The 72,089-nt window shown below is 44.8% G+C and overlaps 2 long non-coding RNA genes across 2 annotated transcripts; one reads left to right on the forward strand and one right to left on the reverse strand.

Moving 5' to 3' along the window:
- Positions 1 to 13,668: 13,668 nt before the first annotated feature.
- Positions 13,669 to 27,281, forward strand: LOC311584685. Its single transcript, XR_014774961.1, has 4 exons — positions 13,669 to 13,766; positions 24,331 to 24,372; positions 26,733 to 26,825; positions 27,177 to 27,281. It is a non-coding gene; the product is annotated as an uncharacterized lncRNA (long non-coding RNA).
- Positions 27,282 to 44,546: 17,265 nt separating this feature from the next.
- Positions 44,547 to 46,489, reverse strand: LOC311584478. Its single transcript, XR_014774903.1, has 2 exons — positions 46,397 to 46,489; positions 44,547 to 45,313 (listed from the first exon to the last, which is right to left on the reverse strand). It is a non-coding gene; the product is annotated as an uncharacterized lncRNA (long non-coding RNA).
- Between the last annotated feature and the right edge of the window lie 25,600 nt (positions 46,490 to 72,089).

Below are 72,089 nucleotides of genomic sequence, written 5' to 3' on the forward strand. Positions count from 1 at the left end.
CATGCTTTCTCCAACAAGGTCACACCCTCTGATCTTTCCCAAAACTCCACCAACTAGGGACCAAGCAGTCAAATATGGGAGCCTATGGGGACCATTCTCATTCAAACCATCACAGGCTCTTGAGCAAGTTTAGAGAAGAAATGATGGATAGTTTTAAAGAAAACGAGGAGCACCTTCTGGCATCGTTTAATGAAAGGCAAAGCAAAAGTTGTCCCATACAACAAGTAGAGTGCACCTGGCATTTAATAAAGCACTCTTGATTGGACAAGAGTCAGGAGACTAAAGTGAGCTCCTTCCTATTCTGGAAAGCAGAGTGGGAAATGCACGTGGCTTTTTTTGTTTGTTTGCTTTGCCAGAATTTACATAACCTGGCCCCTCCCCATCCCAAAACCCGGTGAGGAAAAGAGCAGACGGCCCGGAAGGAAGAGAAGCTTGATCGATAGCGGGTTGAATGTGATGTGATCGTGTCCTATTAGAAGTTTTGAAGCACTCGGCAGCTGTGCAGCTTACTTCAAACAGCCCAAATCGAAAACATCTGGAGGCACGGGGCGGTGCTATGGGGGAACATCTGGGTTTAAGTCACACATTGTGCTGGCTGTTTGTCTATTGGCTCTCAACTCCACTCTCACTTGTCTTGTCTTCTCTCTGGGGGTCTAGAAGGCTGCAAATGACATTTCCCAAGCTTGCCAGCTGGCTGCCTTCCAATGACCTTCCACCAATAGGAGAAACTGCTGGAAGCCTGGGTGGGGGGTGGGGGGGGGGAGGTAGAAGGCTGAGGCCAATTGTAAGTCTTCATTGCTTGAAGTCCTCGGCAGAGGCAGCAGGAGTGGCAGGGTAGGTAGATGCGCCCGGGGTTTCTGCTCAGACAACAGAATCATGAGATGTTGAGCTTAGCAACCAAACACATTTAAGTGAACATACTTCGGGGGGTGGGGGGGGAGGGGGGGAGGAGGCACTGCTCTGACCATCAGTCTATTGGGAATTCCATCTGGTGGCCTTAAAGGACCTTTCCCACTTGATTTCTGCTGGGTGTTTTGGCTATCTGATGCAATTTTGTTTTCTCTCTCTCTCTCTCTCTTGAAGTGCGCGCGCGCGCGCGCGCGCGCATGTGTGTGTGTGTGTGTGCGTGCGCGCGCGCATGCACCTGTCTCTCTCTCTCTCTCTCTCTCTCTCTCTCTCTCTCTCTCTCTCTCTCTCTCTCTCTTTTTCCCTTGGCTTACTTGCCATCTATTTAATATACACTTTACTTACCACAAAGTGGGACTGTCGTAGATCACTCGCTAGACTGTACTATACACCTTGTGACACATTATGCCTCAGATCAGAGTTAAAACAACGATAGGCAGGACCACATCTTGACCAGGACTCCTCAATTATTCACAAACACTCACAGGGACTGCTTAACATGTAGCCCTGCCTCAATGTAACCCCCATCAAGCCTCAGGTTGGTATCAATACAGACAAAGATGAACTTGGCCACTGGATCTCTCCATGTGTACTTTTCTTCTGTGTGTATTAATTAAACACCCCCTTCTCAGATTTTCATGATGCTGTTTCTCTTTGGTTGGTATACTGGCAGTGGTGGCAAGCCTAGTCTATTGGGATTTCTGGAGCCAGAGTTATGTTGCCCTAAAACTCTGGTTATCGTCTCTCTATGTAGCCAAGACTTAACTTGAACTCAAAATCCTCCTTTCTCAGGGTCACAAGTGCTGGGACTACAGGTGTATTTAACCATCCCCAATGCTTTCCCTGGATCTATAAGACACTTAGAGGTGAGAATTACTTCAGGAAATCTCCCAAAAGTCTCACGGTACCTGAAGGTCCAGTGCCATTGGTTCCAATTAAATGTCCATTTAAGGCCTGATTCAGCGTGGACAGGCCACCAAAGTGTGCACTACTTGTCTCCTCAAAAGGACAACGCTAAGTACAACGACATGATGAGAATAACCATTCTCTCTCTCTCTCTCTCTCTCTCTCTCTCTCTCTCTCTCTCTCTCTCTTGTAATCCATAGATTTTTCCTAAGTCATCCCAGTTTGTTATCCTAGGATGCTACCATAGCACCACGGATGCCTATCCTTTACACTGATGGGCTCAAGCTGGCTCCCTGGGTCCTACACACTCCTGGTGGTACCAAGGGTGTTGCACATGTTCCTCAGCCACACTTGGCTGTTGAAAAGACTCCAGGTCAGGTGTAAAGCTCCACCCTCTTCTTGCAGGAGAGAAATGTGCATGTTACACTGGGGCAGGGAAGCATTTCTCACCCCTGGGACAGGCTTAACGCTTTTCACCTGTTCTGCTTTATTACCACATCCATACCCTGCTGCTCTTTGTCTTTGGGGCTTCTGGGAATTATCATGCGTGAAGGGAACATTCAGTGCCAGTTATCCACTAAAGCTTAAGGAGCCTTCACATTAGAAAAGGATCAACAATTCAATTCAGTTCGGGTTGTCACGTTTGGCCCTCACTTGCTGGGCAACCTTGGCACTGGCAGAGGAGCAGCTAGGATGACTCACAGGCATCTAGGATGCCCTTTCTTCAGAGCTGAAGGCGTGATGGGGCTCACCTGTACATCTTTCTTCTCACCTGTGGCCGTCCCTTCAGTGAACAGCTAAGACCTCCCAAAGGCTTACAGGTATAGTACTTGGATTTCCTTCCATTTCTTCCTTAAGAACTTCAGCTCACCCCAACTCTGGCCACCTTCGGCATTGAGTGGATCAGCTGTGTTGTGTTTGCTCTCCCCTTTCCCCAACACATCACAATTGCTTTAACACTTCATAAACACGAATCTCACACCAGCCTCAATCATTCAGATGAGCCAGCACCTCACCTGTCTTGTAAAGATCGCGCCCCACCATGGAGTTCAGCACTAAAAGCCTCATATGTAATCCCTGAGGACTCTGCTGCCTTAACTTCTTTCTTAAGGCTTTAGTGGGTACCATCTCTCTAGTCCAGGGAACTGAGTGGTAACTCCTGTCTGGTTCAGATCAAGATTCCTCAGTCACACCAGCCTGGCCTCTATTGCTTTGAGCCCCTGATGGTCATGGAAACCTTAGCTGGCAGTACACAGTATCCCTACTGGATCACATGAACCAGCCCAGCAAGGATTGACTTCCCCTGTACTGTCACAGATTATGAAGTATTTGTCTCAAGGAGACGTAGAAGCAATATTATATTCTCTGTGTCTATGGTTCCGGGATGGACTCCGTTCACCTCTATGTCTGGCAGGCTCATGAACCAGGCTGGGAGAGGTTCTTTCACTTAGTGTCTCAATGTCTTTCCTGATGTTCAAGCAGTTCATGGGCACAGCCCACCCTGGCTATGGAGTTTTTGGCACTAAGCCCCTCCACTACACGCTGAGTCATAGGTTCTCCTTTCCTCTGTAAAGGTTGGACCCGAGGGTTGTCTTCTCTCATTTCTGTCTCATTTTCTATTTCCTCATGATCCAATTTTTCCATAGGTTCAAAGTTTTTGGATCCTAGACAGGACGCCACTGTAACCCTAATTTGTACCCTGTTTCCTTTGGGACCTCCAGCCATAAGAAATAGTTAATCAGCACCTCCATCTCACTGCTCTTATCCAATTTACACATAAAATCAGAGACTAGCACGGAGGACACTACCTACATATTCCTCCCGTATCATATATTCCCTTACTTGCCGCAGAGGGCAAGTTCTCTCTGGACAGATAGCCAACCTCAGTGACCTGCCTGTGTTACCTGTAGCTTGAGCCATGCTGCTGATATCATGACTTCCGGGAGCAGTGGCACAGCACGTGCCCCATACACGCTACTCTCAGAAGCTGCAATGCGCCTTCTAGTCTTGTGACCGCTGTAGGGTAACCCTTGTACTCATGTGGCAGACGCCATTCACGAAGAAGGCCCATCAGTCCATACCACATAGAAAAAGATGGCCACCCCGGCTCTCCCCACTCCACACAGTCTACCTTCAGATGGCCTAGACTCAGTTGCCTGTCTTAGCAACTCGCAGTAGGGTCCATGTGAGTGCTCCCCTCAAGCTGGTTGGTTTTGCTGTGAAGTACATTTAGGATACAAGCTGCTTGCCTTATACTTCGTGGAGAAACATGAATCAATGTCTAGTCATTCACTCCCGATAGGGCATCAGTGACAAGCCAAAGAGATGACTTGACCTAAACAAAGTCTAGCTTGGTGATCATTTATTTGGCTGATTTGTAGGAGGCACATTACGGAAGGGCTACTTACAGGACCCTGGGTGACATAAAGGCAGCTGTATCATTAGACAGTCTCACCCCAGTGTAGGTGACAGTATAATGAAGTCTCCATTGCTGGAGTCCCACCTTCAGCACCCTTTCACCTTCTGTACACTTTAATACCACCCATCCCACTGTGTGAAGGTGTGTGGCAGGAGGGAGCCATGCCTGAAGGTACTTCCCCATCTCACATACTAGTGAGTGTCAACAACTCCATTAGGATCACCACAGACATACTCATCACTGTGTCGGTCTGCTTCTTTCATGGGCATGACTATCAGGGTTGCCATGACAACCATGATGATCATGGCCGTGACTAGACGGAACAGCTGCACCTCGATGAAACATCGTTGGAAGGTGATGAAAGGCAGGAGGTGGGGCCTAATTGGAGGAAAGCAGGTCACTACTGACATGTTCTTGAAAACAGTGTCCTGCCTTGGCCACTTCTTGCATTCCATTTTTTTCCTTCTGTCCAGCATGGGATGACAAATGCCCCGGCCTTTGTTCGTGCCTTGTGGAAGTTCTGCCCAAACCAACCAGACCAAGAAACTGTGGACCTAATTTTCTAAAACTGTGAGCAAAATTAATGCTTCCCTCTCTGACGTTGTTGCCTGTCAAGTATTTTGGTCATAGCTATGCAAGAGTCCCATAATTCATGTACATTTATATGACTTAGTATGGGATAATGTGACAAGGAAATGTTTTTAATAACAGATTCAAATGTATTTAATCTCCCTTCATTATATGCAAATAGGAAACTAAAATACAGCCAAATTTATGCTTAGTTTTAAAAGCACAACATAAGTTTATGCTTAATGTGTTAGCAATTTATGTTAAAAATATTAATAAATGCCAGGTGTGGTGGTGCATGCCTTTAATCCCAGCACCCAGGAGGCAGAGGCAGGTAGATTGCTGTGAATTCGTGGCCAGCCTGGTCTACAAAGCAAGTCCAGGGCAGCCAAGATAACAGAGAAACCCTGTCTTGAAAAACAAAAAATATATATGTATATATACATATATAAATAAATAACTTTTTGAAGATTTGTCTTATGTACTTAAATGTTTAGATACACACACACACACACACACACGTGGCGCACACACACACACACACACACACACACACGGCACACACTTAGAATAGGGGTATGATGTTTATGTCTAGAATTAAACTAAACGTTCAGGAGTAGATAACACTTTAAAAAAACACACACACACACATACAATGTAGGAACAAGAGCATGATTTAGATCGAAGCCTTTTTTGAAATTGAAAAGACGTCTGACTTCTGGCCCTTGAGGCCAGAGGTATTTCCTACGTCTCTTCCCGCAGGAAAACCCCACAGCATTGCTGCTGATCAGAATAGATTCTAGAAGCATTGATGGAAAAGAGATGTCCCAAATATGTGGATTCACTGCCCTTTCAAGAACGGGGTGTTGTCACTTAGGAACCCTGAGTGAGAGCTGTCTTTGGCTTGGGATTTGAAGCAGGCCCTGCCATTGAGAGATTTTTTTCTTTTTCACCTCTGTGACTAATGTTGGACTAACTGTTGCTGACAGAATATCTACCTTCACTGAATCTTTTGTCCAAGACACTTGTCCAAGTGCCAATAAAGTGGAGAGCCAGTCCTTCCTGGAGTTTACAGAACTGGTCAAGCAGCTTTTTATTTGTGTGTGTGTGTGTGTGTATGTGCCTAGTGGCTTCTAAATCTTTGTCTGAAGGTCAAGTTCAGTCTGAGAACTTCTTTCCCTGTAGCGCACCACCCAGTCTTAAAGTCAAGGGGAGACATAAAGCCCTCATCACGTCACTTGTACTGCAGGCACGTAGGCCAGTAGGGAGTGCTTTGGCTCGAATCCCCATGGCCTCCACGGGTCATATTTCTGTGTTTGTTCTGTAGCTGGTGGTGCTTTTCTGAGAGGCTCTGGAACCTTCTGGAGGCAGGGCTGAGCTGACAGAAGTGTAGTGCTAGGCGTGGGCCTTTTGACGGTTCTAGCTCAGCCCTTGGTTTTGGTCCTTCTCCTCCTGCTTGCTAGTTCACTGTGCTTTGAGAGGCTTCTGTAGGTGTGATCTCACTGGCTTTCTCACCACAGTGGACTGGAAACTCTCGGAAACTGCGAGCCAAAACAACTCCTTTCCTCCATAAGTTGTGATTTTGTCACAGTGATGCGGAAGTCATTAATTCAAAGAGGGTTACGAGAGCCCCGAGATGTCAATGACCCCGCCAGTCAAGGGCCCTTGTTGGAGAACTACTCTTCAACATTGTATTTGTTTAGCCTCTTGCATATTTTCCATGTTAATAATAAGCTACCTCCATTCTTTTCATTAGAAGGCAACTGAGATAATTTAATTAGAAAATAATTAATCCAATTGTAGTAGAGAGTTAGAAGGAACAGCCGTTCGCACTGAAAGTTGTCTTTAAAATGTGCTTGTGTTTCTATGTTAATATATGTGTGTTGAGTGCATCTTAGCTTTTGAGTGGTACTTAAAGAAGGACTGAATGAATAAAGATGAGAGAGGCTTCAGAAAAAGAGAAAAGCAGAATGTCAGGGAAAGTGTGCTACGAGTTTGGGATGGTATCAGAAAGAAAAAGAAATGGGAGAAAAGGAAAACGGAACGTTTAACATTTTGGTTAGAACTCAGAAAAGTGGGCAGCCTCAGCAGAACTGCATAGCAGAAAATCTGTAAGCAACTGTATAGGAGCGAAGGCTTCTGGGACATATAAGCACACTCTCTCATTAAAGGATAATTAGTACGTCTGTCACCTTAGCATGGCCTCGGGTGAATCATTTTTCCTGGGAGGGGGAGGTCTCTTGGCCAGGTGATTGATATATCCTGGTAGACAGACTGTCAAGAGATGAGACAATAGTCTGTAATATTTTAATCTTCAGATCAAAGCACCATGTCTCCACTCTAGGCCCGAGGCAGATTCCACTCTTTTGATCGGTGGGCTTTCCCTTAGTGGGCATCAGAATAAGCCCCCAAACCTCCCTTCTCAATATGGCAATTTAAATCCTAAGAAGGGGAGCTGTGAAGGTTCCCTTGCTGGTGTTATCAGGGAAACAGGAAGTGGGGTCTGGAGCCCATCATGAGAGAGAGGTCTATCCTCAATGGCCTCTGAGCCTGCTAACGCTTGTAACAATTACCCAGTGACCTTCTTAACCTCAGGATCGCTAGAAGCCAGTGATGCTAAGAATAGAGTTTTAAAGTTTCAGTAGTCACAAAGATGTTAGGTGACACACGGAGGCAAGTGATGAATGGCTTCCAAGGGACTAAGATTGACATCTGAGACTGACTCTGGATCTGCAGCATTTTAACTTCTCTATGGCCATGCCTTCTTGTGGAATTGACAACATAACTTTCTGCTAACTTTAGTTGACAATTCTTTCATTCCAACGTGTAATTTGTAATGTGTGGTTTGATGTAGTTAAAAGATTCTTGAATCAGAAACTATAGGTGAGAAACCCTGTATATGGTTACTATAGTAGAGGAAATAAATGTTTCCTTATCCATTCCAGGCACGAAGCTGAGGCTGAGGCAGGATAGAAAAACTAAAGTGATATGGGAAGGAAAAAAGAGCCTTCATTCTAGAATATGCTTTGGAGCCAGGCCTTTAACACAACTGATAAAGTCAAGACTGCCTTCAGAGACAATATTGATTTTTCTAAAAGCATTTTATTTAATTCAAGTTGTTATTATTATTATTATTATTATTATTATTATTATTATTATTATTATCTATTTTGCAGCCATCAAAGATTGAACGCGGGACCCATGTATTGATCTAGGCTACACCACTGAATTACATCCCCCAGTAGCTCTAAATCCATCCATGTTAACATGGATGTTAAAAGCAACGAGTAGGCCATGCTTTCTTAGGGCCACCATGCTTGACACTCCTCTTTCATCCCTAAATATGAGCAACACAAGCCATCAAATCACCTTTTGAAAGAAAATTCTTAAAAATTACCTTGTTGGCAGTCACCTTGCTTGAGCAATGTACCTGAGAGAGGCACAGGATCTGGAGCAGCTGGGAGACGCTTTGTTGGTTAAGAGCACTAGCTGCTCTTACAGAGGACCTGGAGTCAACTCCCACCACCCACATGGTGGCTAAAAACTATCTCCAGAGGGTCCGTGTTCTTCTTCTGACCTTTGCAGGCACTCCACACACGCACATAGTACACTGGCATACATGCAAGGAGAACATCCGTCAACATAAAAATACGTCAATTAAAAAAAAAAGGGAAAACCAACCTTCCTTCTGCATTCCCGGCCTGAGAACCAAGTTCTGCTTGGGCGCCACTTGTTAGGAGCACTTGATACCTTCAAGAAGAGCCTGGTTTAATTCCCAGAACTCACAGGATGGTTCATATATTCCTCTGTAGTACCAGTACTGAGGGATCCGACACCCTCTTCTGACCTCTGAGGACACTGCATGTGGTGCAAATACATGCAGTCAGGCAAAGCACTCATACACACAAAATAAAATCAGTAATTTAAAAGAAAACACAGAATCACAGTAATCACACAGTTACTTAAGCGTGACTTTTTCTTGAGAAGCACTCACGCGTCTCTGTTACATATTACTGTGTCCCCCCCCCCATCTGTCAAATTTAAACTCCTTAGGCTCCCAGCGACAGTGCTGGGCTGTATCTCCCTGTGGCTGCTGGCAGAGCCACTGCGACCAAAAGCAGATTGACAAACATACACATATAATTTTTATATCACATGAAGTCATCAAAAGGAAATGAGGCCCGCCCAAATACTTAGACCTAAGTTATTTTGTGTAGGTTTGGCTGAGGGGGGGGGGCACAGTGGTGAAACAATATAATTGATAAAATCACGTGTTCTGATAGTAATAAACTGGGGAACTTAGCAAGGTCTGCTGGCTTCAGTTCTTCCCCTTGACCCTTCCCCTTTACAGATAAAATACTACTTCATCTGGATACACGTATGATATTTCTTATACATAGAACCATATTTAAAGAAAAGCTTTGAGTGTCTTCCGGGTTTTGTGACACACTTAGGGCAAAAAGGCAAGGGAAAGGTCAGAGACGTCTTCCGGAGCATGCTCTCTCTCAAGTGCCTTCACCGTCAAGTGCCACTAGGCGAAGGGGGTCTAGCTGGGGACCCCATGTTCCAACATTTGTAATTATCTAACTAGTCCTAAGCTTGTCCCTAGAACATGCTCAATACATGTGATTTCTCTCAATCATTTTCGTTTTGTTTTGAAACAGGGTCTTTCTACGTAGCCCTGGTTGTCTTGGGACTTGTTATGTGGACTGGCTGGCCTCAGACACACAAAGATCTGCTTGCCTCTGCCTCCCCAGTGCTGGGATTGAAGGTGCCACCATTTCCAGCTGCTTCTTTCAATTTTATTTAAAAAAAAAAAAATACAAGTGTATTACACGTTGATCTCTTATTCAACTTTTGTACTCAGCTCCTCAAACAGGCTGTAAAATTGTGAGGCAGTTACAAGAGTTCCTAAAAGCCTGAGCCCATGTCTTGACATTGCAACAAACAAGATTTGCCCACCCATATTTAATAATTCAGTTAAACAGAAAAGTAGTAGTAGTAGTAGTAATGAGTGATTTCCTCAATGCGGGTACAGAGAGGAGGCAGAGCTCAGGTGATGCATAGCCCCTCCCACACACTGCACTCAAGCCCACACCCTACCAGGAGGATAAGGTTTAAATAGAAGGCTTTAAGCAGTCTAGATTAAGGCGTGGCTCCACACCTCATCCACCCACTGTCATCTTGGTTACAGCCACTCTTGCAAGATGGTCAGACAAGTTGTTGGCATTGTGTGGAATCTCTGCAAACAGGCTCCTCTCTGGCTGGCCCAAGCTCCAGCCTTCCCCTTCTTCTAGCATGAGATGCCTGAGGGAAGTTCCAATCCCACCAGGCGCCTTGTTTCCATGGCCCAGATAGGCAGAATGCGGGACGTGTGTCACCTTGGGCTAGCCTTATCTCTTCCATGCATGCCTGCTACCTAAGAACTTTATACTGTCTTTTTGTTTTGAAAACACGAACAGGAAATATAAAAGAATAAGTGCTGAAAACTTTTTCCCTCCTTTGGTCAAGTGATTCCTGCTGCTTTCTAAAAGCGCTTTTTTAAAGAATGAAAAAAATTCTAATATTACATAATGTACCTCCAGAGACAGCAGGCAGATTGCCCTTATGACCCAATTAAGAAGGCCTCCCTGGGTACTGAGGATAGGAAAAATGGACTGAACTGATGCATTTAGAACGTGCAAGAGAAAACTCCCTAGACAGTGGAGAGTCGGCAGAGTTCTCTCCTCTGTGGTCTGAGATGCAGTGTGTCAGCTGACCTCTCCGCAGGCTCCATCTTTGCTCTACTTGTCACACCCATGCAGGAAGAGAGAAGAGGCACACGTTATTCATGCTCTCACCCCTTACGTGACCATTAGAGTAAACTTGGGGCTCAAGTCTGGGAAATGCCCATGGCTCTACATGCAGAGGCATGTACTGGTTGGGACAGTAAACAACATGTCATATATTATCCAAGGGCCTCATTGAAAGCCAGTGTAAGCAAGGCCTTGACATAAGGAGTGTTCGTTCTACTTTGCCATTATTAAATTTATTCTATGGAAGCATATTTTTATTTCTTAGTTTTTTTTATTCTTGCAAAACATGAGGTTGAGAAAGTATAGAGGTTTAAATACTCCAAAAACACCAAGCCCTCAAAATGAAAAGGCCTCAAATATATCTGAAACACTTCCCTTATTTGCAAAAATCCCTGTCAGCTTTCCGTCTACTCTACTGGTTTTTTTTTTTTTTGAATCCACTAAGCCTGAATTTGGTCAACAATTTTTAATACTATGACTGTCACCCATTCATGTATTTCCTTATTTAGAACCTCCAACATCTGCTGTGTTGTTATTATGTGCCAATAACAGACTGTCCTAGTTTGGGTTTTCTTGCTGTGAAGAGACACTATGGCCAAGGCAAGTCTTATAAAGGGAAACATTTAATTGGGGCTGGCTTACAGTTTCAGAGGTTTAGTCCATTATCATCTTGGTGGGAAACATGGCAGCGTGCAGGCAGACATGGTGCTGAGGGAGCCAAGAGTTCTACATCTTGATATGAAGGCAGTCAGAGGAGACTGAATCATTGGGCATAGCTTGAGCTTAGGAGACTTCAAAACCTGCCCCACAATGATACATCTCCTCCAACAAGGCCACACCTCCTAATAGTGTCACTCCCTATGGTCACATATTCAAACACAGGAATCTATGGAGCCAAACCTATTCAAACTACCACATTCTATTCCCTGGCTCCTATAGGCTTATGGCCATTACATAATGCAAGATGCATTTATTTCAACTTCAAAAGTCCCTCTAGTCTATCACAGACTCAACAATGTTTGGAAGTCCAAAGTTCAAAGACTCTTCCTGACATTCCTTCAATCATTTAACTGTAATCCCCTCTAAAATAAAAATAAAAAAGCAGATCACATATTTCCAATACCACAGGATATATGTAACCATTCCAAAATGTCATAGTGAGGAAATATTGGATGGGAAAAAATAATCACCAAAGACAAGTTAAGAAAATTCCAGACTCTGCATCTCCATTTCTGATGTCCAACTCCTTTCAGCTTGGTTGACTGCAGCACAATTCTTTCTCTTGGGCTGGTTCCACTCCCTGCTAGCAGATTTCCTCAGCAGGTATCTCATGGCTTGGGCATCCCTAACATCTTGGGGTCTCCAAGGCGACTTCAACTTCCTAGCTTCTTATTCCAATGTCTGGGATCCATACATGATCTTCTGGGCTCCTCCGAAGAGCTTGGGTTACTTTTCCAGCTCTGCCCTCTTGTAGCACTCTAGGCTCTGGCTGACCCCACTCCACTGGGCCGTTCTTGGTAGCCATGCCAGGGTACTACCGTCTCCAATATGCCGGAGTTCTCCACCGCAACTAGGCTGCACTTTCATCAATTGCCTCTCCTAGGCCTTCTTCACGGTGCCAAGCCTCAGCTGCTTTCCATGACCCCTTCATGCCTTCAAAACCAGTACCACCTGGGTGATTCTTACACATCACCAAGTCCAGCTGTCAGCACAAGGTCTACTTCTGGAACCCAGCTTCTTTGTGCTCTTGGAAAACGCTTCCCAGAAGATTTGCCCTCAGTGATGCTGATCTCTTCTCAATCACCGCTAATTTCTTAGGTCCATGTAACCAGCATCAATTGTCCCAGAAATCCCTTCTATTCTCGACTCTAAAGCCAGGGCCATGTGGCTGAAGCTACCAAGTTCTGTTGTTTGCTGGGGCTGGAACATGGCCCCTTGTTCTATTGCGTCCTCACCAGCTTTCTGGTTTTGATGCTTTCCTTCTCTGCCTAAGCTTGGCTGTCCTGGAACTTGCTCTGTAGACTGACCTTGAACTCCGAGATCTCCTTGTCTTTCTTTGTCTCCTGGGATTAAAGGTGTGTACCGCCTCGGCTAGACCTATGTTTTCCTTTAATTCCTTTTCACAAGATCTTTATAAGTCTCAGTTGTAGTTCATTCTAGAGACAGTCAAGTTGACAGCTGAGAATGGTCATCCCAATCCATCCCTTGTCAATTTGACACACTGATGGATTAAATAAATAACGAGAATGAGCTAATTGGTAACAAAGCTATAACATATAAATGCGGGCTTATTGGAAGCGGTACGGGAGGGACAGGGGAGGGAGAGCGAGCATACCTTGGGGGTGGGGGAGAGGGGAGGAGAGAGAGCAGGTAAAGGGGGAAAAGGGGCCATGGAACGAAAATGTCTGGTTTATATAGTAAGTCTCTGGGAGAAGGGAAGCCCCGCCCCTAGGTAGTGGGCAGGGCATGCCAGCCACACCCTGCAGCAGGACCTCACAACACAACCATATCTTCTTATGTTCAAATGAAAGCAATAGCCAGGTTATAGTAATGCCTAACATAGTATAACTATCCCTTTAAAACTGCAAATGAATAAATAATAAAGCTTAGCTGGGTGAGATCTTGCCCAAGGTCACCACTCCTTTAATTCCGTTTGATATCCTTTAACGACAGGTCTCAAATATTTTAGGTTGGCATGGACTTTTGTATGATGATAGAAATGCAAAGTTATATTTGCTACAGCATACTGTTTATGATGATGAAAAGTTAAGGTTATAAATGTCTGTTCAAGTTAACAAAAGCTAATTTAAGATATACGTCTAACTTATAATAAATGATAAAGATGCCATGCAACAAATGTGGTATGAAGGAAATTTACTGTGGGAAGAGGGAAGAAACGGAGGGTGTCCATGAGAGAGAGAGAGAAAGAGAGAGAGAGAGAGAGAGAGAGAGAGAGAGAGAGAGAGAGAGAGAGAGAGAGTGCACCAGATGGCAGGTGGGTAATTTATCACACCAGCATCTGTTGGCAGCAGGTGATGACATCACAGGTTGCTAGGCAATCTAGAAGCAGCCTGGTGGGAACAGGTAACACTAACTACTTTGACTTTGCTAATTGTTCAACACCAAGCTACTAGGAACTGCAGATAAGTAGCAACATATGTTTGACGAATAAGGTATATTTAATAATCAAGATCTATAAACTACTATGGTCTAATGAGGTTCACAGTAGGGTTTATCTAGCTTCTTTGTCTTTTACGCCTTAGCTGTTTGGATAAACTAAATCATAAAAAAAAAAAAAAAGAGCTGCAATATTCCATAGTGGTGTGTTTGGTCCTTCATGAAAGTCCTTTTCCCAAGGTTGGGCATTTAGACAGATGTACTCAATCTCTTAGAAGCTTGAAGAAAGTCTCTGCTTGCTACAATGGGAGTCGTTTCCCTGACAGGAGGAGCTTGTGGCCTTCCACTAACATATGACGGAGGAGCTTGTTTACTTGTCAAGGTCAGTGCTGGCCACTAGGCTCTCTCAGTCCCTGTTCACCAGCCCGACCCCAGCACTGACCCCAGCACACAATCCCAGTTTCTCCAGGACAGCCTTGGCAGTTTACGACACAGTTTACATGTAATGGCTATTTTGGTTTCTTTACTGTGCCAGTTCTCAGGATCATCGAAGTTGCCAGTCTCTATGGACTGTATTTGTGATTAAAAGCTTTGTTTTGGTACTGAAAGCTTCAATTCAGATTGTTATTTTTGAGGCTTAAACTAAACAGGGGTAAGGCTGCAGCATTCTAACCTTATATAAGGCAGTAACTACTAAAGGTAATGAAGACATGCATGTTGATAGTCACCTTATAAATGATCAAACCTTTTAATGTGTGTTTTGTACTCCCCCCTCACCCCCCACCCTCCCACCCTCCCACCCCCTGTGACCATAAAGTTCACATAACCTCTTCAAGAATGACTTGATCCTGAACTCCTGGCCCATGTCATCCATGGTTTAGTTTAGAGTAAATATTTTCTTATTACTAAAAAAAAAAAATCCTGTCATGTTGTCAATTCAGAGTGAGAAGGATAGGTTTGAGATTGGGGAGTTGCAATATTGGTGTAAAGTGGGACAAGTGTAAATTATATGTTGTACGTGTGGTTTTTTAAAAGATATCTATAAAGGGACAATGTTTGTATACTTTTAATCCTGGCACAAAATGTCTGCAATAACAGCTCAAAGGAGGAAGCACTTATTTTAACTCATGGCTTGAGTTCCCAGCCACTTTGCCCTGCTCTCTTTGGGTCTGTGTGGGGTCGTACAACATGGTGGAAGAAGCTGCTCACTTGCGGCAGCCAGGAAGCAGGCTTTCAGTGTCATACAGCCCCATTTGTCAGTCCTTGCTATGACTTCCTGAGCTGCAGGAGTCCTTTCCAGAAAATTCTTGTGTGTACCTTTATCTTGAAGTCCTTTTCTCCTATTTCATTTAACTGCGTTGACCTGGTTTGAGTTAGTTTTTATACAGGGTGAGACACTGGGACCTGATTTCATTCTTCTACATGTGGCTAACCAGTCCTCAGTAGCATTTGTTGAAAAGGCTTTTCCCCTAAAACATGTTTTTCACAACTGTTCTACTTAGCTATAATTGACAGCTTGAAGCAGCCTAGAGTCATTTGAGAAAGGAATCTCAATTGGCCTGGGTGCTTGTCTGTTTTTGTTGTTGTTTGTTTGTTTGTTTGTTTTTTGTTTTGTTTTGTTTTTGTTTTTTTCGAGACAGAGTTTCTCTGTGTAGCCTTGCTGTCCTGGGCTTGCTTTATAGATCAGCTGGCCTCAAACTCACAGAGATCCACCTGCCTCTGCATCCCTCTCTCTCTCTCTCTCTCTCTCTCTCTCTCTCTCTCTCTCTCTCTCTCTCTCTCTGTGTGTGTGTGTGTGTGTGTGTGTGTGTGTGTGTCGGGAGGGGAGTTGTCTTGGTGTTAATTGATGTGACCAGAGGCGTTCCCTGGGCTGGTGGTCCTGGCCTATATAAAGATGTTAGCCGAGTATGAGAATGAACAAACCAGCAAGCAGAATTCCTTCATAGTGTCAGCTTTAGGTTATTTCTTGAGTTCCTATCCCAACATCCTTTATGTTAGGCTATGACCTGGAAGTGTAAACCAGATAAATCCTTTCTACTCAAGTTGCTTTTGGTCAGAGTGTTTTATTAAAACAAACAAAATCAAACTGGAAGGAAAAAAAGGTTATCAAAAATCAGATGGGTGTAGCTTGTATGGGTTTATTTTTGGATCTTCTGCCTACTGACTGTGTGTGTTACTGAGCTGATGCTACACTGCTGTCTTACTATGGCTCTATAATATAGTCTGAAATCAGGTATTGTGGTATTTCCAAGAGTGGTCAAGTTTACTCCGGCCATTCAGGACCTTTTGTGTGTCCATGTATGTTTTAGGATTGCCTCCCCCCCCCTCACCCCCCAACTCTGTCTCTCTCAGTTCTGTGAATGTTGTCAATAGAATTTTGGGTTAGGATTACACTGAGTCTGCAGATCCCTTTTGGTAATGTGTACATTTCCACAATATTTATCCTGTCAAGCCATGAATATGAGAGGTCCTTCCATTTTCTAGTGTCTTCAGTTTCTTTAGTTGTTTTTATTGAACAGGTTCACATCATCTTAATGAGGTTTATTACTAGGTATAGTTTTCAGGCTATTGTGAAGTTTTCCTGATTTCTTTCTCAGCATGTACATTACTGTTACATTAAAGAGCTGTCCCTTTGTGTCCAGTGGTTTTATTATTTTTTTAATATAAACCTAGGCAATGCAACATTCAGTACATATATTTATATTTTTACATCTTTATGGAACGGTCACTTTTTATATTGACTTTCTTATCTCTTATGACTAGTTTTAGTTTAAAGTCCAACTTTGTCAGAGCTCTAGTTTGTTAGTTATTATTTCAGTAAAGACTCTGACCAAGAGCCAGTTGGTTAAGGAAAGAGTTTATTTGGCTTAAAGGTTATAGGAAGATAAGGCAGGAACTCAAGTGAGAAGCTTGAAGCGGATGCTTACAGCTTACTCCCTGTAGCTTCCTCAGCTTGCTCTTTTGTATAACCTAACACTGCCTGACTAAGCATGGCCTTACCCACAGCTGGATGGGTCCTCAACATCAATCAACAATTTAAAAAAAAAATACCTCATAGAATTGTCCACAAACTAATCTGATTGAGGGAGTTCTTCAGTTGTGGTTCCTTCTTCCAAGGTGACTCCAGGGTTATGTCAAGTTGACAGCTGAAGTCAACTATGATAATCAAATATGAATAGAATTACTTTTGCTTATTTGAGGGCTTTTACTTTCTTCTTATATCGTCATTATTTCACTTCCAGTCTCTGAGTGCCTTTGCCAGTTAGGTATGTTTATTGTGGACAGCAAACAATTGATTCTGTTTCATAATCTGATCAGCTGTTCTCTATTTTTAAAAAGAAATTCCAAAAAGTTTATTTTTTAGCTATAATTTGCTTACTGATATATCTAATGTGACTGTGTGTGTGTGTAGATGTGGGTTGATGAGGGTATCCACGGGCCATCTTCACAATGTAGAAGTCAGAGGACAACTTTCAGGAGTTTGTCCTCTTTCCATCCTGGGGAATTGAATTTAAGGCATCAGCCTTGCAGGAGAATGCCTTTATCCTCTGAGTCACCAGCCTGGTCCTGCGTCTTTTGAATAAAACTTTAAGAGCATTCATTCTGATGATTATTAATGAGAGGTGTTTGCTAACTTCTGTAATTCATGTTGGTTGTTTCCCTGGTTGATTGACACGCAGTTCTTTTTCTTTCTCTCTTATTCATCTTAAGGGTTTTCTTCTTTGCTGAGTTATATGTGTTTGAGTCTTTTCTCATTCTAATTTGTTCATCTAGTCCTCTTTGAAACATGTTCCTTCATAAGCTTTCATGTTCACCAGTGTCTCTCTTCTTCCTCTGTATGTAGAACTTACTTGAGTATCTTCCACAATTACTGGCTTAGTGATCAGAACTTTCTTTAGTTTGTGTTATCTTGAAAGGACTTTATTTCTCCCAACTTTTAAGATAACTATGCTGAATATAGTAACCTTGGTTGGCAGTGATTCTCTGGACTTGAGGCATTTTTCCCCCCACACTTTCCTGGCAGTTATTGCTTCTGCTCTGGGAGTCTGATGTTATTCTAATAATGTTGCTTTTGAGAGTTGGCATTCTTCTCTTGTAGCTTTTAATACTTGTGGTGGTTTTTGTTTTTTCCTCTCCATAGACTTAAATTTGTAATTGTATTGTGACTTAGAGAAATTCTTTTCTGGCTTTCTTTCTTTCTTTCTTTCTTTCTTTCTTTCTTTCTTTCTGCTTTTTGAGACAATGTTTCTCTGTGTAGTCTTGGCTGTCCTGGACTCGCTTTGTAGACCAGGCTGGCCTCGATCTCACTGAGATCTGCTTGCCTCTGCCTCCCAAGTGCTGGGATTGCAGGCATGTGCTGCCATGCCTGGCACCTCTCTTTGGGGTTTTAAATGTCACTGGTCCTTTGATAGACATATCCTTTCCTAGACTTGGGGAATTTCCTAGTTTTGTTAAATGGGTTTTCTACTGACTTAATTTAGCTGCCTTAGGCATGCTATCTTAATCTTCTCCCAGTACTCTTGAAAGATGTGGCAGTGCTTATTTACTTCTTGTCATTGTTTCTTGATGTCTGAAGGTCCTTGATTTTGTCTTCAAACCCTGATATTCTTTCTTCTGCTTGGTCTAGTCACCCATGGTGTTTTCTCTGTTTTTGATTTATTGAATTTTTCACTTCCAATTTCTTGGTCAAAATATCAATATCTTTACTTTTATTTATTCATTTGTGCATATGCTATGTATGTCTTTGTGTATGTATTAGGCATGTGTGTGCATATGTGCATGTATGCGTGTGTGCGCATGTGTATGTGAATGTGTGTGCATGTGTGTGCATTTGTGTGCATGTATGTGTGAAAGTTGGAGGCTGACATCATGTATCCTGTTTGGTTGCACTCCACCATACATTTTCAATTTTCAGATCAACCCAGTGAACCAGGACTGGGACTAAAGATATGTGCCTCTAGGTGCAGCTAGGGATTTAAGCTCAGGACCTCACACTTTACTAGCTGAGCTAGGCCCCATCCCAAATTGCTACTTCTTTGCTGTTTTTTCATCTGTGTTGTTCACTCTTTCACTTAGGTCCTAAATTGACTTCTTAACTTCACTTATACATATGCTAGTTTAAATACTTCTGAGATCACTATTTTTTCAAAGTAAACTTTGCAACTTTATGTTGGGGCTTTCAGTATCTTTGACACTAGTTGCCAAGGGTTAAGCTCTTTGTCACGATCCCTCTTTTTATGTTTCTTATACATGTGAGGTGTGTTCTGCACAGCTGTTAAGATGGATATATCTTCTATTTTCATGTGTGGGTGGTGGTAGTGCCCTTTATAATTAGCAACTTTATCTTGAGGATTTGATATAAAGTTACAACTAAAGTGAAAAGAAACTGACTATGCCACCAATGACCACAGAAAGGAAAATGGCAAGCAACAGTGTAGAATAAGCTATGATGTTAAAAATTAATCAAAGTAAGTGTGATAATAATAAGTGAATTAAATCAAGAACATTTCAGGGGGCAGGGAAAAGGAAAGAAAGAGTAAGGTTAAATAAAAGACAAGAAAAAAAGAAAAGGGGGAATACAAGAGAGCCATAAAAGAGCACTGGATAAAACATTGTGGTTGTAGAATAAAGAGATGCGTAAGAAAATTAGACAAAAAGGAATAAAAATTAAAATGCAAATTTTAAAAATAAAATAAAAACTGCATAGGCTATACCGAAAAGGGAAAAGGAAAAATTTAAGTGGCAAAATGTTGGAGTGGCCGCTTCTTGGGTCCTCAAAAGCAGAGTCTGCTATGGGGAAAGAGGACGAGATCTGGAATCTTCTGTCTTTCCTACCTTTCAGGCTGGTCAGGCGCCAGCTGTCCACTAGGGCTCTCTTCACTATACGCACTTCCCCTTTTTGTTAGGAGCTACTGTTGGCTGCAGTCAGCTTTGTGGCCTCTGAGCTGGTGAGGTTCTTGCTTCCAAGACACCCCACACCCCAGTGTGTATCCTGGGACAGACAGTGCTCTTGACATAGGCTAACAGGTGACCTTGTCAGTTTCAAGTCATGCACTCCGGTTAAGGCCAAAAGCCCCCTGAGCTCATGTAAAAATGTACAATCAGTGCTACTTTAAGAGGTCTGTGTTTACTGAGACAATCTTGAAAGGATTTTTTCCCCCATGACACTGAAAGAACAAACTGGGTGTGAGGGTTTATAAAGAACAAGGGCCTTCTAAGCTAAGCATTTTAGTTCCGGTTTTAGTTTAATTTAAAAAAAAAAGATTTATTTTAATTATTTTTAAGTGTGTGTGTGTGTGTGTGTGTGTGTGTGTGTGTATGTGTGTGTGTGTCTGTGTGTCTGTGTGGGCATGTGCATGTGAATCCAGGGCCTGTTGAAGCCAGAGGGAAGGGTCCTCCTGGAGCTGGAGTCACAGGTCCCTGTGAGTCACCTGGGTAGATGCTGGCAAACCAACCTGGGTCCTCTGCAAGAACAACCAGCACAGACTCTTAGCCCCCGAGCCCTCTCTCCAGGCACCAAGATATTTAAACATCCCGACTAAAGAGAATTTTACGGTTTTAAGAAAACTTATTTCTCAAAATGTGCTTTTGAGTGATGAGTTGGTTTTTGTGATTTGGGTGGCTTGAAATCAGAAAGGGGGGGTGGGTGATAGTGGAATAGTCTACTACAGACAAGCCACCCAGTCAGGGGTGATAGTGGAATAGTCTACTACAGACAAACCATCCAGTCGGGAGTGAGAGTGGAATAGTCTACTACAGACAAGCCACCCAGTCGTCACTAGAAAAGCTGGAGACCTGAGATAGGGCAGGCTCCTGGGAGGACATGGAGTGACTCTAACAGACTGCTAGCAGCCGGGGACACGGAGACCGAGGTGGCCACCTTCTAGCCAGGCAGGACTTCTAGGGAGGGAGGAGAACACCAACACCCCCCCCCCAATATACACTTAAAACCTTTGACCCAAAATTGCTCCTGCTTACAAGAAGTGCAGGGATATAAATGGAGCAAAGATTGAGGGAATGAGTGTCTAACCAAATGCCTGGCCCAACCTGAGACCCACGCCGGGGGAGAGAGTCAACCCCTGACACTGTTAATGATACTTTGCTATGCTTGCAGCCAGAAGCCTAGAATAACTGTCCTCTGAGAGGCTGCATCCATCAGCAGATTGAAACAGATTATGAAATTTACAGCCAAACATTAGGCAGAGCTTGAGAAGTCTAGTGGAAAAGTGGGGAGGAGGACAGAAGGGCCTGGAAGGGACAAGAACTCCACAGGAAGACCAACAGAGGCCATCTTACCAAAAGCAGCTTACAGATTCAATGCAATCCCTATCAAAATATCTACACAATTTTTTAAAGACATTAAAAGATCACTTCTCAGCTTCATATGGAAAAAACAAAAAACCCAGAATAGCAAAAACAATCCTATACAATAAAAGGTCCTCCGGAGAAATCTCCATACCTGATCTCAAGCTGTACTATAGAGCAACAGTAATTAAAACAGCATGGTACTGGCACAGCAACAGGTTGGTTGATCAATGGAATCGAATCGAAGACCCAGATGTGAATCCACACACATATGGTCACTTGATTTTTGACAAAGAAGCCAAATCTATTCAATGGAAAAAGGATAGCATCTTCAACAAATGGTGCTGGTCTAACTGGATGTCTACATGTAGAAAAATGCAATTGGACCCATATTTGTCACCATGCACAAAACTCAAGTCCAAGTGGATTAAAGACCTCAACATAAAACCAGAGACATTAAATCTGTTAGAAGAAAAAGTGGGGAAGAGTCTGGAACACATTGGCACAGGAGACAACTTCTTGAACAGAATACCAACAGCCCAGGCCTTAAGGTCAACAATTAATAAATGGGACCTCATGAGGCTAAGAAGCTTCTGTAAGGCAGGAGACACTGTCAAGAGAACAAAGCGACAGCTTACAGACTGGGAAAAGATCTTCACCAACCCTACATCTGACAAAGGTCTAATATCTAAAATATATAAAGAATTCTAGACATTAAACACCACCAAACCAAATAACCCAATTAAGAAATGGGGCTCAGAACTAAACAGAGAATTCTCAACAGAGGAATGTCAAATGGCTGAGAAACACTTAAAGAAATGCTCAACCTCCTTAGTCATCAGAGAAATGCAAATAAAAACAACGCTGAGATTCCATCTTACACCCATCAGAATGGCTAAGATCAAAAACTCAAGTGACACCACATGCTGTCGAGGATGTGGGGAGAGAGGAACACTCCTTCATTGCTGGTGGGAATGCAAACTAGTACAACCACTTTAGAAATCTATTTGGTGCTTTCTCAGGAAACTGGGAATAGGCTTCCTCAAGTTGCAGCTATTCCACTCCTTGGAATATACCCAGAAAATGCTCCACCACACAACAAGGACATATGCTCAACCATGTTCATAGCAGCCTTATTCATACTAGCCAGAACCTGAAAACAGCCTAAATGTCCCTCAGCTGAAGAATGGGTAAAGAAACTGTGCTACATTTACACTATGGAATACTACTCAGCTATTAAAAAACAAGGAAATCCTGAAATTTGTGGACAAATGGATAGAACTAGAAATGATCATACTGAGTGAGTTAACCCAGAAGTAGAAAGACTCACATGGTGTATACTCATAATTTTTTGGGCCGAAAGGCCTGTCCCACAAAAGTCTTCACTTACCAGGAGATTGGTATAGATGTGAGGACATCCTACTGGGACTCTAGTTAAGAGACATATAGGAGATAGGGAAATAGAAGGACCCAGAAGGTCCTAGAAATCTACAAGAAGAACATAGTGATGGATCGGGGCCCAGGGGGATCTGCTCAAAACTATTGCACCAACCAAGGACAATACAAGTAGTAAACATTGAACCCCCTACTCTGATCTACTCAATGGACAGGACATTCTCCACAGTTATGTGGAGAGCGGGGACTGACTCTGACATGAACTCTGGTGCCCCATATTTGACCACTTCCCCTTGGTGGGGAGGCCTGGTGGCACTCAAAGAAAAAATAAGCAGGCTACCAAGATGAAACTTGATAGCCTATGACCATATAGTGGAGGAGGAGGTCCCCCTTGGTCATAGACCTAGGGGAGGGGAATAGGGTGAAAACAGGAGGGAGGGAGAAACAAGAAGATACAAGTGATGGGATAACAACTGAATTATAATCTGAATAAATTAAATAATAAAAAAGGAAGACCAACAGAGCCAACTATAACAGGCCGATGGGGGGTCTCACAGACATTGAAGAACCAAGCAAAGAGCACGTGTATCTGGACCTAGGCCTCCTACACATAACTGATGGGTACCTTGGTCTTCATGTGGGTCCCTAAGCAAGCAGAGTAGGGCCTGACATGGGCTCTGTTGCCTGCTTTTGGATCGCTTCCCCGTAGCAGGGCTGCCTTGTTTGGCCTCAGTGGAAGAGGGTGCGCTTAGTCCTGACGAGACCCGATGTGCTGGGGTGGGCTGAATGGTGTGGGCTCCCCTTTTTTGAGAAGAAGAGGAGGGAGTGGGTGAAGAAAGAGGGAGGGTGAGACCGGGAGAAGAGAAGGGAGGGGAGGTGTGATCAGGAGGTAAAGTGAATAAATAAATAAACCTATAAAAAAGAAAAGAAAAGAAAAGCCTGTCTAGTCTTTCATAGGTGGGACACTGTGGCCAGCAGGATGCCATATCTTAACGTATATGTTTTTATTGCAGTAAACAGACATAAAATTTACCACTTAAATCATTTTGGGGTATCCAAGGCAGTGTCCTTTCATTACATCCACAATGATGTGCAGCCATCGCCATCAAGTGTTTCCATGTATTTCATCATCCCAGACAGGACCTTGTTGGTTAAGCACTAAACCCCACCCCCTCCTACCTCCAGGCCCCCTACCCACCAGTCTCTGCTTACCTCCATACTACTTTTGAGTCTCTAGGTATCTTCAAGTAGCAACAGACAACAGACAATATTTGGCCTCTGTGTGTGTGTGTGTGTGTGTGTGTGTGTGTGTGTGTCTGGGTTCTTCCACTCAGCAAGGTTCATCTATCACAATTTGGCTTATTTTTATGGATCAACAATATTTCATTGTGTGGAAATGCTATGTTTTGGTTTCGCACTTATTTCTTGACTTTAATTTGAGAAAATTTTCTCCTGAAATTAAAAACGGAGAAAAAAAAATCACTAACACATGACTAGATAGCTTTCATTTCCCTGTCACTAGATGGTGAGCCAGATGTGGTAGGTGTCAGCATGGGACAGTTAACGCAGAGTGCAGACGGCATCTGTGTGACTAGCACAAATGCTCGGCTCGCTCGACACACCGTTCTCTTCCCTGAATTTAGAGTGAGTTAATTTCCCTCGAGGCCAATGTTTGAACTGTTCCCCCGGATGCTGGAGAAAGCACGTTTCTCTGTCCTCAATTTTGTGTGGTGAGGATATTTTTACCTGGCAAAATGTTTGCAGCTGATCTCTTTTGAGAAACATTGGGCTTTTTTTTTTTTTAATCAAAAATCTTGACAAAATTTATTGTTTGAAAATTGGGTAGAAGGGTTTAAAACTTTGACACACTTAAGTGATAACAAAAGGAGAAAAAAAATGTATTTTCTTTTCCAATTCCAGAACACACACTACAGATCTCTGGAAGCTCTGTGACACAAACAGGTATTTTTTCTCTCATACAATTTTTTTTCTTCTCTTATTTTTTCTCTTAATCCTTTTTGTCATTTATGAATTTATCTACTCAATAGTGTCAAATAATTTGTAATTACCACTAGTGAATTAATAGCTATATTTCAAAATAATGAAGTAAACCAAAAATAATATCATTAATGATAATTTAATCCTTTATCATAGGTAGTTAATACTCAATAATGAAAATAAGATGGGCTCGTTTTAGTCATGGTCACGGTTCTTTAAAAGGGCTCCCACCAGCTCTTGGTGACTCATGCACTGACCGTATGCCCTCAGCATTGTGGAAAAACCAGCCATCTATCTAGTCCCGGAACCATCGGAGCCACCAGTGTGCTACAGGAGGAAATGCCTGGATGTAGTGGGAAAGTGTTTATACTTAATTTGCACGTACACAGCTAGTGTTAAATTATCTCACAGAGGTTTCACGCATCCGGGGTGCTAGTGGACAGCTAGCTTCATATGAGAATGTGTAATGCATTGTTCCCCCCGCCCCCACTGTCAGGCACACGCTCTTTCTGTGGATTAGGTACCTCGAAGAAACAAGAAAAGAGCTGCAGAGAATTCGGGTTGTACAAGAGAAACCGGAACCCAAAGGCAACCCACAGATCTGGCCTCTTTCCTTCTCCTCAGAGTAACCAGAGCTGGGAGGATGGACTCGGAGAAGCAGGGGGCGGGAGCGGGCTTTGCAAAGTTCAGCTGAATTGGTTGAGGAACGTTGAGAACCTGGTAGGCAATTTAGACCTCCATCCGCAGGAAAGCTCATGGCATGGGTGGAAACTGAACACGGTAGATCTGACATCATAGTCATGCGCCCCGGGACAATCGGTAGACCTCTGTCACTGGAGGTGACTAAGCTGCAGACCAAATTATGGTCACGATCCCCAGGGTCAGACCTGGCCTTCTTTGACATGGACGGACTTCCCCAATGCGGATCAGCATTGGGTCTTTAGGCAGGGGAGTAGAATTTAAAAGGGTCTCAGGCAGGCTGGAGAAGGGACCCTGAAATTTCTTCTGAGTCTTCTTGGATCAAAAGCATAAGGTGTTGAACCAATTTGGAAGAATTCTACACAGTAGGACTGAGGAACCCCACCCCGAAGATTACAGAAATATGGTGTCTGAGTCAAGTAAGATAAAGCTATAAAGATGAAGGCCCGTGCTAGAAGGCTGGCGTGGGACACCGGGGCATAAAGGAGCGAATACCCTTTGCTTTATAGGAAGAACAAACGAATGGCTGCTTTCTTACTGAGAGGGGACAAAAAAAATTCCTTGTTTTAAAAAAAAGTCTTTACCTTTATTTTATGTGCATGGTGTTTTGCCTGCATGTGTAAGAGGGTCAGATCTTGGAGTTACATACAATTGTGATCTGCTTTGTGGGTGCTGGGATTTGAACCCTCTGGAAGAGCAGTCAGTGCTCTTAACCATTGAGGCCCTCCTTGACGTTTTTTGAAAGAGAGATCATGGGCACCTGCGGTTTTGTGGAGGCACTCCTGAGCTCTGGTTGGCAAGTGAGCAGAGAGCTCGGTTAAACTACAGAGTCAAAACAGGCTGTTTGGGTGCCTGGGCGTGCAAGACAGTGTGTCAGGTGAATGTTTTTGTTTTTTGATTTTTGTGGGTTTTTTTTTGTTGTTGTTTGTTTTCGGAGACAGAGTTTCTCTGTGTAGCCTTGGCTGTTCTAGACTCACTTTGTAGACCAGGCCGGCCTCGAACTCACAGAGATCCGCCTGCCTCGGCCTCCCGAGTGCTGGGATTAAAGGCGTGCGCCACCACGCCCAGCTCAGGCAAATGTTTATGTATGAGTAGCTCTTCTTTGAGCTGCTTAGCTCCTCCTTGTGATGATATGCTGTGGAAAATTGGTTATTAATATTTACTATTAATCCATATAATTATCAAAGCAGTTTTTATTTAACCCACTATCATGCCAATAAAAGACCCAGGCACCTGATTGAATTTTAATAAGCCTTATTTCACCTGGGGCTGGTCAGATACTAGGCCACTAAACTACCTCTTCATTTCCCAGTTCCACATGGGAGACCATCTGTTCTAATCATTCCTATCTGGGCTATTCCCCATCCAAAATAATATATATACACTTGCACGTGCTTTCCATCTGGGCCACCAATCAGAGATAATTTTGGAGGCAAGGTTACACAGTAATATTTTGGTATACGTGAGGAGCTGCTTCTAGAACAGTAAGAATCTCTGGGGGGAGGGGCAGCTAACATCTGAATACAAAACACAAGACTGTACCTCATCATGATGCCTACTATGGGGTGCGGGGGTGTCTAAGCATGAGAACCCTCCTTTCATGGCTTCCTTGCTTTCCTTGGCAGACGCAAGCCCATTATCAGTCTGATAACTGTCATATCTAAGATAGAAAACTCAGGACTCTTCTGTGTTCGTTTCTTGCTTCCTTGTAACATTCGGTATGTCTGCTGTGTGGGTTTGGAAGGTGGCTGAGGAGGCAGATGGGGGAGGAGGGTAAATAGAGTCAGTGCTCACCTTGGGTCTAGAATGCGAAGTGAGAGAGAGGAGGGCCTTTCCTGTAAGCCAAGCAGGAAACAAACAAACAAAAAAGACCTTGCGAGGGGGCGGGGGGGGGGGGGGGGAGGGAGGGGGGGGGAAGGGGCTCAGAACCTAAGGTGAAGGCCACCTTCCTCCTCAATACCAGAGGGAATATGGGATCCTCAGCTGGTACTCACTTTTCTCTTAATTCTCCAAGGCCAATGGGGCGCATGATTCAAAGAGAAGCCCAACATGAATTTCTTCTTTCACAGTCATGTTCGCCTATCAGAAGTTCTAGTCTTAAGGAATATGTCCACAACGTCTAACCAGGAAAGCTAGAAAATTGACTCCCTGAAAATTGCAAGCTGCCATTCCCTGAATAAAAAAAAAAATTTTGTTTTTTAAATTTAATTTACTTTCAGGCTTGTTTTCCAGCTGTGTTTCTTACTGTGTGTATGACCTTAGGTCTCTATAATGGGCTCACGGAGCCTCCAGTACCTTCTCCTCAAGGCTGGTTAGAAGGTTCCCTGATAACGTCAGTGGGTTATTTTGTATGCTGAAAGCACCAGGCAAATATACGTCATCATTTCTAACTTTTGATCAAAGGACCTGCTTGCACCACCCATGGCTACAGCCAAGCAGCCAGTTTCCATCAGTACCTCAAGTCCCAAACAATATTCCCACACACCCCGCATCTACCACGTTGGGAGTTGAAGCGCTCAAAGCAACTTTCAGAGATCTCGTGGAGTTCCCTGGAGGCCGTGTCATGTGTGTTCAGAACGCAGAGCATCTTTCAGCCATCTCGTGGAGCTCCCTGGAGGCTGTGACTCAGGCATTCAGTGTGTCTTCCTTGTGACTCTGAGCTTTGGTTCTTCTCTGTTCCTGGTTTCATGGCTACATTCTCAGGTGCTGGTACTGCTGAGCTAGTCATCACTCTGACAACGAGAGATCACCTCACTCAGGCCTTGAGAGAGGAGCACGTGCAGCCCTGCTCCCCTCAGCTCTACTTCATCCCCTCCACCCACTGCTACAATTCCTCTAAAACTTTTAGCAAGATCGTGAGAAAATTTGAGAAAGGGAGCTGTAGAATACTTTAGACTTCTTTCTTGGGCTGCACAGATTGCAGATTGGAGCTCCCAGCTTGCTTCCCTGCAACCAAACAGCTGGGCTTACCCCATGATGGACTAAATAGGGTGAAGTAGGCTTTGAGCAGATCACAGCCTATGCTTCAGGCTGGGCCTTTCGAGGCCTTGCCTGTTTCTTCCTGAGTTTCTGTCCCCAGAACTGGCTGTGTCTCAGAAGTGTTAACAATAGAAATATCCAGCCCATTCAAAGAAGTGCTTGTCCTAGCAAATCCCTGTCCTAGCAGCATGGTTCTAATATACTATCTAAAGGTCTAAATATCAGGTACACAGACGCATTTTACTTGGGCCATGTAGTTTACACAAATATGAATTACTGAGCTGGAGAAATGGCTCAGTCAGTAACCTTCTAGCAAACTCCGGTGGGGATCTGAGTTGCCCACACCCCCTCCCCCGCCAGGACTCACATTTAAAATGCTGAGCATAACAGTACACAGGTGTACTCTGAGCCCTGGGGGATGGAGGCAGGTGAGATTCCTGAGTTTCACCGGCTGACCAGTGAGAGACGCTGCTGCGTCGCGGCATTGGGGAGACCGAGTCTCTTAGAGCAGGCCACCATAACCACCTGCCACAACCCAGGAGATGCAACAGAGAAGTCCTCTGACTCAGGCCTGATGGTACTCAGAGAAAGGTAGACAGCACCTGAGGAACAATTCCTGAGGTATGCTATGGTTTATGTGTGCAGTTGCGCACGCACGAGCGCATGCCCCCGCGCGCGCACACACACACAGTTCTATCTTCTCTTGGAAACTAGAAGGACCCACAGAACATTTGGCTCCATCTCTGCTATCAGTCACCAATACTTCTGAGCTCACTTGTAGCTCCTCTAAATGGAGCCCGTGCACCCTTGTGCTATTTGCATTTGTTTGCATGGCCCCTGACGCCATCTGGGTTTGCGGGATAATACAATGGACCCCCATAAGTGCAGTGTACACAGAGCCAGACCAAAGCTCACTCTGAAGCTAGCGGAAACCAGAGTCGGGAAGCATCGTTTCCTGGAGGACCAGGAAGAAGCGTGGCACTATCCACAGTCCGATTTTGGATGTAGGCAAACACCCGTCTGTTGCTGCGAGCTCCCCACTTGTGACACTTGCTTATAGCTGCCCTGAGTGACTTATTCCCACTGATGCAGATGCAGTGTCAGGGGACAGGTTTGCAGAAAGCTGCGAGTGGGATTCAGCTTTAGCCTTGACCTTCCCGCCTAATGTCTTGCTTTGTGGTGACTGACAAAGTGAAGGGAGTTCCAGAACCCCAATTTCCTGTCTTTCTTTCCCTTCTAATTCTGCAGGGGCTTTGAATATGACTTACTGGATTCCCTCCTTAATATCCTGGTAAAGGGAAGGAGATGAGGCTTCAACATTTTGTGCCAGATTAGCTGGAAGAAGATGTTGATGCTGCCCACACAGCCCCTGCCTTTGCTTCTAATGAGTATCCTAGGATCAGGCAGCCTCCACCTCCCACCACTCAATTTCATCATCTGCTAGAGTTGGAGCAGGATGTCTGATTTCTGTTGCATCAGTGGCGGTACCACCACCCAGAAGCTTGGGAGAGGAACTAGAAGACAAGCCCATCAAAGCCCACCTCGAACAGCAGGGAAATTCCACCCAGTCAATCTCTAGTTCTTTCCATACCGGTGGTAAGTGGCTTGCTCTGCGGTGAGCCACCAGCTCAGCAGCTGTCCTGCTGTGCCTCTGAGGGATAGCTCAGTGAGACATGTGCCAGCACTTGTCTAAATGTCAACACCAGCCCCTGCCATCAGCTAAAGGTCAGCAAGTGAGTCCTCTGACATTTGGGGTCTATAGGGATGAGTTGTGCTTTTGTTGGCTTCCACGGGGCCAGGTGTTACTAGATGCAGAAGCCCAGCTGATGGATTCAGGGCTGGCCAGGGGTTTCGCTGGCCTGGTGAGCGTGCCCTTGTACTCAGAAGGCAGACTCAATAATGTTTACTTGCCTTGCGTGGCAAGTTGTATCTCCTGGCTTTTCTTTTCTGTCTTGAGGATAGCATTCAAGACACCTATACATTCTCTGAGAGGTGATAAGAAAAGAAAATGACCACCTTCCCTCCTGGCAATGGGAAAAGAGATACCTTGTTGGTGTTGGTGTTCTTATATCAGGCATGGGCAAATCAGATAGCAGTCCATTGTTCATCCTAGCTTGATGCCTGGCTTGGTGGCCAAAGCTTTCTCACACTTAGGACACATAAAAGTGGGCTGGAGAGATGGCTTAGTGGTTAAGAGCACTGACTGCTCTTCTAGAGGACCCAGGTTCAATTCCCAGCACCCACTTGGTAGCTCACAACTGTCTGTAACTCAAGTTTCAGTGGATCCGGCTCCCTCACACACGATATTCATGTACACCAAACACCAAATGTACATACCAATGAATAAATAAAAGTTAATTTAAAAAAATCAAATCAAATCCAGGCAGCATAGCATAGGAGGAGGAAGAGAGTCAGAGACCTGTGGACCTCCATGCCTCCCACATACCTGCTCTTTGTTGCCTGGCACAGGTGGGCTGTGGGCACCCCATTTGCTGGAGGATGTCACCCAGGAACCCACCAGCCGCATGGCTAGCTTGCAGCGGGAGTCACCACAATGTGCAAGTATGTAATGTATGTATAGATGGGAAATAAAGAGAAGTGGAGCAGCTTGAGCACTATGAAGAGAGATGGAACTGGAGACTCAGGGTGGAGAGGAGTAGCCAGCCCTGCCATGTGGGGCCATGGTGAGGGCCCATCCTTAGCTGCCACTGGGGGCCATGTGTGGGTCCATAGCTATGCAGCAGCAGGGGTCAATGTCACTATCCATACCTTATATTACATTACTACTAGAGAACACAGAGACTTCTGTGGTAGGAATCTGGATGTCCAGGGCTGTGCAGAACTAGCCCTGTCCTTCTCTGGTTGCAGCACTCTGGATAGCGGACTCCATCTCTCAGCATCAGCAGCACTTAGGAGAGCAGGCCCCGAGGCAGCACAGTGGAGCTGGTTCTGGTGGCTGGGGTGTGGTGAGCCAGCCCAAGGTGTGAGTGTGGAAGAGCAGACCTTGCCACTTATCTGCCATGGGAGTGGCACAGGCACAGAGGTGATGCCTCCCCCTGAGGCAGCCAGAAGAACTGACCCATAAGGGTCATGAAAAGTCCGTAAGCTGGCTCTTCTCACTGGCTGCAGCACTCTGGAGAGCAGGCCCTGCACCTCACCTTGGCAACACAGTGGAGCTGGCCTTGGTGGTGAAGGCACAGGTGATGCAGCCCCAAGGATGTGAGATCAGGAGAGCTGGCCCTGCCCCTCACAGGCTGCAGCATTTGGGAGCGTGGACCCCATGCCTTGACTGGGCAGCACAATGGAGCTGGTTCTAGAGGTGTGGTTATGGGTGAGCCAGCCCTGAAGGCATGAGAGCAGGAGAGCCAACCCTGCCTCTTGCTAATGGTGTCTTTAGGTAGCCTAGCCTGAGTAGTGATAAAGAGCTCCCCCTGGTGGTGTAGATAAATGAGAGCTGGTGGGATGACCAGCTCTGCTACCACCCAGTACCAGATCCAGGGCCCTGAGTTTGCCCATCCCAAAATATATATCTGTGAACAGTCCATATCCATGAAAGGGCCAGTCCTGTTGATCCAAAGCTCTGAATCTTCATGACACAGGGCAACAACAGGATAACTAGGAGGAGGCCCAGTGAGGACCCAATATTGATGGTGTCATAGAAATCGGAGGTCTTAAAACAGACCAGTGACTCATTGCAACAAGTATTTGCAAGTGAATAGAGCAATCTACTGTGTGGATAGAGCATATATTTTGGAACACACTGTGACATACTATAGTTTCCACAAAGAGATATTTTCTGTGCTTTTTGTTTTGTTTGTTTATTTATGTCCCTTTTAAAAAAATTTTGTAGGGTAGATACAAGGGCAAAGGACAGATATGACGGCATGGGGAGATAGGCAGGACTAGGGTGCATTATGTGACACAAAGAATCAATAAAAAGTTTAAAAAAATAAGATGACCAAGAGGTTTTGACTCAATGGATGATGTTACTTCTAGGCAACCCCCTGCATCTCGTTTAGCTATAGGAGAGAGCTTCTGGGGTGGGGAGGAGCCCTAATTCCATCTTCTATCTCCTTCGGGAGGGTTGTGCACAGTGGCCTATGTATGTACTCTGGGATCCTGCCTTGGAGTCTCCATGATGATCTCAGAGCTTTGCACACAGCAGAGAAGTGTAAATGAGAACAGAAACATTGTACAGATGTGCTTGGCTCCGCCCCACGGCGTTGCAGAAGCTTCAAGCTTGTGGCTTCCAGGCACTGATGATGGACATGTGGTTTGCACCAACTTCCAAGAATTAAGGGCCCCTCCTAGGCGGGAATGAGGTAGTTTGGATTTAAATATAGTGGCAATTCACATCTGCTGAAGAGACAGGATCACTCATGGCCAGGGTAAAGCAGGAGTTTGGTGGCGGGCAGTTTTTCCTTTCTGTGCCACTGCTTTACCCTGCCACCTCTTGAGGTTTTGGGTTAAGAGTCTCTCCAATTTATAATGTCCATGAGGAACAGTGAACACACTAGTGGTGACATATGTTCTCTTTGCCAGAGAGAACGTTCTAATGCTGTGCGCTGACCATCGATGTCTCTTTACTATAAATCCAGTTGGCTCCAAGGCCCAGCCTGAGACCTCTCCTGGTAGGGTCCCACTTGTCCCTACAGCAAACCACTCAGACCCACAGTCAGGCCCCTCTGCTCCAATTCTCTTTTCTGCTTGACCTAACTTGTATTGCAAGATTCGAGCCTCAGAGTTCTGGGATAGCTGCCCAGCACCTCCCACCCCATCTGAGTTAGGAGGCTGGCACCCACAGTGCTGTAACCAACCCTCTGTGTTCCTGGCCTGGTATTAACTACACACTGAATTGTCTTCTCTGTGTTCTTGTTGTGTGGTGGGATCCTCAGGAGGCGGGAACCTTGGCTTCTCTTCATGTCCACAGTACAAGTTTTCTTTATCTTTTAGTAACTTTGGATTTAGCTTTTATCCCAGTTGCTGTGCTAATCTGCAGATACAGCCAAAAGTAACAAAAGAGTGACTGTTGCATGTATTAATTTCCAAGGATGCCAAATTGCCACGGAGTGGCTTCAACACCAGACTGCCTCTTAGTTCTGGAGGTTGGCAGTCCCAGATCAGTATGTAAGTGGCTTCGGTTCCTCCTGAAGACTGTGAAGGAAGATCTGTCCCATGCCAGACCCTTGCTTCCAGGACTTTCTGGTCATCTTTAGTGTTCCTTGGCTCATCAAAGCATATCTACCTTCACCTTGATATGACCTTGTCCCCACATGGGTATCTTTTTAGGAGGACATCGGTTAGATTGGATTACTGCCCATTCTGGTGACCACCCTTTAACTCTTTCTATACAGACTTAGCTCCAAATAAGGACAGAATTTCCAGCTATAAACTCTGTGAGATATAATTCAACGTATAGCTTTGTAGAATGAGGCATGCCATTCAGCTGAAGGTGGAGGCAAGGCAGATTGAGGGTGGCTCCGATCACAGCCCCATGCCTTCAGTTCCAGGGGCATGCTTGATCTTAACGTCACGATCAAGTCTCCCCACGACCAGTGACCGACTTCGGAAGCAGAGGGACAAGGCAGAACTGTGCATGGGATGAGAAGGGAAGGAGTGCAAAGGAAAGTTCAGACTCAAGTGAACAACACGAGGGGACATCCTGAGCTAAGGGGAAACATGGCTCTTTGGGGAAACTCGAAGAACTTAGGTGTGAACAGAGCACAGAGTGCGAGGGAAGAGGGGGAGGTGGGGGCAAAAGGAAAGGAGGGCGGGCCTTGATGCGCTTCCTTGTGTATCCTTAGGAGCAAGACCAGATTTCACTCTAGCATCAGGGAAGAATGGCCAGAGAGTTTCCAACAGTGGAGTAACATAGTTAGTGCAGAGTCTTCAAGAAATCCAGTGTTGTAGGGTAACAGGTCTGGGAAGCGTTCAATAATACTGAACCATGTTGGCCACACTCAACAAATGTACTAACTACAGTGGCACCGCAAATGCCTGAGTAACTCTTGTCCCTGGGGGAAGGGCTAGCCTGAAGGTCACAAGTTGTTCAGTTAGGGAGGTCTACTGAGTAGGGTTGGCTTGAGTTCTTCCTGGAGTAGAGGGGGTCAGCAAGATGCTGCCTCAGATTCTGCCTGAGGCCTCCGTGGCTCTTCGATGTTTCCTGATTTGAATGTAGAGTCCATGTTTTCATTGTTGTGGTCATTGTCACAGTCTCCATTATAGAGCAGAGGACTGGGCAACATTGCGTGGTATAATAATCATAAAAGCCAGCTATGAGGGTGTCTTGTAGCGTGCCCCTAAGGATGGAAAATGGGAAGAAGCGTTTGTTCATTATCATTCTGTGATAAAATACATGACCATGTCAACTTAGAAAGGAAGGGTTTATTCTGGCTTACAGTTTGAGGGTGTACAGTCCCATCATGGCTGAGAGGCAGCTGGTCACATCACATCCACACGCAAGAAGCAGAAAGAGCTAGCCAGCTTTCCCCCTTTTATGCAGGACAGGTCCCAAGTTTGTGGAATGGTTTCCCCACCCCGCAACACACACATTTAGGGTAAGTCTTCTGATTTCAATTAACCTAATTAAGAGAGTCCCTCATAGGCATGCCCAGAGGCTAACACAGTTCGTTCTTCACAGGTGTGCTAGGAGGCTTGTCTCTTAAATGATTCTAGGTTCCATCAGTTTGACAATATAATCCATCACACTAACTTAGAAAGTCATTAAATGATGGTTGTAGGTAGTGGTAGTAAGATTTTTTTAAAAAAATTGCTGTTACAGGTACCTGAGAGAACAACTGATAAACATGGGTGATTTATCTGAGCTTATGGTTTCAAAGAGTCTCATCTATGACCACTTGGCACTTTGTGAGAAAGGGATGCTTGGGACATAGCGTGTCTTTCCTGGACACACCCCATGTGACCGTTCCCTCCTCTAGGCTGTGTCCAAAGGGAAGAAGGAACCAGAAGAGCACACGCATAAAGCCACAATGTTTTTAAAGAGTTGACACAAATAATGGTATGTAATTACACACATTTCAATTTTGCCTTCTTAAACACAATATGGTTATAGTAGTTGCTAATATTCCTGTCTATTGTTTGTATTATTTATATTTTACAATTGATTTCCCCTCATTATTACAAGGTATATTTTCCTGCTTCTTTAACAACTGGTAATTTAAAAGTTTTAAATCTTTGCTTGGTGATTTTTACATACGAATAAAATGTATTTTGATCGCATCCACCCTCACAGCTCCTCTCGGATATTCCTCCATCCTGACCTACAATTTTATATTTTTTCCATTTTAATTAAAAAAAATTATAACCTGATAAGTCCAATTAGTGCTGCCCACATGTGCAGAGATGTGGGGCGTCAACCTACCTGAGGCCATACCACTGAGGAAACTAAGTCTCCTTTTCCCAGCAGCCATCGACAGCCAGGGACTCCTCTGCTAGGTGTGGTGCCTCAGGAACCTCTTCCCTCTCCATGCAAAGCTGGGCTGTTGATCAGCTTGTTCTTGTGCAAATCTATGTAGGCAACCGCAGCCTGTATCTATGAGTTCATGGATGTTGTGGTGTAGGCGTTGATCTTTTAAAGGTGCCAGGTCACCATTACAAGAAATGGCTTTATATCACTGTCCCCTGGCCTCTGGCTCTTACACTCTTTCTGCCTGGTCTTCCACAATATTTATTCCCTGAGGCATTGAGGAAAAGACAGAGAGATTCAGATGTATCACTTAAGGCCAAGCACCCACAGTCACTCAGTCTGGGTGCTTCGACCAGGAAGAGTTATTATTATTATTATTATTATTTTATCGAATGCTGGACATTCTGGATTTTGCTTGAGGGCTGGAAATATTCATATTTGCCTAGTCTTGAGCTTTGTTCTGGCAGTGAAGGTACCTGGAGCAGTTTGACTGAGCGGTTGGCTTTCCTGAAGCTTGGTTTTATGCTTTCTGGGCGACAGAACAGTGTTTGTCCAGTGACACTTCTTCCCGACACTAAAGCCAAACTCGGCCGAGACTTTATGAATCACACTGTTTTCCAGGCCCGGCCTGGTGGAATCCTAGGGCCAGGCCGATGTGATCCTCAGAGCTCATTACTCCCCTGACCCCAGGCGCATCTTTCTGCAGCTGTACTGGCTTCCCTGGAGACATGCCCTGGTTAATATCCAGCTGAAACCCTAAGGGTGACCTTTGCTAGACCTTTGTCACTCTCTGTGTGTGGCACTCTCCTCTGCCCTCCAAGCTCTCACTACCGCCAACTCCTTACACTCCCGTCATCGCTCACCTTGAGGAGTCTGCTGGGCTCAGGCAGCCACACTGTCGTGTTGCTCGGGGGACACATTCCTCTGACTGTCAGCTAGGTCAGCCATGTGACTCACCTTCTCAGACAGCTGTAGCCTGATGGGATCACAAAGGTCTCACACATATTTCGTCCCGGTTCTGACATTCGTCAGATAGAAGGCTAGGACTGGTTCCTGTGACTTTATCGTGTTAATAAATGGACATCAGTTCATTTTCCAGGTATATTCCCAGACTCTATCTGTACATGCTCAAACCTCCATGTCTTTCACGTCTACAAATATCTCTCACTGTTGCAAAGGCTGTCTTGGCTGTGCTTACAATTCTTAGGTTGCAATCCTTTCCTTGTGGCATGCTAGACTATTTCCCAGTATTCTTTGTGATCCAGTGCTGTGAAAAAGAAGTCAAATGTTAGCCAATTTTTCTTGGGTTATAATGTGCCCCAAATGTTAAGATCTTACACACACACACACACACACACACACACACACACACACACACACCCTTTGGAATTCAGAACTTTGACAACTAGGATGAGGACTATGGAGATGGCTCAGTAAAGTACATGGCAAACAAGCATGTGGACCTGAATTTGGGTGCCCTTCACCCACATAAATGCTGGGCATGGTAATATGTGTCTATAACCCTGGAACTGGATGTGGGGAGAAGATACGGATGTAGGTGGATCTTGATAGCTCATTGACCAGCCAGTCTAATTGGTGAGGTCTTGCTTCAATGAGAGAACCTGTCTTAAGAAATGAGGTGGAGGAAAATCAGGAGAAGATACCCAAAGTTAACTTCTGGCCTTCCCATGTGTTCACACTTTCACGCAGGTATACCTGCAAGCATACACCTACAGGGACATGCGCATTCACTGCACAAGCGCGTGCATGCTCACACACACTCATGGCTCATGGTTGAGGATACTGTCTATCAGGTGGAGAAGTTAAGGCAGCAGAAGATGAAGCAGATGCCAAAGTGCATCCGCACTGAGGAAGAAGAGACAAGACCCTGAATGGCCGTGCTCAGCCAGCTTCTTGTTTTATGTTGTCTAGGACCAAAGCACAGGGCCTGGGAAACCCCGCTCAGGGTAAGTTGTCCAACTTCAGGCACACCAGTCCCTACAGGAGTGCCCAGAGCTAATTCAGTCTAAATAACCCTCGTGGTGTGCCTGCAGACTTGTCTCCTAGTTAAAAATACACACATGGAGGAGGCTGGAGAGATGGCTCAGAGGTTAAGAGTGCTGCCTGCTCTTCCAAAGGTCCTGAGTGTAGTTCCCAACAACCACATGGTGGCTCACAAACATCCATAATGAGATCTGGTGCCCTCTTCTGGCCTGCAGGAGTTACATACAGATAGAACACTATGCATAAAATAAATAAATAAATAAGTATAAATCTTTTAAAAACTACACACATGGTAAAGAAACACAGATGAATTATTACAAAATCTTTTGTCATTACAATTCTGTGAATTGTCTCTCATGCTTGAAAAAAATCATGTTTGATGAATTTAGAGAGTTTCCTGTATCTATATGGTAATGCAATATGCCCAGGCACAGTGTGCAGTTCAGAGTATATACAGCACCATTCCTATTATTTTTAAAGATTTATTATTATGTATACAGTGCTCTATATGCATGTGCACCTGCCTGCCAGAAGAGGGCATCAGATCCCAGTATCGATGGTTGTGAGCTATCATGTGGTTGCTAAGAATTGAACTCAGGACCTCTGGAAGAGCAGACAGTGCTCTTAACCTCTGAGCCATCTCTCCAGCCCTCCATTTCTATTTTTTTAAATGTATTTTTTTAAGTGTACCCTGTTCTGCCTGCATGTACACATGCATGCCAGAAGAGGGTACCAGATCTCATTATAGATGGCTGTGAGCCACCATGTGGTTGCTGGGAATTGAACTCAGGGCCTTTGGAAGAACAGCCAGTGCTCTTAACTTCGAAGCCATCTCTCCAGCCCCATATCTAAAAGCTGGAAAAAACCATCAACTATGAAACTCTCATGGCTTCTCTGGTCTCAAGGTATGAGACTGTAGGTCTGTATTGTTGATTTCCCAAATGTATCCTCAAGGCTGTCTTCCTTGGTGTAACTCTGTCTTGGAATTGTTGTTCCTTCAAGTTTTCATGTCCTTTCCAGCTTTCCTCTCCAGCTAATGAATACACTCTGTTACCATCACCATGGGATTTTCAGAAACATTTCCTCCATCTGACTGTCATTGTGGTTGGTGTTTAAAATAACTATGATTTGGGGCTGGAGAGGTGGTTCCACAGGCAAGAGAACTTGCTGTTCTTGCAGAGCACCTAGGTTCAGTTCCCAGCACCCACATAGTGGCTCACAACTGTCTGTTGCCCCAGTTCCAGGGAATCCAGTACCTTCTTACCTCCCCAGGTGCCAAATGCATGCTGTGTGTGTGTGTGCACACGCACACAGGCAAAATACTCATAACTCATATTTTTCTGCTGCTTCTATAAGAATTTCCATAAACTTAAGTGGCTCTAAACAACCCAGATTTATTATGTCATATTATGGAGGTCAGAGTGTTAGACATGGTTGCCCAAGGCCAAAGGTACTGGCAGGGTTGATTGCTTCTGGACGTTCCAGAGACTAATCCACCCTCGGTTCTTTCTGCTTCTCATACTGGTCCTCTGCTTGTTTCTGACAGACAAAGACTCTTGTGATTGCATCAAGACAATACAGTGTTGTCTCATTTCCAGACCTGTAACTTCCTCTTGCCTGGAGAGTTCCTAATAGATCTCAGAGACAAACGATACATATTTAAATGTAGGCACCATGGGCTGTTTCTTTCTCCAGCTCCAGGTTAAAATCCTGATGCCCTGTATGATGTGTCTAGGAGGAGATCTTCTGTAAGGCAATTAGAGCATAAGGTTGAAGCTCTTATGGGATTGGTACCATTTAAAACGAGAGAAAACAGCCCATGTGGGGCACTATAAAAGGATGTCAGTGAACCAGGAAGTAAGCCTAATTCTTGCAGTTAATCCAGAGAGCACAGCCAATCATCCATCTTCACTCCGCTCGAAACCTTCCTGCAATGCGGAACTTAAGCACGGAGTCTAGTGAACCCTGTGACAGAAGGGTCACCTGTGTGCTGAATGCCTGTGGTTTATCTATCTGTGTGGAGCAACACCAAAGGCACAGGGGCCTTCTTCCGGTGTGATGAGGTACACTGTGATTTCTTTGGAAAGGACGTGGGTGTGGCTTTTGACCCATTTTTCTGTCCAATCGCCTATAGGCTCCTAATAACAGCCACTGTTAACCTCAGCCTCTGTTAACCTCAGAGACTACTGACTCTTCAATGCTAAATACCCGCTAAGAGGCTTGTTTTCCACTTCCTTCTCGTAGCCATAGTAACCATTGTTGGTTAATCAATGCTTTGGAGGACTCCACAATGAGAGTGAGATTTAAACATACACACACACCACACAAAACCAACTGAAAAACCAGATTGCCATACCCAGGGAAAAGAAAGCAAGTCCTTTGAACTTTACTGGGCTCTTTTGGAAATAGAATGTTCCAGGAAAAAAAAAAAAAAAAAGAAATGTATTATGACCTAATGTGCCCAGTCTGGCTACTTTGGAAAGCGTTGGCCACACACAGAGCTCTGTCACTCTCCTGAAAATAGACGGAAACATACTGATTAGAGAGACTATAGACAAAACACTGGTTGTGCCAGGATCTGTAGGTGGACTGGTTGAGTCCGTTCTCCTAACTTCCGTACAGGTGGGTGATGATGTAATCTTTGCTGCCACTGGATTAGAACCACCTAGGAGTCTAACCTCAGGGTGTGTCCATAGAGTTTCTGGAGAGGTCTAACAGGTGGGAAGACCTAACTGAATGGGCAGCACCATTTCACAGACTGGGATCCCAGGCTGCAAAACAGGAGGAAGTGAGTGCAAAACAGGAGGAAGTGAGTACAAAACAGGAGGAAGTGAGTACAAAACAGGAAGAAGTGACTGGAAGGCCAGAGTTCATCCCTCTCTGCTTTCTGACTGTATGTGCCATCTGTCCAGCTGCCTCTCTCTCCCCTTGTCACGCTTTCCATACCACGATGGATTGTAGCCCTGCAAACTGTGAGCCAAAACAAACGCTCCCTTCCCTGAGCTGCCTTAGTCACAACAGTAAGAACCATAACACATCGTTTTGCAGGTGAAACTTGCTAAGCTGAGCCTTATTTCAAAGCTGGATTGTGATAAGGATGGAACGGGACCTGGACCCACCATGACCGATGGCAGGATAAACTCTTATGCAAAACGAGTTCCCCTGGAATGTCCCCAGTGTGTGTACTTATTCCATTGCCAACCTTTTTTTAGTCCTAGAGCTAAGCCAAGAATGTTATTTTCTTTCTCAATGAGTGAGCATGTTCCTGGAAAATTCAGACTTCTCAAGAAATTGGCAAAACCACGACCAGTTTTCTCCGGAGAAGGGGGAGGATCCAAGGCCTAGAGATATAAAAGGCCGCAGCTACGCCTCCAGGGAGATGCTCGCCACTTCGGTTCCAGCTAGTGGGGCAATAGAGCTGTGCAGGTGCAACTGCGTGACAAAAATCTGGAGAACTGAGACCTCCAGGGGTGCCTGTGCTGAGAATGGGGACAGGCTGGGAACAGGCTGGGGGGCCCTGGAGCCAGGAGAGCTGCACCCCCCACCTTCAGGAAAAGAACCAGTTCTGATGATAACACAACTTGAGGCTGAGGTCCATTTGTCCTGGCCTTTGCTTCAGCTGTGCACACTTCCTGCACTTTGCCGCAAGTTTCCCTCTGACCTGAAGCTCATCTGTCAACATGCTGCAGAAGGGCCTGGGGGGATGGGCCACTGAATTCCTCTGTCTATCTTCTTTCTCTGCTTGCATCGTGGCCCCTCCTTTCAGTCAGCTGATTGGGATGGAGTGGCATGGGATGGGATAGGACGCATAGGTAGCTGTGCCTAGTTCTGTGGGACTCCCCACCCCACCCCTATGCTGGGGCAGGGACTTTGCCTACATCCTGTTGTTTATCATAAACCTAGACTAGTCTTGTTTCCTATGGAAAGAAGCCAGGCATCTGGGGCCTCCAGTGACGTGCCATAATCACCAAGTGATCTTTTCCAGTGAACACTCAGAATCCACTATCGCATAGCGATGCGGCACCAGCCCGTTTTGTAACTTAGCATCATCGGTATGGCTTTGATCTTACTGGACTCTGTGCTAAATGTTTGGTCCCCAGCTGATGGTGCCCTTGGGAGGGGACCTGTAGGGGTCTGGTCCCTCTCAGATGAGTACGCACATGACACAATGTGCTCTCTGTCTTTACGTTCTGTCTTTTCACAGCTCCCTAAAGCAATGGAGCCAACTGACCGAATACTGGAGCCAAAACATACTTACTCTCCTTTACGTTGACTTCCTCAGGCATCTTGCGTCAGCAGCGGGAAGCTGACGAACACAGAGACTAGAGTCTCTGTATAAAGTTGCATTTGTGATCCTCAGAGTGGATCGCACTGTGAGGAGTTATTCAACGAGCTCTTCCGTCTTCTGAAATCTTTAAACATGGGAAATACAAACAAACACGAGATACTATTTTTAATCAGGATGCCAAAAAAAAAAAAAAAAGCCTGATAATACAATACAAGGTGTGAGTGAGGTTACACGAATGCACACTCATGTTCATACACACATCCACTGATTTCTGGTGGTTGTGGGCTTTTGACGAGCGACTTGCAAGTGTGAATTGAAACACACTATCTGTCCCTCTATGACCCAATTTCACTTCTCTGATTCTTCCCAGAGAAACATTTACCCAAGCGCTAGAGGAAATGAACCAACACAGCACCATGTATGTTAGCACAACAAAAACCCAGCTACTCAGAAATAGGGAAACAGCTCAACAGACCGGTTTGTCCTTACAGAGTGCCATGCAGCAATCAAGGAGAACCAGGCAGCTCTCTGTGGCCAGCGTGGCAAGTTCTCCTACATATCCTGGCTCATGGACGCATCACTAACTAGAATATGCACATCTCTCCCGGCCTTACAATTGAAACTATCAGGGTATACATTTTATTCAACTACCCGAGGAAGCATCTTTTGAAAGGAGAGACATTAATCGCCAAATAACATTTACCTCTATGACAGTGTTAGACCTAGGGTGAAGATGGCAGTGCTGGCTAGCTCTCTGTCAATTGACACAAGCTAACATCATTATGGGGAGGGGGACTTCAACTGAGAAAATGCCTCCACCAGATTGGCCTGTCATGCAAATTCTTGATTGGCGATTGATGCAGGAGGGTTCAGAACACTGTGCACTGTACCGCTCCCAGGCTGAGATTCTGGGTCTATAAGGAAGCAGGCTGAGGGAGCCATGGGGACCAAGCCAGGAAGCAGCACCCTTCCATGGCCTTCCATCAGCTCCTGCCTGCCTCCAGGTTCCTGCCATTCAGGTTTTTGTCCTGATGTCTGTCAGGGATGAATTCTGATGTGGCCCTGTAAGCTAAAATAAACCTTTTTTTCCCCTGTTACTTTTGGTTATGGTGTTTTATCTAAGACAATGGCTACTGGAGAGGTTAGTGTTATCTATTTTCAGTATGTTTTCAATGGAGACTATAGCATAATTTACAATGTATGTAATTGAAAGAATTTAAAAGAATGATTACAAAGATTGTGGTATACTAATATTTACCTTTTTTGTTTTTAGTTTTATTTGTTTTAGTTTTTTGAGACAGGGCTTCTCTGTGTACCCTTGGCTGTCCTGGACTCCCTTTGTAGACCAGGCTGGCCTCGAACTCATAGCGATCTGCCTCCCTGGGTGCTGGGATTAAAGGCATGCATCACCACGCCTGGCTATTAACGTTTATTAATGTGTTAATTGGTGCTATGAAATTTATAAATTGGATCCCTGTGAGTTCGAGGCTAGCCTGGTCTACAAAGGGAGTCCAGGACAGCCAGGGATATAGACGGAGAAACCCTGTCTTAAAAAACAAACAAACAAACAAACAAAAAAAAGTAGAAATAACCACAATGGTCCAATATCAAGAAATTAGTTAAATATATGAAAGAGGATTTCATGATAAATGGCAACACTGTGATCATGTCATGTTTATGCACCCACCAAATAAATGTTCACAACAGCTGATCACCAAGCAGTGGGCAAGGTGTTTACACATTCAACTCACAGGCAGGTGTCAAGGTCCAAAGTCCAGTTCTTTGAGTCAACTATCTTTCGAAAGGTCCAGTGCTACTCTTTGTGATATCAGTGATGGAAACAATGACCCTGTGAGACATCAGAGCATCTGAGATGCAGAAGGTCCAGTACCACTGTCTGCAATATCAGTGATTTAAACAATGACCCCGAGAGACATCAGAGCATCTGAGATGCATAAAAACCACAGAACAGGGCCCTTGTCCAGGGACAGAGGTGTTGGGCCCCAGAAAATCAATACTTGTACAGGTGACCTTGAGAGGCCCTAGGGGGGACAGAACAAGCTGGGCTCAATGAGAGAAGGTTTCTATGAAGTTCCATAGAGGAGCCAAGTCAGCTTGAAACTTACTCAAATCTCATGAGCCAAAGAGGAGTCAGTCCCCTTGGCATGAGGCAGAGGCAAACCTACCCATCACAGCTGCAATCCTGAGGCCTTCTGGTCATTTACAGTTCTCCCGGTTCATTCTCTCTCCTAGAAGCTCAGAGATCCTCTAGAATCATCCCCAGATTTCCCTGACTTTCCTCTCACCTGGGAGGAATCTATTCAAACCTTACCCGTTGGGCTCCTCTTTTGGGTTTTAGATTTTGTATGACTCTCATGTTTATGTTAATATTTATGATTTTCCTCTCAGCTAACCCTGTATTATAAGCACTATCAACTTCCCGATTCCATTGTTTTCATGGTTTGGAAAGGTAACCTCCCCAAATGGCTGTGATCTAAAGCTTTGGTCATCAAGCCTCTGATCCTGTTAGAGGCAGCGCAGTCTTTAGTGGATGAGACCTAGTGAAAGGAAGTCAGGCTGCTGTGTCCTTGAAGAGGACCAAGTCTTCTTTCTGCTCCTTGGCTCCCATGAGGTGAACCCCTCCCCCAGCTTCTGCCTCCATATTCTCCCTCGTCACAGAAGCAGTGTGTGTCATCAAATTGTAAGCGAAGGTGAAGTGAAACCACCAAAACATGAGACAGCTCTGTGGGCAAAGGAAAACAGTTTAATTCAACTGCCAAGGCTATCATCGTTTGGGGTTCAGAGAAAACAGCAAGGGAGAGTGGGGGAGCCCTGCCAGTTATAGGGGGATATGTTGCAGCAGCCGGAAGAGGGTGGGCTACCTGGAACAGCCTGGCAACTAGCATGGTGCTCTGATCCACAGGAGGTTTGTTTGAGTCGATAGAGGATGCGATACCATTTCTGGAAGTTGTAGGAGCAGATAAAGTTGTGGCTTTTCATGGCAAACAGAAACCTGTTTCACAAGGTTTTTAGGGATGCTAAGTGTTGAGCTTGATCAGAGGCTAGCCTGCGCTGAGCCCTGGTAGCCATTTTGGGGAGTTGGGACCTGACGCAACTGTACACTAAAATGGCTGAAGCTGTTACTCAAATAACCCTTTTGTCCTTTAAGTTGATTTATCTCAGGTATTTTGTCACAGCAGTGGGACATGAAGCATCTCCCCATTGAGGCAGAGTGTCTGTCAGTGACACCGCTAGCAGAAGACCCCCCATCTTTACTTCTTCTTGCAATAGACCCTTAGGGAATTACAAGCCCTGTCCAGATTAGGGTTGGCTCAAATCCACAGGGTGTATTATCCTCCAGGAGGGTCCCGCTGGCGAGCAAGCGATCTGGTCCTGCAAGCCCTTGACGAGGTCAAGGGCAGAGGCTTCTCACCTCTTTCCTTGCTAGAGAGCAGAGTTCACACCTGCCCGGGAGTCTCTGGAGTGGACAGTCAAGTGCAGCTCTTCCTCTGTGGTGGAAGACATAGTAAAGTTTGTCCGTACCCTTCGCTGGCACTTATCAAGAAATTGGCCACATAGGTTGAGTCCTATGAACTACTATACAAAAAAAAAAAAAAAAAAAAAAAAAAAAAAAGGAAAAAACAAACATTCTCTTGAAAGCCATGGAAGAATGTTAGAAAATTAAGCGGTCACTGCAATTAGTGAAAAAGAAACCTGTTAGGGCATTGTGGGAAAGGAATAGGAAATGGAGAGCGAGAGAGAGAGAGAGAGAGAGAGAGAGAGAGAGAGAGAGAGAGAGAGCGCATGTGGAAAACGGAAGAATGGGGTGGGGGGGGAAAGAAAAGAAGTTCTGCACGTATATATACGTGACAGTGCACACCACCACTTACTTTCTCTCTCTTCACCAGCATAGGTAATATGGCCCTTTCTACACCGGGGACGAAGGGGGGGAGGTAGTGGCGGGGGGGGGGGGGGGGGGGAGGCGGGGGAATCTGAACGCTAAGCAGCTGTAGCTTAAAACAAACAAACAAAAAACCCAATAAAGCAGCAAGCATGAATACACCTGGATCCCCATTACTGTTTAGAGGAGGAAGCAGGAGGGAGAAAAGAGAGGAGCTGGGGAAAGAAGGGAAGGGGGAGGAAGAGGAGGAGAATGAGGGAAAAAAGAGAAAAAAAAGAGGAAAATGGGAGGAGAGACAAAGAAGAGATATTCCAGTCTCTGAGAATTAATATCAAGTGCCTGGATGATTCTAGAACCCATAGCCTGGGCCTATAGCTTCTACTTTCCTTTGACCTTCATTTTTCCTCCATCGCATTAGCATGCTGCTCGCCTCCTATGGAGGGGCACGGAGCACTCACTATGACAAGGACGGCCCACAGTAAGTTCCCTGTCTGTTTATGACAAGCAGGCCCCGCCATGCGTGAGGAGGAAGCTCCTGGAGGGGCAGGTGGGCTGTGAGAAAGCTGCTTTGCCCGGAGCGCCAAACCCCTCACCCAGTGTCCAGCGAGCCTCTCCATCCTCATCCCAGCAGCGCCCACTTCGGTGGAGGAGTCTGCGCGGCACCTGCCGCCAACTCCGTGATCTCACTCACACGGGATTCCAGCTCGCTATTCCTCAGTCGAATCTGAAAACACACGTCAGAGCTTTTCTGGGTGATCTGTCTACGGATTTGCTTAATTTCCAGTCTAATTCTGACAGGGCGCTTTGGCTTTGGCGCAATACTGACACCCAGTGTTGGAATCTACAGGGTTGAAAGGAAAGTGAGATCGATCTGGAAGTGACCTCCACAGGATGGCGTGCCACACACACTGCTCTCAGCGAGCAGGAAAGCTCAGGGCATGGTGAGCCAGGCCATGCTCCCTCCTGTGTTCACACTGTGGTCCTTCCACAGGAGAAAAATTATTCAAAGATTATCTCGCTTTAGTTACAAATTTTTAAAAATAAGCTGGTTCTTCTCAAAGGATTTTTATTTTTTTTGTTTGGTTGTTGGTTGGTTTTTCAAAACAGGTTTTCTCTGCAGGCAGCCTTGCCTGTCCTGGACTTGCTTTGTATACCAGGCTGACCTCCAACGCACAGAGATTGCCCCCCCCCCCGCCCCCCTCCCCGCACCTCCATCCCTAATGCTGGGATGGAAGGCATGTGCCACCACCCCTGAACTGTTTATCTTTTCTATGCATACCAGGCAAGGCTTATTAAGATAATTATGAGATAGTCTCAAACATTGAAATTTTATTTGGAAATTTGTTATACTCAGATTTCCTTTTAAGCATATCAGAATAAAATACCTCTCCAAATACTTAACTTTATTTAAAGATATGTAATATAAACACATTAGGTAGTTTAAACAAAATGACTCAATACTGCTTCCAAACTGAAAAACAATCTCATGCCTTCTAACTTAACCACTGAAATTGCAAATTCTTGGATAGACCCTTCAATGAGATAAGTTCTCTCTAACAGTCTATTTAACATTAAAAAAATATCTATTACTATGAAATATTACATAACAATATTAACACTATTGATCTGATTTGCATATAAATTCAAATTTTACTGGAATTAAAAAAAATGCTTACCTTCTAAAGAAACTGTTAGTCAATCCAACTGACAGCTGCTAAGTTTCCTTCTGATCCTTGCCTATAATTCTTACCAGCAATACACTTAAGACTTTCTCATAACCACTGGCCTAATAATCCAGACCTCTCTGATCTTGCGGTATTGACTTACTTTGGGGTTGGTCCCCGTTGCTGCTGCCATCTCTTCTCCTCCTCCTCCCTCTCCCTCTTCTCTCCCTCCTCTTCTTCCTCTTCCTCCTCCTCCTCCTCCTCCTCCTCCTCCTCCTCTTCTTCTTCTTCTTCTTCTTCTTCTTCTTCTTCTTTCTTCTTGTTCTTATCAGGATTGTTTTAACTGTTTCTCTGTTTTGGTTAGATGTCTTACTTTGTTTCTGTTGTGTTTCTTAGACTTGAGTACTACCCAACAAAATTATAATAAAGTGCTTGCTGATGACTTAGAGTCTTTCTTTCAAATTTATTGTCTTCTTTTGGACTTATATATTTTTTAACTTATATAACTGTCCTGTTGCAAACCTGGAAAAAAAAAAACCAATGTGAAATACATTGGCAAAGGGGATATTTCTAAAACTTCCTCGGCATTTTGTCTTTGTTCTTGATATATCTGTATTCCTTTCAGTGTGTTAACAATGGATGGGACCCCCACGGTTAAGTGAGCCCCCAGCAGGATGGTAAAGCTGATTCAGAGGAGAATGGGAGGGACAGGGATATATTGGCATTGAAAACTCTCCTGAAATAAGGCCCATAGAAGCCAGGCGTGGTGGCTCACACCTTTAATCCCAGCACTCAGGAGGCAGGGGCAGATGGATCACTGAGTTCAAGGTCAGTTTGGTCTACAAAGTGAGTCCAGGACAGGCAAGGCTGCACAGAGAAACCCTGTCTCAAAAAAACCAAACAAAAACAAAAACAAAATAAACAAACAAACCAATAAGGCCCATAGGTTAGAGATGAACCGGCTACAGAGCAATTGTCCTACAGAACAACAGGTCCCACATGTGGAGTTTTCTTTTCTGTTGAACAAGAATCATTGCAGTTGATGGACAAAACTCTCTAAGGTGAGATCCAACTCCCACAAGATGGAAACCCTCCCCTCCAGAGGTACACCAGACATATAAGTGGCTTGCAGGTTATTGCGAGGACACTGCCCTCTTTGATCTTTGCTGTCAAAAACATTGGTCATGTAGACTTTCTTGAAGTAACCCACTGAAGAACAAAACCACTGCTTAGCTCTGCAGTTGACTTTACAGACACATAAGGCTGGTCAACCTTGTTCTTTGCTTCAGAAATGTTGCAAAATGCATCTGGCTCGCACCCCCCCCCCCAACAACATGTTCCTCGTGGCTCTAAAGAGCCATATGTCAGGGACCCCAGGACTCTCATCCAAGTCAATGGCAGTGCTGCTGAGATCTTTATAGTGTAGCACTTGGGGGGCAGTGGCAACTGTGTCATGGTTATTCCTTAGGAATCGTGTACATCAGCGTTAAATAGTAAGAGGCTACTGTTTTCAAGGGGTCCTCAGTTTGGGAGCATGTGATATGGGCTTGATGAAGCTCAGCACATCGTGAAATTGGTGAAGATTAGATTCTAAGTCTAGTTCAACATGACACCTTCTTGTAACACATATAAACTTGGCTATCCATAAAGGTTCCTCAGGGGCCAACTTCCTCAAACCCTGATGCCTGTGGTTCTTAGCTTTATGTACGGGCCACTCTCTGAGATCTTTATGGTTCTGTGATGCCATAAACACAGGAATTCAAACACTCTTGGATGTGGATGCAGTAACTAGTGTTGACTGAACCCCGAAGGTTCAGCCCTGAGCTCATTGGAGGAGTCAGTACTCACGTGCACTCTTCTCCCTTTGCTGTGCCGACGCTCATGGTGTGTGGTAGATGGAGAGGCTCATCAAGGTTGGCTCCCAGATTCTCCTTCCTAGAAAGTAATGAGAATGTTCTGGAAGCCATATTCACCCTGCCCTCTCAGGGCAGACAAGGGGCCATTGGTGGTTTGGGAAGCAATAAGGCCTACTGGACCAACAGGAGGCCATCTGGCTGCCATTAGAAGCTAAGACAGGGTAATTTGTGGTTTGGAGTGATCTAGCCAAGCACTTGGGCCTTGCCTAATGGAATTGACACGGGTTCTGGGTAACACTGAGAATCTGGCAAGAGAAGCTGGGTTTCCATTCACTTTATCGGCACAGGGGAAAATGTCTTACTTACCTTTGAGTGGCGGAAGCAAAGTATGTGACACACTATGGCTCAGAGTTTCAGAGGGGTCCAGCCCATCACAGTGAAGAGGGCGTGGCAGAGTGGGTTCTGTTTGTCTTTTGGTGGTACTACAGAGTGGTGGACCAAGAAGGAAAGATGGGAGCCAGAACGAGAGGCAGGCTATCAGTTTCAGAACCCCAACTCTCATGACAGTTTGCAGCAGCTAGTCCCAACCCACTACATGATGCCACCATATGCCAAATAACACCACCAGTAGGGCAACAAGTGCTCAAGATACGAGTCGGTGGGGGGACTTTACAGAGTCAAAACAGAGAGAAAGAATGCTTCTAGAACAGTGGTGTCTCCTGGGCAGTGTAGGGATACTTCGTTTTGAAAACCTCTTGTCTTATTTCCTGCCCCCAAGAAACTCACCCCACTGAGCTTGTCTGAGGATGTTTCCATGAATACTGTTATCATGATAGATCTACGGTCTGTGGTCTTTATCCTGCAGAGTACGCCAGAGGGATGGGTTAGTTCTAACACTGGCTGAGTACCTGCGCTGTGGTGGGGTATGGTGTTTTGAATAAGAATGGCCTCATTTTATTTATTTATTTGTTTGTTTGTTTGTTTGTTTGTTTGAATGCTTAGTCACTAGGGTGTAGAATTGTTTGAAAGGATTAGAAGGATTAGGAGGTATGCCCTTATTGGAGTAGCCCTGGCAGAGGAGCTTGTTAAAGTAGGTGTGTCACTGTGGCTGGCCTTTCAAAAGCCTAGTGCCAGGCCTAACTCCTCCCTCCTTCCCTCCTTCCCTCCTTCCCTCTCCTTGCCGCCCCATCCCCCCTTCCCCCCACCTCTCTTGACTTGTGGATCAGGATGTAGCTCTCAGCTGCTGCCCCAGCGCCATGTCGACTGCCATGGTCTTCCCCATGATGGTAATGAAATGAACTAACCCCCAGAAAGTGTGAGCAAATCCCTAATTAAAGTCTTTCTTTTTCTAAGAGTTGTCTCTGCCATGGTTGTCTCTTCACAGCAATAGAGTAGCGGCTGAGGCAAGGGTTTGCTGGCGGCCTTTCTGCTGAGGCCTCTTCTGCTCAATGTCCAAGCCGCTCCTGTAGTTCAAGACCTGGACAGCATGCTCTGTTGTATGCCTGGAAATCAGAAAGAAGGGGCTGGAAGGAAAGGAGAGGGAGGGAGGGAAGGAGGGGAGAAGGGAGGGAGGGAGAGAGAGAGAGGGGGGGGAGGGAGGGAGGGGGAGACAGAGGGAGGGAGAGAGAGAGAGAGAGAGAGAGAGAGAGAGAGAGAGAGAGAGAGAGAGAGAGAGAGATGCTGGGAGTCCACTGAGTTTCATTTTAAGACTAGGGCACTGCACAGGTGGTGGGGGCAGTTTACTTGGCCGGGACATTTGCCTGTCTTCGTTCTTGGGAGATGGAATGTGCTGAGTCTCAAAAACCTTCCCGGACCCAAATAAATAAACAAAGTCTATTTTTCTTGCTTTAAAATTCAACTATCTGCTGCCAACAGGGCTGCAGCCCCTCAGCCCTATCTAAACTCCCAAACGGGGAGGGAGAAACGTTTACCCATAATCCTCTACAGTATAGTGATGATGGGTTGGAAAGCTCTGGCATCGGTTCTAGGCCTGAGTGAAGAGCAAAAGCGAAACCTTCAAATGACAAATAAAGCAGGTCATGCTCTGGCTGTAGAACAGTATCGTTTCTGTCAACTGGAAGAAATGAGTCACTGCACTTTCCAAATTAGCGGTCAGAGCTCAACTGTAGCACCGGCACAAGCCTCTCACATTTTACCCAGATGGGAGCAGTGAATGTTTACTTCTCTGCCACCGCTCTGACTTATCTCACGAGCCGACACCCTCTCGGCTACAGGAAAAACCAAACCAAACTATGTTTAGCGTGGTGTGGTAAAATAATAACCACTGTCCCCACAGCAGTTATGTGGGCGCTCTCCAGATGTCACTGCCCTTGCGGCTTTTTGTGAAGACAATGTCATTATTCGGGATGAAGTGACCACTGTAATTCATCTGCTGAAAGGAACATCTTGGGGGTGTTATTGTTGTTTTTGTTATTTTAAATAACAGGATGAGTGAGATGGCTCCTTTGCAAAGGTGATCGCTGCCAAGCCTGATGACCCGAGTTCAATCCCTTGGACGCACATAGCAGAGGGAGAGAGCTGACTCCCACTAGCTGGGCTCTGATCGCCACACGCATGCCACTGCACAACCCTCCACTCCCACCCCACATTCACAAACACACGTACATACAAACATGCTAGTGCAACCAAAAGCACATGTATAAGTAGCCACCGTCTTCCCATATCCCCTTGCACACTCAGGCAATCCCCGCTAGCAGTAGTTTTTCAAAGATGTTCTCTGCAGATATACAGATATGAAGGGACCTCAAACAGAAGTGCATTTTTCTAATCATTTCTCAGAATCACTGTGTCTTATGCCATAATATCTTATTTCGTGTTTATTTATTTTTGAGACGGGGCCTCCCTATTAAGTCATGCAGTCCTCCAACTCCTGGGTTGCAGAGGGGCCCCCCTTCTACCCCCACCCCCGCCTTCGAAGCTTCTCAAGTAGCTGGCTGGCACAAGCCCCGCTCCCAGCCTTTGCAATATTTATTTTATAATCATTCCTGTTAGACAAATCCAGGGCATGTTGGAGAGAGAAAGGGAACACTATTAATAACTGTGCTAGGAGAACAGCCAAGGTGTTATTCACCCTACTTTTGAAGGGGAGATATGCCCTAGGCAACCTGAGCATGGAAGAGGCAATTAAGTCTACTTTGTGCCATCCCCCAGTCCCCCCCAGCCCCGTTTATACACCTTGGGCTGTGCAACAAAATGGCGGCATTGGGATCCTTCCTGTACTTCTGTCTCCAGATGCTGGTTCCCTGTAGCCCTGTGGGAAGACGTGCTGAAGCCCCTACAAGAACATGGGAGCTGTTTTATACTTCTGATCATCATGTCTGGATTCGCTCAGGTCTAAGGCCACAGAAGGCCTCTGTTGGTCACTGGTGTGCTCAGCTGGCTGTGCACTCTCTTTGTAGCACGTGGGATTGAACAGTTGGCATTTGGGTGGCTCACACTCTGGCCCTGAGCATCCCACAGCCTGTTCCAGTTCATCCATTACTGCCCACTTGCCCTGGCGCCTCAGAGCCATTGTGTTGGCACATTTGGGATGTGATGGTGATGCCTGAGCTTCTTTGGTGACCTGCTCCTTCTTCAGGGTGACATCTCTGAAGCTCCTTGGTCCATCTCTTCCTGCTCATGAGCCAGTCCTGAGAGGGCAGCGATTCAAGATTGGAGTTCACCTTTCTCTCTTCTTCCTCTTGCAGTTCCCCACTTCCAGAAAGAGTAGGCCTTGGGCTTTAGGGTATTTTTTGTTTTGTTTTTGTTTTTTGAGACAGAGTTTTTGCTATGTAAATCAGGCTGGCCTCAAACTCACAGAGCTCCACCTGCCTCTGCCTCCTGAGTGCTGGGATTAAAAGCGTATGCTACAATATCTGGCTTAAAATACATTTTAATGTAATTAATTAATTTTTAAAATTAATGCTTCAGGTTAGCATGCAAAGTAATGGGTTTCATTGTGGCATCTTAACATGGGGGAGGGGTAGAAACAGAGAGAGAGAGAGAGAGAGAGAGACAGACAGACAGACAGACAGACAGACAGACAGACAGAAATAGAGACAGAGAGACAGAGAAAGCCCAGATATGCTATATTACAGCTGTGCTAAGCTCCAACTCAGTGGTCCACACTGAGCAAATACTCCTGTGATCTCATTCCCCATCTGTAAAATGGGCACATTGCCACTTTACAGATGTGCTTTGTGGCTTGCATCCTTTGCTTTTGGATTTCGTGACCACAGCACCCCATGGAGAGACGGCAGCTCCCTGCCTGGCTTTCAAAGCCCTCAAGCCCACTTTGACATGAAGCAGGGGCCTCTTGTGGTTACCACCTATACTTTTAGCACAAGCCCAGGTATTTCCCAGGCCTGCCACACTTGGTGGCAATTTCATAGGTTATTTTTATTGCTTCTGAGCTCAAGTCAAGGGGAGGGAAAGAAAACAGAGAAAGGGGGCTCCCGCCACCCTCATAACTACTACAGTTCCAGCTCATCACGACAAGAATCTAAACAGTTTCTGGAAAGTACCCGTGTGAAGAGGCAGACGCAAGGGAGAAAGAATGGCTGCGTAGATTTCCCTCCACTTCACGGTTTTGCCCTCCTCAGACTTGTTTTCTTACTACTGGTGCCAGGTTCCCACTTACCAAAACTTTTCTTGTCAATGTCTTAGAGAGTGAGGCTCTGTCTTACTCCCAAGGATCGTGTACCCTTAGGGAGAAAACCGTCAGGGTACTTAGGCCAAACAGGAAGGTAGAGAGAAAACAGGATTCTGGGTAATCAGGCCTGGGTCTGAATTTCAGTTCAGCTAGTGTGCGACCTGTGGGAGTTGACTTTCAGGGTCTCAGTCTCCTCATCTGTGACATGGGAGCATTGACACCCTATTACCAGGCTGCCGTTGGGGAATCGAGCCATCTGGAGCTGCTTGTATGTTTCCTTTGCATGCATTGACACATGTAGGCAGGCCATAGAGTGGGAGGAAAGAGTCCTAGGATTCCCCCAGGACCCATATGTCACACACACAATTCGCTTCTGATGCAATTCCTGTTTACCTGGCAGAGTGCTATAAAAATATAAAAATGTTTAGCGTATACATATATTTCATACCATAACACTAATAATTGCACATAGTTAGAAATCAACTAGACCTTCAAGTATGTATTTGTCCAAATCTACAAGAGAAAAAATAAAGTGGCATAGACAGGGGCCGATGCCCTCAGCACGGTCCCTACCAATTACAATGATACCCTAACAAAACTTAGGATACTTGATGTACTGGCTAGTTTTATGTCAACTTGACACAAACTGTAGTCACCAGTGAGGGAACCTCACATGAAAAAAATGCCTCCATCAGATCAGGCTGTAGGCAAGCTGGTATGACATTTTATTAATTACTGATTGATAGGGGAGGGCCCAGATTATTATGGGTAGCACCATCCCTGGGCTGGCAGTACTGGATAGTATAAGAAAGCAGGCTGAGCAAGCCAGTAAGCAGCACCCCTCCATGACCTCTGCATCAGCTTCTGTCTCCAGGTTCCTGCCCCTCACTGTTTTTGATGATTAACTGTTATATGGAACTTTGCATGAAATAAAGCACTGCCTCCCCATGTTGCCTTTGGTCATGGTGTTTTGTCACAGCAATGGTAACACTAAGACACTTGACTTTTGTTCTGAAAAGATTTAAGCGTCTGATGTATTTAGCATCTTGTACACAGCCTAAGAAGCCCATGGCTATATAGAAGTTTCCAGCTCCTGGCTGACACCTGAACACGGTAGATATGTGAAGAATATCTGAAATGCAGGCAGCAAAGCTTGGAGTGAGGAAACAGGTGTTCTTCCCTGAAAGGCCGAGCAGGGACCCAGCAGCTCTGAATCTTCCCTTGGCAAGTGCGACGTCCAGTGAGATTTCTCCAAACCTACGACAACACAGGGTGCAGTTGCTCCGGCCCTCCGGCTCATTCTTTCTCTGTAGCACTCAGGTTTAAAACGTGGGTTGCTTTCCCCAGACCCTTAGTGTTGTGCTTTGCATCTAAAATGGTCCCCATGAGTTCGTGTGCTTGAATACCAGGTCCCTAACTAGTGGCACTATTGGGCTGGAGAGGTGGCTCAGAGGTTAAGAACACTGTCTGCTCTTCCAGAGGTCCTGAGTTCAATTCCCAGCAACCACACAGTGGCTCACAATCATCTATAATGTGATTTGGTGCCCTCTTCTGGCATGCAGGGGTACAAGCAGGCAGAGCATTGTATACATAATAAATAAATACATCTTTAAATTAAAAAAAAAAAAAAAGAACTTAACCTCAAACTCCAGCCATAGCTGAGGAAACTGCTCCAGCTCTGCCATGCCTCCCCTGCCCTAAGGGACTGTACCCTCTGAACTATGAATCAAGAAAAATCCTCCCCCCTTTAGCTGTATTTTTTTTTTAATATTTCTTTTTATTTGTGTGTATGTGAAGTGGTGGTGGTGGAGGAGGTTGTTATGGAGACCAGAGGAGGAGTTGGAGCCCCTGGAACTGGAGTTCCAGGCAGTTTTGAATCTCTTGATGTGAAAACGAACTTGGGTCCTCTAGAAGAACGCAAACCTGTTTTTAATCTCCAGGGCATCTCTCCAGCCCATCTTCAGTGGTTTCTGATCAAGCAAAAAGACAGTACTTAGGAAGTTCACTCTCGAGATCTGAAGACTAGGAATAATGGTCTAATTCAAGGCCCCGAAACACTCATCTGCTCCAAAAGCTGTGATAACTTTTTTAACTCAGACCAACGTAAGCCGTTCCTATTTTTCTTCTTCAAAACAACAACAGCAACAACAGTATATTGAAAACAAAAAGGAGGCATAGAAGAGTTTGAACCAGGAAGCTTGGGGTACCACATCTGCCAGAATCATGTTTGGATAGTGTGCATGTGGGGTGCGGGGTGGGAGTGTCACAGCAATGTTGACCATAAACAGTGGAGCACTGAGATCAGTGGCCATTGATTGATTGATGCCTCGGTCTATCCTCACTGACGGGTGTGGAAAAACAGCAAATTCAGAGACGAGAATGGATGGTTAGGGCCTGTTTTTAATAAACAAGATCAGTGCCTCGGGGAATAGAGTCCAAGGTGAACTGGACGCAGCCTTGATGTATACAAAGCGACTGAGTACTATAAAGGAAGAAAAAAGAAACGGGCAACAAATGAGGGTATATTAGCTACCTGAAAGTAAAAGTTACAGGAAGCAGGAAGGGGGCTGCTGGTCCGCATGACACACACCTGGGTCTGTTAACTGGAAAGGACTGAAGGTAGGCACCCCGCCCTCCTGCTGGGGCTGGGACACAGGTGTTGACTGAAACAAAGAGGACGTGCTTTTGGAGGCCTTGAGTTCTCTTCAGCAGGTACTTGAAGTAGGGTAGGGTCAGCTCAGGCCTTGAGCTATTAGAAGCTACACTGGGCTTTATTAAAGGCTTTTTTTTGGAGAAAGGTTAAGGCCTTAAATAAGTAGAGGAGTTTGGCTAGAGTTGGCCAAAGGAACATTCTTTGTCTATTTTATACACACACATGCGCGCACGGGTGTGCAGACACACACGTTTGCATTGTGCTAGGCAGCCTGCCCATGTGACTGAGGGACTCTTCTTGCTCAGGGAGAGCCATGGCCCACTTTCAGCTCTATTTGGGATGCTCAGGGAGAATGCCTTTCCTAACTAGGAAGTAATTAGGAGGTCCCGTGGAGACAGTCACACTCCGGGCTTGGAAATTAGTCCACATCCTGGTTCTGTTTCTTATTGTTGAAGCCGGTTTCCTTCATTTATTTATTTGCCTATGAAACGAGGGAAAGACCTTTTTCTCTTTGGACCTGTGAATTGGAGCATTCTTGTGCCAAGTGAACAATGAACGAGCAGTTAATGAATATTCATTTCTTTATCTCTGGAGCAAAGTTCAGAAAGTGCTTGATTTAAGAAACATGGCAAGGGCCAAAATTCCCGCTGCGTTTTTAGTTGCTTGTGACCTAGAAAACCATTTTATTTAGGTTCCCAAGACCACCCTCAGACACCTCACTTATGCTTCATGCAGAAGTTATTCTATGTTTGCTAGTAAGGGCAGACCCAAACACTATCTTTAAGAGATCGTGCAATCAAGCAGGATTTCCGCAAATGAGAGGCGTGGTTCTGAGAAAGGTCCTACTTCGAAGACTATTCTAAGAAGAGCCTGAACCCCAAGCGTGTGCATCCAGCCCTCTCATTTTCCCCCGGGGTTCTCTGTGAATATTATACATCCCAGAGCCAGGCTGACTTAGGTTCCGGTTCCCCCCCCCACCCCCCCGCTCCCGCCTCCCCTCTCGTTTTTCGAAACAGGGTTTCTCTGTGTAGCCTTGGCTGTCCTGGACTCACTTTGTAGACCAGGTTGGCCTCGAACTCACAGTGATCAGCCTGCCTCTGCCTCCCGAGTGCTGGGATTAAAGGCGTGCGCCACCACGGCTGGCCTAGGTTCCTGTTCTCACTTCCCCGCTTGGTGATTTTCTTGTTTCCCCTTCTATGAAATGAGTTAAGAACAGCACGTTGCCCACAAGCTTCTCTTCTGAGGAGGCTTAGATGAGGAGCATGCGATTGTGTGTGGCTGAGATCTGGACAGGTCCTAGACCCCCAAACACCCAAACACCACCACAGGGCAGGACTTGTACAGATGACGAGCTCAGAAAATGCTTGGCGGTGGGGTGGCCTAAGGAGAGACTGTGGGGCCGGCATCGCTCCTGCCTGCTTGGTCCTTGGTTGTCTAGGGAGATACTGAATTCAAGGCGGAAGGTGGACAGGGAACAGGCTTGCCGGACCTTCACACAGCTACGTTCAAATCAACTTTCCTTCATGGCAGACAGAGCCAACACCTAGGAACTCTGCAGGAAGTTTTCTTGCCACCCCTCCTCCCCCCCCAAACTTCTGAGTGGGTTGACTAAAACACTAGTACGTATCTGATACTGAAGGAACGACACAGGAATTCTCTGCGCACCAGTCTAGACTAGTAGTGACCAAGAATTGGCGCCCGCAAGTGGATCTTCGCAAGAGCTAGTTTCATTTCATTTCAGTGACTGCTTGGAGGAGAGGTGAGGTCCGAGAAAACAACTGCGCATTGTCAGTAGGTCTGGAGGTTCTGGTGGGAAGAAGAAATGGGTCTGTGATGGCTACGTGCCTGGAAGCCAGCCTTAGAACGCACCATCCATCCTTGTGGTCGTTCATTCACAAACACACCCCTGCTGTTTGCTTGGAACCTTCTCTCATAAGTACTGCAGAGTACGGAGCAAAGCAGAAAGACTCCTTCCTGCGCCCTAGAGGACACACATGCTTGTGGGCAGCACAACCATTTACCCCACCTGTCTTCCAGGAGCGCTTCCAGGCTACTGAGTGCAGGAAGGAATCAATGGAAATGGGTTGGATCAAGGAAACAAACGCAGAGGGAGAGAAAAAAAAAGGGGGGGGGAGGCTGGAAGTAGAGAGGTCAGAGTCTGAAGGGATCTTCCACAAGCCTTCAGGGTGCCTGCCACTGTTACCATGGTTACTGCTCCCAGATAGCCAGCCACCCTAGAAGCTTAAAGCCTATTTGTGTTCATTATTATTATTATTTTTTGTGTGTGTGCCATTCTTATGTGGCTGACTTTGGCATCTGGGTGGATTACCTAAAATCCACCAGTGCACACTTATAACTGAGGAAGCAACCTGGAAATTCTCAGCATGTGGTTTTCGTTTGAAAACTGGACATACAAAACAAAACAAAACAAAACAAAAAAGAATCAAAACCAAACCAAATCCAGTATTTTACAAGAAGTCTACTGGGCACTTTATTTGACCTTGTGATGAATTTACCAGAATACAGATACAAATCTAGAAAACAAATCCCATACACAGGCACCAGTTGAAACCTTTCGGAAACTGCCTCTCAGAGCTCATGTATCTAGCACTGACTGGGGGCACTGTCCTTGCAGAACCTACCAGCAGTGTTGAGAGTTAGGGCTGAGGCATTTTTTTTCCCCCAAACTCTCCTGGTTGCTTGGACTGGATCAATGGTTCTCAACCTGTGTGGGTCATGGCCCTTTTGGGGGTCACATATCAGACACGTTGCATATCAGATAGTTACATTACAACAATTCATAGCAGTAGCCACATTACGGTTATGAGGTGGCGGTGAGCTACTTTTATGCTGGGGGCCAGCACAACAGGAGGAGCTGTATTAAAGGGCCGCAGTGTTAGGAAGGGTGAGAACCGCTGCCTTGGATGAAGAGGACCCAACCTCACGCACAGAGCGGACAGGCAGGCAGTTGGGTAGGTGTTTATGTAGTTGAATATGTGTATATGTAGTTGAGTAGGTGGATCATTCAAGAAAGGGATGGACATATAGAGGGATGGGTGAACCAATGATAAAGAAACTCCAGCAAGAGTGTGAGGGATTACTGGAGTGTGCCCCTGACTATGGGAGAGGCCATGGGACTTAGCAGGTAAGTAAAGCATTAGCTTAGGCAAGAATGTGTATAGGGAGAGAGGTAACATGAGGTTTATCAGTTGGAGTTTGTGGACTTTTTTTTTTGTCCAATTGCTTCTACTTTTTTGTATCTAGTGAATGTGTGTGTGTGTGTGTGTGTGTGTGTGTGTTATGCATGCAAGTGTGTGTGCATGCAAGTGTGTTGATAGGGAGGGTGTATCTGGAGTGTACATGCAGAGCCCAGGGGAAGAAGATACCTGCTGTCTTTTTCTATTGCTCTCCATCTTATTCCCTTGAGGCAAGGTCTCTCCCTGAGGAATCCCATGCTGGTTTTGTTACCACAGCTCTCTAATACGTCTTGAAACCTGGCAGAGTGGTACCTCCAGCATTGTTCTTTTTGCTCAAGATTATCTTGGCCATCAAGGGTTTTTTAATGCTTTGATATGAACTTTAAAAAAAATATATATATTTTTTCCTTTAGTCTGAATCTGAACCTTGCTATTTGGGCTGCCTGGCCAGTGAGCTCCCAGGATCCACCTGTCTCTGCTCTTTGACGTTGAGGTTGAAGACACCTGAAGCCCTGGCCTCCATCTGGAGGTGATTTACATACATATGAAGAGATGAGTACGTATAGCTTCATTCTCTGGCCCATTGATATCAGTTTTCCAAGCACCACACTTTGCCTTTTCTCTAAAGTTTTTTTTTTTTTTTTTGGCCTCTTTGTCAAAAGTCAGATGGCTGTGGTTATGTGGATTTGTCCCCCATTCTGATCTGTCTATCTGTGTCACCTTTTGTGCCATCACCACACTGTGTTTGTTACTGTGGCTCTGTAGTGTAACTTGAAGCTGGGCATAGTGGTAATTCCAGCGTCTTTTGCTCAAGACTACTTTGGGTATCCAGAGACTTTTTGTACTTCCATATGAGTTTTTAAATTTTTCTTATTTTTATTTTTATGTGCATTGGCTTTTGCCTGCACATATGTTGGTGTTAGGGTGTCAGATCTTGTAGTCACAGACAGTTGTGAGCCGCCATGTGGGTGCTGAGAATCGAACCTGGGTCCTCTGGAAGAACAGGCAGTGCTCTCAACCGCTGAGCCATCTCCCCAGCTCCTTCCATATGAATTTCAAGATTTTTTTTTCTATTTCTGTGGGGAAAAAATGGCATTGGAATTTGATGAGAACTGTACCGAATCTGTAGATGGGTTTTGTGGAGTAACATTTCACAACATTCATCCTTCTAATCCTTGAGAATGGAAGAGACCAATTTCCCAAGCTACATTCAATTGCAGGGTACGTGGAATGTGGACTAAATCAAGCTTGCAGTTTTACCCAGGGAGTGACGAAGTAAAAGAGAGCAGATCATTGAGTGTTTAGGCAAGGGATGGGTTGATGTGAACTCTTGAGAGAGTGAGGTCTGTGGAGGAAATACGGAAAGGCAGAGAATATGGGCAGGTGTGGTCACGAAGGCCCAGTATTTGGGAGATAAATGCAAGGGATTTATCCTTAGAGAGTGAGTTGGAGGCCAGCCTGGGCTACAAGAGAATCTGTCTTGAGGAAAATGTAAAAAAGACAGAAGGCCATTAGGTGGAAGGAAGGACAGCCTAGAGACGGTAGGATCAGTGGACAAAAGGACTTAATGGTGTCAAAGGGTTACAGGGGTCAGGGGTTAGAGTTGGAGTGATGAGTAGAGATGGTCCAATATAGGGCAGAAGAAGCAAAGGGATGTGGTACCCAGCAGTGATGGGTCACAGTGTGATCGTGGCTCAGTCGCTGGTGAACTAAGGTCAACCCAGACCCCTACCGATTTCTAAGTCACATGGGGGCTGGAGAAATGGCTCAGCAGTTAAGAGCACTTGCTGCTCTAATACAGGACTGGAGTTTACTTCCTAGCACCCACGTGAGGCCTCTCAAAACAGCCTGTAACTCCAGCTCTAGGGGGTCCAACGGCCACTTCTGACCTCTACAGTCAGCTGCACACGCGGGGCATATACTTACCGTGCACTATTTACTTTTCTATTGTGATAAAACACCATGAGCAAGGCAACTTGTAAGAACATGTTTAATTGGTTAGAGTCCACGACGTCATCCGCAGAACAGCTGAGAGCTTGAATCTCAAACCCCAAGCAGGAGGCAGAGAGCACGCTGGGAATGGGTCTTTTGAAACCTCAATCTTCGGGGTGGGGGTTTGGGGGGGTAGGGAAGTGGAAGGACTGCTTATGACAAGACCTTGTCTTCTAGTTCTCCCCAAATAGACTCCCGCTGGTGACTGAGTATTCAAACCGAGATTTATGGGGACCAACATCTCAGGCAACCACAGTCACAGAGACACAAACAGTGCACAGGAGTAAAAAATAAATAAATAAATAAAATTAAACTCTTTAAAAATAGAGTTGGATTGGAAAATTCGTTTGCATATTTCCTGTACTTGTTTAAATTTTTCAGGGCAACATCAGACACAGAATGTTATGTATGATCTATTTGGCCTTTTAGAGGAAAAAATTATGTTCGCCCTGACCTAAGTGGGTATTATGTATTGTTTATAGGTCACTCACCAGTCAGGTTTTATGATGACAATGATAAAATGTGAACCAAAGTTGCTTCCTGTAATAAATATTCATGATACAGTGGTCATATGGCCCTAAAGCCATGGGAAAACAAACATTTTCACATTCCAGAAGTGCCCTTTCCGTTAAGCTTTCTGATGACAAGACAGAAAAAGTATCTTTGTGAGTACCTACTAACCCACCCTATTTTGCTGTAAGACGTGAGGGACACCGTCCTGTAGATACGGGCTAAGGCTGATGTAAGTGGTGGAGCACCTCGCACTCCTGTTTCTGTTCCAGCTGTGCGTTCCAGCCGTGCTACGTCATTCCAGCGTAAGGGGGTAAAGGTGTAAAGAAACACTTTGAGATCCGTGTGCAGTTATCTTCTGAAACTTATCTCTGATAAATGCTTCAAAGAGCCCTCCCACTCCCAAAGCTGGGCTGTTGCTGTGTCATTCTCCGCCCCAGCGACCTGCCCAGCTTCTCACAGCAGTTGTGTGATGACCACATACAAGTCAGAGTGTCCTTAATTACTGTTGGAATGTGCATTCATGTCGGGACCATGTGAACTTTCAGGATCATAATCAGAATGTATTGTATGAAAAAAAATTTCAATAAAAAGTCTGACAAAAGGATTTGAGGTACAATTTTTATCAGCATGTACTTTTTCTTTCAAGTGTTATGTGTGTTACATTTACTTTTGTCTTGAGTCTATTGAAGGCACCTTCTTGCTACAGTGAAATTGAAACTATTGTTACTGACTTTTTGTTATCATAAATCCTATGTTCTGGTCTTGTTAGGTAAGAGCTGAGGCCTGCTTTTGTGGATGAGGAGGTATGGGCAGTGTCTTCTGTCAGCTCTTGGAGTCTTGATAATGTCTCGTTGCTTTCTTGTGTAAAGAGTAATATCGGCTTCCTGTAAAAATTTCAAGTCACACTTGCTCCACTTCAAAGTTCTAAATATACTCCAGCATTGCCTGGCAGTTCCTGATATGGACCAAAAGGCTGACCCAACAAATTCTGCATTTGTCTCTAACTTCAAAAGCTTTAGGCAACTATTTACATTAGAAATGAAAACATTTCTGAAGGGAATAAGCATTCATTTGAAATGTAATTAATTTGCCTTGGCCAATTTAATATTCAGACAGATGTTGTCTATATCAGAAAGCTGTTCTAATTTTTATGAATGCTGTTTTTGCTCAGTTGTTCTAGATAGTTCTCTGGCATCTTTCTCTTTGCTTTTCTTTGTTATTCTTTGCTGTACCTCCTGGGAGGGGCTCAAGTCGAGGGAGGAAGGCCTGATGGTTAAGAGGAAGAGTCCCTCATGGCAGGGATGCAGGTGCTGTTGCTCACATCATGGCCAGCCAGGATGCAGAGGTGAGATCAGAAGCAGCATCCAACTATAACCTTCAAGACTGGCTCCAAATGATCCATCCTAGGCCTTGTGGCCCAGAGGCTCCTCCACTCACCCAAACAGAGTCACCAGCTGGAGGCCAGCTTCTGAGATCCACGTTAATTCTACACCATCACAGCGTTTCTAACCCCCAGCCCCATCAGACTCTAACTTTGCAGCCTAGAAGGGAAAACAAGCTACTTCCAGTTTCTCTTTAAATTTAATCCTACCTCTCCTATTTTCAGCCATGTGTAAACAGGTATGGGCTAAAGAAACACAAATTCGAGTACCTTGGAGGCATCAAAAATATGATTCTGGGTAAATGTAATTAGTTGAATTAAAAACAAGTGTTTATTATTCAATAATAGAAAGGATTTAAGATATAGATTTAAAAACATTTTATGTATAAATTATATTTTGATATGGCTCATACGAACAAAACAGATAATACATTTAGTATGTATTTTATATTTAAATGGGGTTATAAGACATAAAATTTAAAATATACAATATATGTAACTACATATGAGTATATAGCATACACAACTATGCATGAGTTACAAAAGATATATATAACAATTATTATATAAATATATAATATACAATTATGTAAAAATAAATATATGTTTTGTTTTACTTATAGAAAATTATAGACATGCATATATTAAAATTATAAATTTTAACATATTTAATAATATATTAAAATGTATTTTAAATACATATTTAAATTCTCTATTACTGAGATAAATACACATTTTTCAACTCCCTTGGTTTTGTTTAAATTAATTCAATTCCCAACCCCTGTCCTCATGCGTCCACCCCTTGAATTTCCTCTGCATCTACCTTTAAGTCAATAATCTGAATAAACTTGAGAGCTTTAGCTCAAGGTAGCTGTTCAAGCTGTAGGCAGTAGTAAAATTTGGATGGTGAGAAAATCATTGCAATAAGCTTTTGCAAGGATTTCACAGCATTTTGGGGCTAGAGCGCCACCTAGTGGCTATTCTCTTGTTTCAAGTGATGTTCGGAGACTTCTCTTGTAACTTCAGTCAGGAAGCCTTGGACAGGATTAGTTACTGATGTGTGACCATGTGGATGGGGAAAGACTCCTTTTGTTTGCTTGTTATCTCATTTAGCTAGGAATCCCGCAGTTCTAGAGAGAATAGGCGGACAGGAAAGACTTTGCATTTGGTGTCTACTCTTTTCAAAAGGGCCTTACTACAGCTTTCCTTGAAGCCAACTCCTGTAGTTGGCTGGGTGCTTAATGAGAATAAAAAAGGAAGCACGAGGCTGCTTGGATAGCTGAGGGGACAACAGGTCCTCTCCAATGAGGAAGAGTTTGGGAGAGAGCCGTAAGGGGACGAAACAAATCCTTACAATGCACCATGCACAGTGAAGGGCAGCATTTAAAAATTCGTCAAATTTAAAAGATTAAAAAAAAAAAAAGCCAGATGTTATGGAGGCATTTTCTTTGTTGACATTTTCTCCTCTTAGATGTGTACAGCTTGGGCCAAGTTGATGTAAAACTAGCCAGCGCAGTCACCAACCAGTGATTTCTTTGGAAGATGCTGGAATCTTTATTAGAAGGAAGCAGGATATTGGGCAGAGCGTGTCATTGACGGGAGTACTGGAGCTACAGTGCTGTTTTCCTTGGTTCTCCTAGAGCTATCATGAGCAGGTCTGCCCCGAGCATCACTCACCATCATGTGTCACCTTACATTAGCTCCAGAACATGAGCTACTTACTGAGCAGGCAGAGTGAAAGTTTCAACAAGACCCTCCCTTAAAAGGCACAAAACAAATTGGGAGTGACCACATACACACACACACACACACACACACACACACACACACACACACACTGGCATGAGAACCCAGCTTCAGCCACCTGCAGTTACCTGGATGGTAATCAGCAAACAGTGCTGCTTGGGGAGTAAAAATTAGTGTAACTCACTCTAGAAACAGCATTGCTAACAAACCCTTAACGAGCCCAGTGGTTCTAATTTGGCTTGTTGGAGGGTTAGTGAAATACAACATCACATTTCTGTGGACCCAAAGCTCCTCGTTTATTGGGGACATTACGACGAAGCTTGAGGTGTGACTTCATGCTGATGGAAAGGCTCCACCTGTGCTTCATGTGAGCTACAGGCAGAGCCTTTGTTTCCCCGAGCAGTCAGGGAGGCAGCGCACACTTCTGGGAGGCACTTGTCCTTTGTCCCAGGAAGCCTAGGAGCCCTGGGTGGTTTCCCTTCCACTTCCATGACCTGTCCAGCTTGTAGAGCCTGCTGTGTTTCCTGGCGTATGGTGCCCTTCCTCCTAGCTCTGGCCACCAGGGGTGATCAGTGCCTCCCAGCTCTCTGCATGGCCTATTACTCTGTTTTAATCTACCATTCCCGTCCCTAGCCCTAAGGCCCTGGCGATTTTACTCTGATAACTACTCCTCCACAGTCCAGGAAACTCTCCACCACTTGGTCTCTGCCAGCTGGTGTAATTCCCTCTGTCATGTGATCTGCTTGGACGAGAGTGTCTAGGGACCAGCACACGGACATGTGGTGAAGGACCCCTACTGCACTGGCCTTGGAGCATCTCCAGCTCGTCAGGAGCACCTCCCTACGATCTTTCTGAGTTGCACTCACAACTTCGGAAGATTTAAATGTTCTTCAGTGCAACTCTGGGTGATAACCAAGGTCCATTAGACACCAGCTGACATTTGACATCTGTGTGACCGTGCCGATGCCAGTAATGCATGAGTGTTCGAAGACTTCTGACCCACGACACTTGGGACACTCCAACAAGCCTTTGTTACCCCCGTTTAACAATGAGGCACACTCGTTCTCGTATGAGCTCTTTGAAGCCAACATATCCTTTCCCTGATTAATGGTGAGGAAACAAATGATGTGCTATGCCCACATTTTCACACTTAAAGCCTATATTCCCTGCAGGAACTGTACCACCATTGATTGCATCCTTAGCTTCCTTGGCATGGTTAAAAGAATAGCATAAAACCCATTTGACCACTAGAGGGAGGACTACATCGAAGGACTGAGGTAGATTGTGTGTGTGTATGTGTGTTTGCTGTTGGGTGCAGGTACTACAAAATACTACTCTTGCTTCCCATGGGCTAAAACAGCTAATGTAATAGTACACATGTGTTCTATGCGATATTAATTAATATTAAATTTCCAGAGACAGGGTGGTAATTATTGTAACCCTAGAGCTTGGGAGGTGAAGGTAGGAAAATTGGGAGCTTGAGACCAACCTGGGATGTAAGACCTTGTGTTGAAAAAGAAAGGAAGGGAGGGAGGGAGGAAGAAAGGAAGAGAGAGAGAGAGAGAGAGAGAGAGAGAGAGAGAGAGAGAAGAGAAGAGAAGAAGAAGAAGAACAAGAACAAGAAGAAGAAGAAGAAGAAGAAGAAGAAGAAGAAGAAGAAGAAAAGAGAAATGAAAAAAAAAACAGCAACAATAACAAAGGAAGGTTCTAAGGAGAAAAATCTACCCTGAAAACGAAAGAGCTAATAAAGAATGCAGTGCATCCAGAAGCCAGGGCTCGGCGGGACGCAGAGTGACTCTAGCTGAGCGCTGTCTGTGATGCAGACAAAGGCGAGTTTATTAGGTAAGCACATTTGCCCTCTTTCTCCTCTCATTTTTCTACTGCCTGGTTCAGCTCTGGAATCATTATCTCAGAAGCCACTGTTACTGGTGGTCATTGTGTAATGTTTTATTCACATCAGTCTAAAAGAGTTTAAAGATTTGTTTTCACCTGTTTTTAATTGTGTTTGTGGGGAGAACAGTTGGTGCACGTACGCCTGAGTGTAGGTGCCCACGGAGGAGGCCAGGAGGCATCAGATCCTCTGAAACTGGAGTTACAGGTGATTTGAGCCACACTGGAACAGGACTCTGGCCCTCTGAGCAGGCAGTGATCGCCAGCCATGGACCCACCTTTCCAGCTCTATCCTAGAGTCTTTAGGAACAAGTAAGGCCTGTCTATATTGACAATTGGCACAGTGGGCCCTCTGGGTACTACTCACTCCCACTCTTCAGAGAGTTTCAATTTCCTTTGTAATAAACACTGCTTGCTTCTCCTATTCTGCTCCATGTGTCCCCTGTGAATTCTTTCCACAGAGATCCACAGGACCTGGGAGCTGAGATGACACCAGAGCAAGCTCCCAGAGACACCAATGCAATGGGTCTTTGAAGAAGCACCCTGAAAAAAAATCTCTCAGTGTTTTAGCTGTCGTGAGGTTCGGGTCATCACGTCTGTGAAATTGGCAGCCCTACCAGATGTACAGAAGGTTTTTATTTGTTACGTTAGGGTTTCCTAAGGCCCAATTTAATATTAAACTCATACAGTAAGTAGTGCACATTTAAATGAACAATATACTCTTTCTGTGTCCTGTATGCCTCGCTGCTCTTTTATAACATGGGGTGCACCAAGTTTGTCTGATGTCAGTCTTTGGGTTTAGAAATAGTCACCATTTTAATTAAGATGAAGGATCTCTGTTTAAAAAAAATTATATTTGCAAATGTTTTCAAGCCATGGGTTTCTTTAGAGAGCAGGCTCCCAGTACATAGTGAATTGTTATGGTCCAGTTTCTTGCATGGAGAGGACAACGTGGGATTAACAATGGCTGAAATGTCCCAGCTACAGAAATACAGTCCCCGAGAGCACAACTTAGGCCATTTTAGGCCCTTCTGGGGTGAGCCTAGGGATGTAGGGTGACTATTAGCATTTATCAAGTGAGGACATGGCTTCCTTCTGCGCCTGATGGTGAGACTGTGTGGAGGAGACAGGCGCTCGCTGTGATTTGACAGCGAGCAGTAGAAATTATTATCGGCGGTGCACAGGGCCTCATCCAGACTACTTTATAAAGCAGGGGTTTACCGAAGGCCACGTGCAGAGTGCAGCTGGAAAAGGGCGGAGACAGGCACTGCCATGCCCTTTCTTCCTCCTCACGATGTGAAGTTGTTCTTAATTTATTGCCGAAGGGTAGGAGCAGGTGGGAAGCCAAGAAGACAGTTTAGGTTTTTTCAAAAGTTAACTTAAAATCCCACCATCTATCCAGAGCCGCCTGCTCCATAACTTCTAAACCATTAACAGGGCCCTGAGGCCATAATGACTCTTCATGCAGACTGTCTTATCCCGTAGCATTCTCCAGATCACTTCCTGCTACTGAGTTCCTCCAAACCTAACCCTAGCCCTAGGCCTAACCCTAACCCTAACCCTCTACCCCCTCCCCCACCCCAGCCCCCATGTAGGTTACAGTGGCTTCTTCACTGTATTTATAAGATACCCTCCTAGTTGTAGAACAAGGAACATTTGTAAGTTGCTCCCCAGCCCTGCTGATGGTGCTTGTGGAAGCTCATCCCTGGACCCACTCTTTCTTTTTCCTGGCTACTACATGTCATGCTCAGGGCACCCTTTATTTTAGGGTTCTCTCGGCTCACAGAGTTTTGGCTTAGCAATGGTCGTACTGTAAATGTTTAATTCTACTGACTATCTTGATTTATTTATTCTTTTCCTTATTAATGCTTGCTTTGTATTTGTATTCTTCTTCATAGCTTTAGCTTACATATTTCCCTACTATTCAGATTTTCACCATTACAACAAAATACTCAAGATAACTAATCGATTACATTATATTTATCTATTTGGTGCATGTATGTACAAGGAGGGCACTTCAGGCATGTAGTGGTTGGAGGCTAACTTCTAAATGTTCTCCTCCTACTCTGAGGGGTCTGGGAATCCAACTTGGGTCCTTGGGCTTGGTGGCAGGTCCCTTATCCACTGAGCCACTGAGCCTAAAATAAGAAACTTATAAATAGAAAGGTTTTTATTTTATTTTTTATTTTGGCTCACAGTACTTGATGTCCTAGCCCATGAACAACTGACGCCTTTTGAGGCTGAAGTGAAGCAGAGTCAAGGCAGGAAGGTATGGATGACAGAACTACTCATCTCTACTCAAGAAACAAGGAGAAATTCCAGCACAGAGGGAGGCAGAGGCGGGTGGAGCTCTGTGAGTTCGAGGCCAGCCTGGTTGATGAAGTGAGTTGAGGATATCCAGGGCTACACAGAGAAACCCTGTCTTAGAGGGGGAAAAAAAAAACCAAGAGAGAAAGAAAGGCCAGGCGTGGTGGCGCACGCCTTTAATCCCAGCACTCGGGAGGCAGAGGCAGGCATTTTGCTGTGAGTTCAAGGCCAGTCTGGTTTACAAAGAGAGTTCCAGGACAGCCAGGACTATAATACAGAGAAACCTTGTCTCAAAAAACAAAACAAAACAAAACAAAAAGAAAAAAAAAGGAAGGAAGGAAGGAAGGAAGGAAGAAGAAGAGGATAAGTCATCTCGTGCTTCTTTTTGCGGAATACAGAGTCTCATCTACACTGATGAGACTTTGTTCTAGAATTCCTAAAGATTCTTCAGTTGCCTTTGGATCAGTTCACACCAACTCATTTAGCATTGTTTGTTTGACAATAATTATTTGATTTAAAGCACACAGACATGGTAGTCAGGTCCGGCTCTTTCTTCCAACGTCACAAACTTCTACTTTGATAGCGATCATTATGACACTAAGAGAGATGCACTTTAGCATCCGGTCTTTAATACAGGTCATTCAAGATTCTCCTGCATCTGTTACAGACCCTTCTCAGTTTCTCAGTGTTGCAGTTCAGTGAAGCAGATGCATTAAGAATGTCTACTAACTTCTTTAATTATCAAGATTGCATTGATGATGGATGCAGAGGACTTGGTTGACCAACAAACAATGCTCATGACTTATTTTCTTCCAGTTATTCACTCTTTAATCACTTTTCATTTCATTTTGATATGGTCTCTAACTGGCAATGCTATCAATGGATCTTATGCATGTAGGTGTCACAGTGGAGCAAACAGTAGAGACTGAGGCAAGTATAAGGAGTGTCAGAATAAGAAAGACGAACACAGATTATATATAGCATCTGCCTGTAGAGTATAGAACACTGCAGTTTAATTTAACTTTCCATTTATTTATTTTTGAGGCAGCCTTGGTAGGTAGCCTAGGTTATCCTAAAACTCTCAATCCTCCTATCTTAGGCTCCTGAAGGTTGAGAAATAGCATACTGTTTTGCAATAAACTTTTCCTTATAAGTAGAAGGCAAGTGTAGTAATGATTTAACAAATAATATAAGTATATGAAACATTATCTTAATAACTTATCACCTGCTATACACAAATGTATTGCTAATCCTTCAAAGACTGTCAGCAGCATAGCTATATTCATACCCGTGCTGCTACAAATATGCGAGTCTATGCTGTGACAGAAATTTTTGTTTCACTATAATAGTGTGAGATCACCATTGTAGCTGCAGTTCGTCCTTGGTGCTAACCAAAACACCATTTTGTAATGCATAGATGTATTAGCAAAACAGAACCCAGATATGTACAAAAGAATTTTAACATTATAACTCAATAGAGTTTAGCCTAGGTCTGTGAGGCTGGCTCAACTTTTGAAAATCAGCTAATGGAATCCATTACACAAAATAGAGAATGCATAGGTTATATCAATAGGTGCAGAAAAAGACTGATAAAATCTAAAAGCTGTTTATGATAAAATCTCGAACTAAACTAGGAATAGAAGGGGAGTCCCTAAAGTCAGCAGTAATACCTATAAAAATGCTATAAATAACATAAATTTTTAATAAGGTTAAAGCCTTCATGTTGAGGAACAGGATAAGACAGTGACCTCTCATGGCTCATCTTCCACAGTGTAAGGGAAGACCAAGCTAACGGCCTGGGAAGAGAAAGATACCACACACCAAAAGGAATAATCAAAACTATGCTTATCCACAGATGACAACATTTATGTAGAAAAGCTAAAAATAAGCTAAAAGAGAATAAATAAGAGAGCAACAGGAAATGTAATACACACGACAAGGATGTTAGAAACAAGGCTAATATGGAGAAACCAGTCACTTTTCTACAGACCAGTAATGAATAAGTAGAGTTTAAGGTTAAAAACACAACACCATTGTGCTATTATAATAGCATAGCATCCACAAATGAAACAGGTGAAAAGCTGAGAAAATATGTATAAGGCTTATTGGAGAAAAACTATGAAACTCCAACAAACACTATTTCTTCAATTATTGAATAAATGGAAAGATTTTCTATGTTAATGTACGGGAAGGTCACCAAGGTCTCAGTCACTTCCCAAAATGAGTGAAAAATTCAATTCAATCCTAGTCAAAAGCCCAGAGAGTTATTTTGTGGGTAGCCGGTTCTAATGTTTATAGAGAGACAAAAGACAAAGAATAGTCAATCAATATTTAAGAAGAAAATTAGAGAACTGATGTTACCTGATATCAAAACTGCAATAATCAAAATAGTGCGGCACTGTGAAATAATAGGTCAGTGGAAGAGAGTGGGGGAGCCATACGGAGCCAACCGAGCCTTGAAACCAGAATAATGCCGATAGGTGGAGATAAAAAAGTCTTTGCCACAAATGATTCTGAGGTAAGTGAATGTATTA

Source organism: Acomys minous (assembly GCF_964271855.1).
Source record: "Acomys minous genome assembly, chromosome: 15".
Taxonomy (NCBI): Eukaryota; Metazoa; Chordata; class Mammalia; order Rodentia; family Muridae; genus Acomys; species Acomys minous.